The sequence below is a fragment of the Chiloscyllium punctatum genome, chromosome 5 (genome assembly GCF_047496795.1).
Source record: "Chiloscyllium punctatum isolate Juve2018m chromosome 5, sChiPun1.3, whole genome shotgun sequence".
Classification (NCBI taxonomy): domain Eukaryota; kingdom Metazoa; phylum Chordata; class Chondrichthyes; order Orectolobiformes; family Hemiscylliidae; genus Chiloscyllium; species Chiloscyllium punctatum.
In genome coordinates, this window is record NC_092743.1 from 23,553,402 (window position 1) to 23,625,490 (window position 72,089).

A 72,089-nucleotide genomic window follows, 5' to 3' on the forward strand; every position below is an offset into this window, starting at 1 on the left:
CACTTTTGTACCAAATTGAATCTAAAAGGACTGTGAAGATGGATTTTGCTACCTGTAACTGAGAAAGCAAATATCCAATTTTCTAGCTGCAAAGCTATAATAAAATCAAAGAGTGAATATAATTGTGGTGACTAATAGACTTCTGCAGGGCACTGTTCCAGATTCCATGCTGTTTACACGAGGCATAAATGATTCAGAGACTGGTTCCTCTGGTAATAGTTTCATCTGCTAATGACCCAGTGCTTTGTATTGTGGTGACCAGTTGTAGAGCAATTGACAACATGCTGAGAAAAGTAGGTGGGTTGAATGATGGCAAATTGTTACTTAGTGTACAGAAATGTAGTGTATGTGCAATGGCATCAACATCCCAAAATACATCCTCTGAGGGGAACAAATTGGATTGAATTACCCACATTTCTCAGGTGCAAAATGGATGCATAGCAGACAAATTCATCAATGGGGCAACCCGTGGCCAATCGAACCAGGCGCAGTTCCTGCTGCTTCATTTTGTGGGTTCTTTTCCTATGGGTCTCTGGTGGATAACAAAAACAAGCACTCGGTCTTTTAAATATGTAATTTAGAAGCTGACATCAGTTAACAGGTCTCTTTTCATTGTTAGTCAATAAAAAGTGGTGCAGGACTGAATGACTGTCCTGTTCAGTGTTTCTCAGCAGACTCTGCGAATCACCAATGGCAAGTAATAAATGACAAAAGAAATGTTTCAAAGAAGGAGAGCTTCTTCAACTCCAAAGAAGTCACACTCTATCTGACTTTAATCTCCATGTGAACTCTTCCCTGCTGGACTCAACTGAGGATGACATTGATGTTCTTTGTATTCACACAGGAAAGCTGTCCCAAACACCTACAGCTGGAAGCTTATTACCATAATCTCAGAATTATTATGGCAACGGAGGAAACTATTTGATCTATTAGGACAGCTCTGTAAAGGAGCACTATTACATAGGTTGACCATAAGATGTCGGAGCAGATGTAGGCAGGTCAGCCCATCAAATCTTGTTTCCATCATTCAAAGATGATGGCTATTCTAATAAATCTTGAAAAGAACTTCCCTGCCTTTTCCCCATAACCCCTGAATCCATTAGTGATTAAAAATTTATCTCAGCCTTGAACATACTTAACAAACTAGCTTTGACAACCTCCTACATTAAATAATTCCACAAATTCCACCATTTTCTGAGAGAAGAAATTCTTCTTCGTCTCCGTTTTAAATAAACGACCCCTTATTCTGAGGATTTACCATCTGGCCTGAGACTCTCCCAAGGAAGGAAGCAACCTTTCTGCATCTATGCTGTCAAGTCCCCTAAGTATCCTATCTGTTTCAATAAGGTAATCTCTTATTCTCAAAATTTCAATGAGTACAGGCACAATCTACTCAACCTCTCTCATAAGACAGCCCCTCCATTTTTGATAGGTAAAAACAAGGACTGCAGATGCTGGAAACCAGAGTCCAGATTAGAGTGGTGCTGGAAAAGCACAGCCGGTCAGGCAGCATCCGAGGAGCTGCCTGATGAAGGGCTTTTGCCCAAAACCTCCATTTTTGATGTCAGCCTTGTGAACCTTCCCTGGATTGCCTCCAAACCCAATACATCCTTTCTTCAATAAATGACCCAAAACTGTTTGCAATATTCTAGGTGTTGTCAGAATAGTAATATTCCCTTTTATAATAGGTTTAGCAAAATCTATATATTCTATTCCATTTGAAATAAAGGCTAATATTTCATGTATCTTCTATATTACTCACTGAAGGTGACTGTTAGCTTTTTGTGATCTATTCATCAAGATTTCCAAATGCCTCTGTGCTTTAGTTTTCTGAAGTCTTTTGTCCATTTAAATTATGTTCTGCTCTATTATTCCTGCCAAAATGCAAAAGCTCAGATTTTTGCTAATTATATTGTGTCTGCCACATTTTTGCCTATTCGCTTAACCTGTCGACATCCTTCTGCAGATTTCTTACATTATTCTCACCACTTGCCCTCCCACCTATTTTTGTGTCATGCACAAAATTAGCTTTACACTTTCTTTATGCAAGTTATTTATGTATATATAGTCAATAATTGTGGCCTCAGCACTGTTCCTTGTGGCACTCCACCAGTTACAGATTGCCATCCTGAAAATGTTCCCCACCCCCTCCTTATCCTAACACTCTGGCTTCTATTAGTTAGTCAATTTTCTATCCATGTTAAAATACCACTCCCAACATTGTGAGCCCTTTGCTTATGAAGTGGTTAATGTGTGGCACCAGATCAAATGCCTTTTGAAAATTCAAATATATTCCATTCATTAGTTCTCCATTATCTATTCTGTGTGTAGAATTCCTGTAAATTTATTAGGCATGATCTTCTCTTCATGAAGCCATGTTGATTCAGCCTGATTATATCGTTCATTTCTAAACGCTCTGCTATTGCATTATTTTTAACAGGCTCTAATATTTTCCCTATACTAGGTGTTAAGCAAACTGGACCAGAGCTACCTGTCTTTTGGCCTCCTCCCCTTTTTAAATCAGAGTGTTATATTGAAGTCCAATTAGCTTGGATATTTCCAGAATCTGAAAAACCTTGGAGGAGGATTATGACCAATATCTCTGTTGCTGCTTCCTTGACTATCCTAAATGCATCCTTTCAGGTCCAGGGTGCATGGTGGGCTTCCATCCCCATTAGTTTCTTCACACTGTCTCTCTGGTGGTAATTATTATGTTCATTTCCTTTCCTTTTGTCCCTTGAAATGTTTAGTAATTCAGGAATGCAATTATGTGTTCTTCTGTGAAGACAGATGCAAAATATTTGTTGAACTCCTCTGCCATTTCCTGGTTTCCCATTGATCCTTAGGCCTCTTGTTTCTGACCCGTGCTGGAGCTGCAATGTTCAGTCTGAGCTCTAGGGGCAGAGTGGGACGGGGCAGGGGGAAGATGTTTTAGATGCAAAGGAGAATGGTTTTGTTGTGCATCAAGATACCTTAAGTTTTATAAAATAAAAGGTGACATCTCAGCTCAGACAATGCATTAAAGGTGTGAGGTTAGAGTCTGTCTGTATCCTAACCTTGAGTCAGACTGGTTCGAGTTCCAAAGTAGTTAAGTTATCTTGAGAATATGACTTGAAAGAAGTTTTGGGATTTATCTATTAATGAATTGAAACCTGCAACCCATTCTAGGTGATTAAGGCTTAACAGCAATCTAGGTTTGTTCAATACATTGCATCAGTTATATGACACTTTGATCTTTTACTATAAATCTGTGTCCTGAGATTCTGCCCCACAAGCTACCTAGTGAAGGAGCAGCACTCCATAAGCTTGTACTTCAAAATAAACCTAATGGAATATAACCGGATATTGTGTGATTTTTAACTTAAATAGAGGGATGTAGGACACCAGCTCCTTGAGCCTATTCACCAATGAATGAGATCATGGCTGATCTATGGTCTAACACCATAAACCATTGCTGTTTGTGGAAGAGAATTACCAACATCTACTATCCTTTGAGTGTAGAAGTGCTTTCTAACATCTCTCCTGACTTTAATTCTCAGATTATGCTTCCTAGTTCTAGAATTCCCAAACAGTGGAAATAGTATATTCTGATCAACCCTGTCTTTTCCTGATAATATCTACAAGATTTCAATCAGATCATGGTTAACATTCTAAATTCTAGAGAAAACAGACCTAATGCATATAATCTCTCCTCAAACCTAACCCTTAAATTGACGTACCATTCTTGTAAACCCATGTTGTCCTCCCTTCAAGGCCAATGTATCATTCCTAGGTGTGGTGCCCTGATCCACTCTCAGTATTCCAAGTAGAGTCTAATCCAGGTTTTGTATCACTGTTGTCTTTAATTTCCTTTTTCCTTTTCCTTGTGATAATTCCCATTTTATAAAAGAAGTTTTACAGAAAAAAACAAAATAAATCAAATTGTCATCTGAAGTAATGGTTCAGCAGAGGAAGAAAGTGAAACAGAGCTTCACTTGACTTCAAAGGGCCCACTAAGGATCTTGCAATGCTTGGTGACTTCATATAAAGAAAATGAATTATGAGTATCTTTTAATATTTGCTGCATTAAGCATTTTAGTAAACATTAAACAAAGTGGTTAATGGAATAACCAATTTAGTCCATAATATTACCTTTATTACCAACAGTTAGTGACTTCATCACATCTGACCCACAGTCCATTTTTATTTATCAAACAAATCAAGGATGCTTGCATCATCTTCTTTTTCGCTCTCTATAAATCATCTGATAACAAGTCATAGAAGGTCATTCCTCAGTAATTAAGCTACTCTGATCTTGCAAACTGGACAAATGAATTCAGAAATTATGTTTTCACCAGATGGAATGAACTGACATGACGCAGTGCTGTGTTCACTAAAGAAGCTTACACAGATTAAATGTTGTTGCATCTAATGTGAATATTTTCCTTGATTGGTCAAGTGAAGGGCATCTTGACAATGATTACCAAACAGAGCATCTATCTTGCAATAGCTAAATGTCAAGGTAAAAAAGGACAAACATGTGCAGAAGTAATCTAGATAAAGCATTAATTGGATATACTAGTCTACTTAACATGCTAAAAATACCGAAACTGTGTGGAATATAGTGCTTAGTTATGCAAAAAAAGAGTTTTGAAACTTCTTGTTAGGAATTTAAAATTGATTACAAATGGTTCTTTGCATGACTGCACACAGTATTCAGAACAAAATAAATGCATTAATGACATCGATATCAGCTAATGAGTATGATCTTATAGCTATTAAAATGACAGAAGGAGATCAAAGCTGGGAATTAAGTATTCAGAAGTTAGTGATTTTTTTTTAAAGAATACACAGGAAGGGAAGAAAACTGGGATAACTTTGCACAGGATGAAGTAAGTATGTTAGCAAGAAATGACCTTGAATCAGAAGTTGTGGAATCTATTTGGGTTCAGGTAAGACATAAAAAGGAGAAGACAACACTGGTGGGAGTACTGTAGGCCTCCTGTCAGTTGCTATACAGTGTGACACAGAATAAATAAGAAGATAATGAGGGCATGTAACGAAGACAGTACATCAGTCATGGGTGATTTTTAATTTTCATGTATATTGAGATAGTCAGATTGACAGAGGAAGCAGTGAAGTAAAATTCATTGAGTACATCTGGGACAGATTTCAAGAACAATATGTTGTAGAATCAAACAGGGATCAAGCTTTTTAGATCTGGTAATGTGTAATGAGGCAGGTTTATTAAGTGATGTCAGAGCAAAAGATCTCTCTGGAAACAATAACCAAAAGACTTGAGGAATTCTGCAATAACATTTGTTTCTATATTTTATCAGAGTGGCAGAGAACAAAGCAATTTTCTCGATTTTGTTTCTCAATGTCTCCCTGAATTATGTAACATGACTTAGGTAAATGTAAAGCTGCCAATCTATAATTTAAATATTACAAGTATATTTAAGTTGTATTTGTAAAAAGCATATTTTCGATTGTACTGCAATCAATATCACCTCAGAGATTCAGTGTATACTGACCATACGTTAGGACAATTTTGGAAGAGCATCTTTTATTTTATGAATACATAAAGTAAGTTATATTGACCTAGTTTGAATTGGAAATTATTGTACAAAATTCATATAAGGGTCACTGGAAAGGAACAAGGACAGAGCTGGCTGAAGTGTATTTGTAATGTAGATTAGCATCAAAAATGATTGAGGAACAATGGCAGATGTTTCGTAAGATTGCTCATGGCTTACAGGAAAGACATATTTGAGGGATGAGGAAGGGGATAAAGACAACAACAGTTAACCAGGGAAGTTAAGGTTAGTATTCAACTGAAATAAAAAAATAAACATGCAATGTGGCAAAGTCTAGTGGCAAACCACAGGATTAGGAAAGTTTTCAAAACCAACAAAATATGACCAAAAAAAGGAGAAAATACATTTTGAGAGCAAATTTCCAAGTAAAATCATGACAGACAACAAAATCATCATTAAATATATAGAAAAAGAATAGACAAAAAAATGAACATAAATCCCAGAGAAAATGAGGGAAATAATAATGTGGAACCCAGAAATGGCAGAGGAGTTGAATAAATTATTTGCATCAGTCCCCACAGTAGAAGAAATAATAGCATTTCAAAATTATTTAACTCTCAAAAGTAAAAGATAAAGAGAAAATAAATGCAATAAGTGTCACTAGGGAAATGTCAGGAGTCACATCATGCCATGTTTTAGGCCAACAGTTTTATTTGAAATAACAAGTTTTTGGAGTGCTGCTCCTTCATCAGGAGAAGTTCACCTGAGTTCATCATGGAGAAAGAAATGCTGAGGAAAATAATGGGCCTAAAGACTACTTAGTCCCCGGACCTGATGGACGGCAAACTAGAATCTAAATGGAAGTAGCTACAGAGATAATGGATCATCGGGAGTAATCTTCCAAGAATACTTAGATTCTGAAAAACTCCCAGAGGATTGGAAAGCAATCTTTTTTTTATTAAAAAAAGGGTAATAGACAAAAAAAAGGCACATTTAGGCCCGTTAGTTTAATGTCTAGAATTGGAAACTTGTTAAAGTCTATTATAAAAGATGCAATAGCAGAACACTTAGACATAGAACATAGAACATAGAAAAGTACAGCACAGAACAGGCCCTTTGGCCCACGATGTTGTGCCGAGATTTAATCGTAATGTAAAATGTAGAACTTAACCTATGCACCCCTCAACTCACTGCTATCCACGTGCATGTCCAACAGTCACTTAAATGCCCCAAATGACTCTGCTTCCATTACCACAGCTGGCAACAGATTCCATGCATTCACAACTCTCTGCGTAAAGAACCTACCTCTGACGTCTCCTTTATACCTTCCTCGTAATATCTTCAAACTATGACTTCTCGTACCAGTCAATCCTGCCCTGAGGAAATGTCTCTGGCATATAAAATCTTATCAAACAGATCTGCATGCATTCATGAAAGGGAAATCATTCCAGATAAATTTATTTGAATTCTTTGAGGAGGTAAAAAACAGAATAAATGAAGGAGGAATAATGAATGTAATATATATTCAGAGTTTCAGAGGTGGTTGATAAGGTACCAAACATTAGGTTATTTTTGCCTAAAGCTTAGGCCAATGGTGCTTGAGGTAGTATAGTAGCAAGAATAGAGGATTGGCTAATTAATAGAACATAGAGAGTTGGTATAAAGTCAAGAAGAGGCAACATTAACGAGATGGCAGACTATATTAGTGGATTGCCACAGAGATCAATGTTTGAGTCATATACATTTTATAAGTATATATGAATTCAAATGAGAAAATTAAATGTGCTATAGCCAATATTGTTGATATCACAGAAATAGAATATAAAGGAAGACATAAGATGAGGTTGACTCAAAGAGTCCAAGAAGATTATAGATGGGTCAAGCGAGTGAGCAAAAAACTTGGCAGATAGAGTATGATGTGGAAAAATATGACGTTATGCATTTTAACAGGAAGAATAGAGGATTATGAATACCATTTGAATGTAGAAATCCACAAAACAGAGGGTTTTGGGAGTCCTTCTGAATGAATCACCAAAAGCTACTATCCAAATTTAGTAAGTAATAGGGAAGGCAAATGGAACATGGCCGTTATTTCAAAAGGAATGTGTTATGAAAGTAGGGAGGTTAATGCAAACTATATAAGACACTAATCTGACTACAGCTGGAATAACTGGAACAGTTTTCAAAGGAAAGATATATCAGTATTGGAGGCAATCTAGAGAAGGTACACCAGGTTGATACTGGTCATGCAAGGATTGTGTGATGAGGATAGGTTGAGTAGGTTGGGCTTGTACTGTTTAGAATTTAGAACAATCTTATTGAAATATTCTAGTTTTTTGTGGCATTTATCTGGGTAGATGCATAATGGATATTTATACTTGTAGGAAGTGTAGGACTCTAGGACCAAAGGACATCTTTTCAAAATAAGGAGTCGCACATTTAAGACAAAAAATGAGGAGGGATTTTATTTTCTCTGAGTGTGTAGTTAATCTGTGGAATTATTTACTACAGAGGGCTTTCAATATTGGGTTAGTAAGTATATTTAAGGTTGAGAGATAGATTTTTACTCTGCGAAGGATTAAAGGGTAATGAGGAAGAGGTAGGACATTGAAGCTGAAGATTATCAGATCAAACACGACTTCATTGAATGGTGGAGCAGATTCAATGGGCTGAATGGCCTACTTCAGGTCCTGTGTTTTATGATCTACATTAGACATATATGAGACAGCTGGAATGTTGTGTCATGTTCACACGCCTCACTTTAGGAAGGTTGTGAAAGCACTGGAAAGTTAAACAAGGAGCAAAAGTGATCTTTCTGAGCTCTCCTCCTCTCCTGCTAGCCCAAACCCTTCCTGGATTACCTTCTTACATAAGTGAATTCCTGGCTCCAACTCGCCAGCTCACTTGGCGAGCAGGTATTTTTCTACCGTTCTGAGCTGGAGAGCTGTAGAAGGGCACCTCCAGATGGCTCAAGGCTGATGTTGGCAGGAGCAATAGAATTCAGCCATTCTCCAAAGGAAGCTTAGCCAAGCTCCCACAGTGTTTAACATTGTCCCCAAAAATATAACTTCTCCTTTCAGCTTCACACCACAACTTGATGTGGTATCAAACTATATAAGGCACAAGCCTGACTACGGCAGAATACAGCAAACAGTTTTCAAAGGAAAGATATATCAGCATTGGAGGCAGTCTAGAGAAGATTCTGGCTTCAGACATATGGCCAAAAGAAAATGCTCAGCTTGGTTAATTCCAAAAAAAAGCATACGAAAGCTGACAACAGCATTGTTAAATGTAATCTTTTACTGCCTTTTCCATTTATTGAGTGTGAGTTGGATAACGTACAATCGCGAATGTTCTTGCTGTGGGTGACTCCAGCTGACGAAAGTAAATTACTGTACAAGGAACAAAGAATCAATGAAAAAATGAATGAAAGGGCCTTTCCCAAATGGATCTTATTGTCTTTTCAACAACAGCTCCTAAGAAAGTTGTAAAAACAATTGAACTTAATAATAGTATTGAGTCACTTTGCACCCAGGATATTATGGGCACCTTTCATTTTATGACTTCTTTTATGATTACACAGCATCACTTCCAACAAAATTGATTGCATTGGTAAATTGAAGACATTTTTTTCATATCTAATTAGAATGAAGTTTATGGATATATCTCTGTCAGAACATATGCTGACAGACTCAGCATGTAATCCATGAATGAGACTTGAAAATGAAAGCATGGTTTTGGGCATTTAAAGATTTCTTTTTATTAAATGTTCAAGCATTTTGATTCCATGTTCACTGCTTTGGTTTGTGGTTAAGTGCACATTTGCAATGGTTAATTGGGGCATCTCCAACCTTCTGCCAGTTTGTAATTTCTTTAATTAATACTTAATCTCATTCATATTATTTATATCTTACTCTTCCATGGCAAGTCACAAGTTGTTGCCCAAGCCTAATTGTTCTTGAACTGAATAGCTCATTCATCTATTTCAGAGTCAAACATAGTGTTGTAGGTCTGGAGTCATGCGATTCAGACTGGGTAAAAATGATACCTTTCCTAATTGATTTAGATTTCTAATCTAGTTTTATAATTACATTTAAGCTCCAGCTATGGTGGGATATGAAAATGTATTCCCAGAACATCAGATGGAGCATCTGATTGACCAGTCCAATCACATTGCCACTGCATCACTCTCCTCCAGACGTGGTAATGTGAAATCAAATATCACAACTTACAAACAGAGGATGCAATGTACAAGGCATCACAAGTAGTTGAACCTGTTCAGTTACATTGATTTGTGTCTTAACTCCATTTGTCCACTTTGGTTCAATAACCTCCAATATCCCAGCCAAAGAAAAGTCTCAGTTTTGATCATTTAAATTGATTGATTTTCAATAGTGTTTTGGGGAGAGGGTACCAGATTTTCAGGAGGCTGTGTGTGACCATGCATGTCTGGCCAAAACATTCACGTGGGAACCAAGGGTCACAGACTAAGGATGTGGGGTAGACCATTTATGACTGAGGTGAGGAGAAATGTCTTCATCCTGAGAGTGATGAACCTGTGGAATTTTCGGCCACAGAAAGCAGTTGAGGCCAAATCAGTGAATGTTTCCAATAAGGAACTTTTTATAGTTCTTACGGGCTAAAGGAATCAAAGGGCATTAGAAAAAAGCTGGAACAGGATGGTGAGTTGGATGATCAGCCAATGTCATATTGATTGGCGTGTAGGCTCACAGGGTATTTAGTCTACTCCTGCTCCTATGTTCTAAATTTCTATGAGGAAACAGATTACTTCTACCTATCTTTAATAAACCTTTTAATCATGTCGATTACTCATTGATTTTATGGGTACAATATCTCGAACTATCTATGGCAAAGTGGGAAGGAAGGATGTTTTCCTCTTGTGGTAGAGTCCAGAAACACATTGCATTTCTTTAAAATTAGAAATCATGCTCTTACAAAAGGGACGAGGGGAAGTGTTTTCTCCCAGAGAGAGAAAGTGAGGACTACAGATGCTAGTGATCAGAGTCGAACGTGTGGTGCTGGAAAAGCACAGGAGGTCAGTCAGCATCCGAGGAGCAGGAGAATCAATGTTTTGGGCAAATGAGGCTTGAGAGCCAAGGGGGTAGAGAGATAAATGGGAAGCGAGTGGGGCTGGTGTGTAGGTGCCAAAGGTTTGGGACTGTGAACTCAGCCTCAAAATGAGTTGGAGGTGGAGTAATTGAATATTTTCAAGGCAGAGGCAAATAGATTCTCCTTTGTCAAAGGAATTAAAGGTTATCGGGGATAAATGGGAATATGGAATTCAAGACACCATCAAATCAGCCACAATCATATTGAATGGTGGTGCAGGTGCAAGAGCTAAATGGTTCACTCCTGTTCCTATTTCTTTTGGCCTTATGGACTGAGACTTGGATTCTGATTTGTTCATCACTGCTGGGTCAAATGGTAGGATTCCATCCCTAAAAGAACTGTGGGAACAGTGAAGCTGATCTTGCCAGTTACACTCAAGAAGCATTTGAAATGAGGTTCTTAAGATTTTAACTATGCATTTAAAAAAATAATTTTTGAAAATTTCTCACACTTTTTCTAATTTAAGGTAATGTTGTTATTACACTGCTGACTATAAAAGGTTGATGTCAATCTGATGGAAATACTGAGATTAAAAAGGATTTATGATAGTGTAAATATAATGATAACTGGGTTCTATTAATTTGTGAGATGATAATACGAGTTAATACATTTAAGATAATTTAAGGCATGTTAGAGAAATCTTTTTACAAGTTTGTAGCTAAAATATAAAATTCATTTGTCACAAACTGTTGTTGAAACAGAATCCACATACTTTTGTAAAAATAATCTTTTTTGTGCTTTCGAAGAAATGGTAACATGAGATTGTACAGGGAGTGTGAAGTTGGGCAGAAAACTTTTATCAGGAAATACCCCTGCAGACTAGATGCACCAAAAGCCCTGTTTCTTTGTGGTAATGTTTCGTTAATCTATCATGTCAGTTTAGCAATTTCATCTCCCAGTAGGGAGCTGTGATTGAAGGAATGCAGGTATTGAATCTTTAGCTTAAAAATGCAATTGCTTTAAAAATGGGTCCCTAATGACACAATTGAAAATACTGTCCCTTTTTGCAGAAGCATTTACAACATGTAAACTCTGTCATGGAAATGTAAAGACCATATCTTGTGTCTTTGTTTATTTTTGGACTGCAGATTCAGAATAGAAAAAGATACTGCTTTAAACCATGCAAGTTGATATTGCAGGTTTAAAACAAATTACTGGAATTGTTGTGAATTATATTTAGATTACTGTCTTGTTCAAGCAATGGGGAATGTTGCTGGGTTCATGAACATTATGGGTTTGTTTTTGGGACAGCTATGACCACAGATATTCTTTCAATCATAAATAATTATGTAGGTCAAGGGTGCACAGCATGACAACAACTCTCTGATTGGCTCCTGGGCAGGTGGACAGCCTGCGTGTGAACAATATGGCATCAGAAAACCTCCAGGCTCTGAAAAGATAACATCCTCTCTCTCTCTCTCTCCTTGCAGATAACTAGTAAAGAAGTAGAAGATAACAAGTTATGTTAAATCATCATTTGCCAATAAGCTGCACCCTCGAACATGGGAAAAAACCCTGTGGATGGTGGAAATCAGAACTAAAAACAAAACCAGGAACATAAATTACTGGAAAAAAACTCAGCATGTCTGGCAGAATCTGTGGAGAGAGAAAGTGGAGTTAACATTTTGGGTTCTTCAGGTAGGAAAAGGTTGGTCTACATGCTGAAGGTGGGGTCAGGGAGAAGGGAAGGAGGAACAGATAGGAGGAGATGGAGTCCAGAGAGAGAGAGAGAGAGAGAGAGAAAAACAGCAATTGCGCAGACAAAGGAATTGGTAAAGGTCAGCCTGGGAGAATCAATAACTGCTAATGTGGGCAATTAGTAGCTGACAATGAGTTGTGAATGGTAGCAGTTCATGTGATGACAAGGCCTAGTGTGGTGGGGGGGGGGGGGGGATGGGAACATGGTGGTATGTTAACATGGCAAACAATAGCTTCCAGGTGACGGATCGATTTACATATGCTTCACTCAATCTAGTTTACTGTATTCAGTGCTCAAAATGTGATCTCCTCTACACTGGGGAGATGAAATACAGCCTGGGTGACTACGGTACAGAACACCAATGTTCTGTTGCAAAATGACCCTTAACTTCTGGTTGCTCACCACTTCAACACACCACCGTGTTCCCTGACCAACATCCAGCAAAGCTCACCGCCAGCTGGAAGAACAGCTTCTCATTTTCTACTTGGAGATCCTGCAGCCTTCAGGACTCAATATCAAATTCAATGATGCTAGGACCAACTTCTCCTGTGTACTTACCAAACCCCATAACAACAAAGCTCAGTGAGCAGGTAGACTTTAAAGAAGTAAAAGGACACTGATGTGGCCGTTCTTCTTACATAAATTGCAGGAGTACTTCAATTAGTTCGTAATTTCAGTCTTGGATCGGTTAAACAGAATTCTGTCTACTGGTCTCAGACCCCTGCCTGGATCGGTTCAACGTCTGTCCAGTCTCATTCCTGATGAAGAGCCTATGGTCAAAACATCGACTCACTTGCTCCTCGGATGCTGCCTGACTGCCTGTACTTTTCCAGTGTCACAATTTTTGAATCTGATCTCCAGCATCTGCGGTCTTACATATGTATCAGACAGATGTTGGTCTAAGGTCATGTAGACATGGTACAGAGACATTATATTGAGACTGGACAGGCTAGGAGAAAGTGAGGACTGCAGATGCTGGAGATCAGATTCAAAAATTGTGACACTGGAAAAGTACAGGCAGTCAGGCAGCATCCGAGGAGCAAGTGAGTCGATGTTTTGAGCATAGGCTCTTCATCAGGAATGAGATTGGACATTATACATATATGCTGTTTACATCTCCTTTTCGTATAGTCAATAGAAATCTTCCATTTGAGGTTCCTCTCTTATCCTGTCTACTGGAATATGTTGATAATGTAGTTAGTGTCTGTGCCTTGCAGTGTGACAGAGTCACATGGTCTGGCTGTTGCCAAAATCAACAGATAAGCAAAGATGATTTACTTTATTGGTCAGAGTATTGAGTACAGGAGTTGGGAGGTCATGTTGTGGCTGTACAGTACATGGGTTAGGCCACTGTTGGAATATTGTGTGCAATTCTGGTCTCCTTCCTATCGGAAAGATGTTGTGAAACTTGAAAGGGTTCAGAAAGGATTTACAAGGATTTTGCCAGGGTTGGAGGATTTGAGCTACAGGGAGAGGCTGAACAGGCTGGGGCTGTCTTCCTTGGAGGGTCAGAGGCTGAGGGGTGACCTCATAGAGGTTTACAAAATGATAAGGGGCATGGATAGAGTAAATAGACAAAGTCTTTTCCATGGGGTCAGGGAGTCCAGAACTAGAGGGCATAGGTTTAGGAAGAGAGGGGAAGGATATAAAAGAGACCTAAGGGGCAGCTTTTTCACACAGAGGGTGGTACATAGAACATAGAACATAGAAGAATACAGCGCAGTACAGGCCCTTCGGCCCTCGATGTTGCGCCGATCAAAGCCCACCTAACCTACACTAACCCACTATCCTCCATATACCTATCCAATGCCCGCTTAAATACCCATAAAGAGGGAGAGTCCACCACTGCTACTGGCAGGGCATTCCATGAACTTACGACTCGCTGAGTGAAGAACCTACCCCTAACATCAGTCCTATATCTACCCCCCCCTTAATTTAAAGCTATGCCCCCTTGTAATAGCTGACTCCATACGTGGAAAAAGGTTCTCACTGTCAACCCTATCTAACCCCCTAATCATCTTGTACGCCTCTATCAAGTCACCCCTAAACCTTCTTTTCTCCAATGAAAACAACCCCAAGTGCCTCAGCCTTTCCTCATACGATCTTCCTACCATACCAGGCAACATCCTGGTAAACTTCCTCTGCACCCGTTCCAGTGCCTCCACATCCTTCCTATAGTATAGCGACCAAAACTGCACACAATATTCCAGATGCGGCCGCACCAGAGTCTTATACAACTGCAGCATGACCTCAGGACTCCGGAACTCAATTCCTCTACCAATAAAAGCCAGTACGCCATATGCCTTCTTCACTGCACTATTTACCTGGGTGGCAACTTTCAGAGATCTGTGTACATGGACACCAAGATCCCTCTGCTCTTCCACACTACCAAGTATCCGACCATTAGCCCAGTACCCCATCTTTTTGTTACTCTTACCAAAGTGAATCACCTCACACTTAGCTACATTGAACTCCATTTGCCACCTTTCTGCCCAGCTCTGCAGCTTCTCTATATCCCGCTGTAACCTGCCACATCCTTCCTCACTGTCTACAACTCCTCCGACTTTCGTATCATCCGCAAACTTGCTCACCCAACCTTCTAACCCTTCCTCCAGGTCATTTATTAAAATGACAAACAGCAATGGTCCCAAAACAGATCCTTGCGGTACACCGCTAGTGATGGCACTCCAAGATGAACCTTTGCCATCAACTACTACCCTCTGTCTTCTTCCAGCCAGCCAATTCCTAATCCAAACCTCCAACTCACCCTCAATGCCATATCTCTGTATTTTCTGCAGTAGCCTACCATGGGGGACCTTATCAAACGCCTTACTTAAATCCATATATACCACATCTACCGCTTTCTCCTCATCTACCTCCTTAGTCACCTTCTCAAAGAATTCAATAAGGTTTGTGAGGCACAACCTGCCCTTCACAAAACCATGCTGACTATCCTTGATCACATTATTCTTATCCAGATGTGCATAAATCCTATCCCTTACAATTCTCTCTAAGACTTTGCCCACAACAGAAGTGAGATGACTGAAAGTTTGGGTGGGATCATGGGAAGGGCTATTCATCCTAACCTCAACGTAACTGTATTTAGGTTTGCTCACTGAGCTGGAAGGTTCATTTTCAGACATTTCATCACCATACTAGGTAACATCATCAATGAGCTTCCAAATGAAGCACTGGTGGTGCAGCCCACTTTCTATTTATGTGTTTGAGTTTCCTAGGGGCGATGATTTACTTTCCTGTGGTGACATCATTTCCTCTGGTGATGTGATTTCCTGTTTTTTTCTCAGGGGTTGGTAAATGGAATCCAAGTCAATGTGTTTGTTGATAGATTTCCGGTTGGAATGCCGTGCTTCTAGGAATTCTCGCAGGTATCCCTGTTTGGCTTGTCCTAGGCTGGATGTGTTGTCCCAGTCGAAGTGGTGCCCTTCCTCATCTGTATGTAAGGATACTAGTCATGTCGTTTTGTGACTAGTTCATGTATCCTAATGGCTAGTTTTCTGCCTGTTTGTCCAATGTAGTGTTTGTTACAGTTCTTGCAAGGTATTTTTTAAATGACATTAGTTTTGCTTGTTGTCTGTATAGGGTCTTTCAAGTTCATTAGCTGCTGTTTTAGTGTGTTGGTGGGTTTGTGGGCTACCATGATGCCAAGGGATCTGAGTAGTCTGTCAGTCATTTCCAAGAAGTCTTTGATGTAGGGGAGAGTAGCTAGGGTTTCTGAACGTGTTTTGTCTGCTTGTTTGGGTTTGTTGCTGAGAAATTGGTGGACTGTGTTCATTGGGTACCTGTTCTTTTTGAATACACTGTATAGGTGATTTTTTCACTGCTCTGCATAGTTCCTCTGTGCTGCAGTGTGTGTTGGCTCATTGAAATAATGTTCTGATGCAGTTTCTTTTGTGGATGTTGGGCTGATTGCCTCAGTAGTTCAATATTTGGTCTGTATGTGTTGTTTTCCTGTTGACGCTGGTTTGAAGTTCCCCATTAGCTGTTCGCTCTACTGCGACATCTAGGAATGGCACTTTGTTGTTGTTTTCCTCTTCTTTTGTGAATTTTATGCCAGTAAGGGTATTCTTGATAGTCTTGAAGGTTTCCTCTAATTTGGTTTGCTTCTGCTTTTGCTAAGAGTCCTTATATTGGTGATCTCATAGACATCTCATTGATTTGTTTGTAGATCTTGTCGTTGAAGGTGAAGTGGGTTGTGAGGCACAGGTCTACTAGTTTGAGAATGCTGTTCTTGCTGACAGAGTTGGTGCTGTCAGGTCTTTGTGTCCTCGGTTCAGCTAGCAGTGAGGCCAGTTTTTCTTTGGCCAGGGTGATGCTTATTGATGTGAATAGGGCCATCATGTCAAAGGAAACCATGACCTCATCATCCTTTACCTTGGTGTCTTTGATGATGTTAAGGAATTCCTGGGTGGAGTGGATGAAGTGGTTTGAGTTTTCTACCTGGTGTTTCAGTTTGCATTGTAGTGCTTACTACCTGTGCCTCACAACCCACTTCACCTTCAAATGGCAAGATCTACAAACAAATCAATGGAACATCTATGGGATCACCAGTATAAGGATTTTTAGCAGTAGCAGTAATGCAGAGTTTGGAACGAACAGCCCTTCCCACGATCCAGCCCAGCTTTCAGTCTACTATGTTGATGACGCCTTTGTCATCACAAAATGCAACAAATTAGAAGAAACCTACAAACACATAAGCAACATCCTTACTGGTATGAAGTTCACTAAAGAGGAAGAGATCAACAATGGACCCCCCTTCCCAGATGTCACAGTAGAACAAAAAAACATGGATAGCTGTAGACCAGCATCTACAAGAGAACCACACACACAGACCAGATACTGAACTATAGACCAATCATCCCAACACCCACAAATGGAGCTGCATCAGGACAGTACTTAAACATGCCACAACACACTGCTGTACTCAGGAACTATGAAAAGTCAAGGAGAAACATCTGTACTATGTATTCAGGAACAACGGGTATTCAATAAGCGCAGTCCACCGATTCCTGCACAACAAACCTAAACAAGAAGACACAACACACCTAGAGACTCTAGCCACACTACCATACATTAAAGACATCTTGGAGATGAATACCAGATTACTCCAGCCCCTAGGCTTCATGGTAGCCCACAAACCTACCGTCACACTGAGACAGCTCCTGATTCATTTGAAGGACCCCGTACAACAACAGGCAGAACAAATGTCATATACAAAATATCCTGCAAGGACTGCAACAAACATTACATTGGAAAGACAGGGCAGGAAACTAGCCAGCAGGATACATGAGCACTAACTAGCCACCAAACGACATGACCAACTATCACTAGTATCCATTGACACAGATGAAGAGGGACACCAGTTCCACTGGGACAGGCTAAACACACACGGGAATTCCTAGAGGCTTGGTGTTCAATCCGGAACTCCATTAACAAATATATTGATTTGCGCCCCATTTACCAACTTCTCGGAAACTGAACCAGAAGTGATATCACCCACAACAACAGACCAAGACATACAAATAGAAGGCGGGACAGAACACCAGTGCTTCATCGGAGGGGCTGACTGATGATGTTACCTAGCATGGTGATGAAACATCTGAGAACAAACCTACCAGCTCAGTAAGCAAATTCACAACTTGTACCACAAACTGAGCGATGTATCTTTTCCAAAATTTTAAATAAATGGATGAGCATAGCTCACCAAACCACAATGACCAGAGAAATCTTCCTGTTCCTGTGTGGGAGAAAATTAAAGTTATAATAGTCTTCAGCCAGATAGTATCATCAGAATGATTGCTAATGATATTGAGTAAATGTGAGCAAAAAGCACAATAGAATGGATAAGCAGAAGTACACGACTCTTGGGAATAGTAAAACAAGGGATTATCTTTGGATTGTTTTCACAATGATTAGATCAGAGTGGTGCTGGGAAAAACACAGCAGGCCAGGCAGCATCCGAGGAGCAGGGAAGTTGACATTTTAGGCAAAAGCCCTTCATCAGGAACCTTCCTATGAAGGGCTTTTGCCCGAAACATCAATTTTCCAGCTCCTCAGATGCTGCCTGACCTGCTGTGCTTTTCCAGCACCACTCTGATCTAAACTCTGGTTTCCAGCATCTGCAGTCCACACTTTTTCCCTGTTTTCACAGTGAGTCAGCAGAGGCTTAATGGGGCTCAATGGCTTCATTGTCATACATTCTGCTGCAACATTCGATCTGCACTCAGTTAATGAAATGCCAAAAGTTTGGCCAAGATCGATTCCACTCTTCATGAATACTGACAATAAAACATGACACAATAGTCAGCACACCAATTATAAATTACACCAACGACCTATATTAAAAACTGAACATTGGAAAGTAATAACAGGTCGGGTACCATCAATGTTCTCATGAACTGTGAAAACAGGGGAAGAACTAAAATTACAAAGGGCAGAAATTTGGCCCAGCAAATCCATGCTTGCATTAGTGCTCCTCTTGAGTCTGCTCCCATCTTTCTTCATCTCTCAACATAACCTTCTATTCCCTTCTCCCAGGTATGCTTACCTAGCATCTCCTTAAATGGGTCTATATGGCACACTCCCTGTTATAGTAAAATTCCATGTTCTGACTACTCTTTGGGGAAGTCATTTAATCTAAATTCACTACTAGATTTCAAAATGATTATTTCAAATTGCTGACCTCTGGTGATGCTTGTATTCACAAGAGGAAATATACTTTCAGTATCCAGTCTACCCAAACCTCATGTTAAACATTTCTTATAGGTCACATGTTAGCCTTCTTTATTCAAGACAAAAAAGATCCAGACTGAGTAATCCTGTCCTGAGATATGTATCAATGTTTGGTGTGTCGACAATTGAAAGATACATTTTCCCTACTTCATAACTAATGTACTAACTTTAGATTTGAGGACAGTGGCTGAAATGTCTGTTGGTGACTTCAGTCAAAGCCACCCTTCGAAACTTCCTCCTTCCCTACCTCCTCTCTTTAACTTTCCTAGTGTGAAAACAACTCCTCAACCAACTGATGAAAAACAATTCATTGGATTTGAAACATGTTGGTTAGCAAGTGTACTGCTATCGAGCACCTATGGGACCAGGCGTGTGCTGGTTAATCAAATAGTTCTGATTAATTAAGAGGTCAGATAGTAATAGAGGTGTATAGCATGTAGACAGACTCTTCAGTCCAACTCGTCAATACCGACCAAATATCCTAATCAATCTCATTCTATTTGCCAGCATTTGGCCCATATCCCTCGAAACACTTCCTTACCCATCTAGATGCCTTTTAAATGTTGTAATTGTACCAGCCTCCACCTCTGGCAGCTCATTCCATACACATACCACCCTCTGCATGAAAAAGTTGCCCCTTAGGTCCCTTTTAAATCTTGCCCCTCTCACATTAAATTTACTCCCCCCCTAGTTTTAGACTCCCCTATCCTGGGACAAAAGACCTTGGCTATTCATGTTATCCATGCCCCTCATGATTTGACACACCCTGATAACGTCACCTCTCAGCCTCCGATGCTCCAGGGAAAATATCCCAAGCCTATTCAGCCTCTCCCTACAGCCCAAATCCTGCCCAGCAATATCCTTGTACAGCTTTTCTGTATTCTTTCAAATCCACAAATCCAAACACACATGAAGGACTAGAAACGTGATACAGGGAGTATATACATCGCTTGTTATAGTCTACTTGCAGCATAAATCACTTACAGAGGAAACTTGATTATCCGGCATTCGGTTATCCAAATTTTGAATTTTCTGAACAAGATCGCAAGGTACCGATGCTTGGCTAAACTATGTTATTGGCATTCGATTATCTGAACAAAATGCTCCCCGCCCATGTTGTTCGGATAATCAAGTTTCCTCTGTATATGAAACTTACTGGTAGAGACCCTTCCCATTTGCACTTTCAACAGATTACTCAGACATTGCAGAGATGGTGATAATACAGTAAACATGCAGTATTTGAGGGTTATCATTTTTGCTGGTTTATTGAGAGTGCTGGTTCATAAGGTGCCAGTTAAAACAAAGTTTGCTGTATTTCCCGAGATTGTGAAAACCATCATATAAATAATTGCAAGTACAAATAATCACTTCCTTGTAGCAAATTTGAACATTGCTGAGAGACATGTTGATAAATCTTTTCATTTCACATTTATCAGGACAAATGTAAGAATGCCAAATTTAAATTAATTACAACAATTTGGACTGCAGAAAAAAAAGTGTGTCGATTGTTTAGAAAGTTAAAAATGACACAACACCAGGTTATAGTACAACAGGTTTAATTGGAAGCACACTAGCTTTCGGAGCGACGCTCCTTCATCAGGTGGTTGACAATCACCTGATGAAGGAGCGTCGCTCTGAAAGCTAGTGTGCTTCCAATCAAACCTGTTGGACTATAACCTGGTGTTGTGTCATTTTTAACTTTATACACCCCAATCCAACACCAGCATCTCCAAATCATGATTGTTTAGAAAGTTGACTCAGAGTGCTGCATCTTTACTCTGAAAGCATTGTGACCCTTAAGCAATATAAAATTTGTCACCTTACATTGCGAATCTCGAGTAAGCCTCAAGTGCTTCTGATGTGGGGTAAATTAGCTGAAAAATATCATTGGTGCAAAGATCACATCCTGCCTGCTGTATAACCCATTGAGATGGTGCTAATGGCACGCAGTTACTTTACTCTAAAAATATAATGACCCCAAGGAACACACTTTGGACTGTCACTTCAGTCCTACACCGACTCACATTGCCAGAAGGCTTTTTCATGCATCACTGGCTCATAATCCACTTACACGCCTGTCAAGACGTAATTTTCTGCTTTTTCATACAATTAATTGTGGAAGGATGATGGAAAAAAACATATTAAAGAAGTCATCTAACTCTACATTTTAATCAGGGTTACCAAGTGAGTTGGAGATGTTGTCCAGCTTTTTCAGGGGAAGGTATATTCTGTCACTGACAATGGCACAAACAAGTCTGAGCATGAGATACCTCCAAATAATATTGGATCTAAAAACATCATTTTTGAAAACCAATGTAAATATCAAGAAGAGCACTGCTTTTGCTTAAATCTTTCTATATTTATAGTGACCATGCAAAACAGAAGATCACAGCTGTCATCTCCTTATTTATTATGAAAACGAAAGCACTTGTATCTAATTACTTTTCTCAAGATGGTAAACTTGCTTCTGATGTTCAAACACCAAACTTAATTGGCACACAGCTCTGATAGATGGGACCTGAACCGACAGTTAAAGAGGTATCATTGAATAATTTAGTCTAGTGACAAAATCATGCTTGGCTTTCCTTTGATTACATCCTCACAAATCTGGTTAGTATTAAAAACCTGTTGAGTTTTACCATCAATATTAATCAGAAAATTACCTCTTGACAGAGCTGATGACACAGATTCTCCATTTTTGTAGGAGCAGCAGCAGTGGGAGGAGGGACAGCGAGGACCAGAGGCCTATCAGGGAGGTAGATTTAAAATTATATAAACTTACCTCGTGAATAGGCAGAGCGCACATTGGACTGCTGGGTAAGTGAGGCTTTATATTTGGGCAGTTGTGTTACCTGAAATACTACTCAGGTAGTGTCTCCCATGCATTCTCCTCCTCTAACTAAAAAAAAGGTTCTGTACTCCGGATTGGTAAGGTAACTAGTTTTTTTTTTCTTTATTTTTCTACAGTCTCTTTGGGAATTTAGAACAGTCAATATGGCTGTTTGATCAGTTGAATGTTCCTCCTGCAGAGTGTGGGAAGTAAGGGTCACCACTGATTTCATCTGTGGGAAGTGCACCCAATTCCAGCTCCTTGAAAGCCACATTAGGGAACTGGAGCTGGTGCTGGATGAACTTTGGATCATTCGGGAGGTGGAGGGGGTGATTGAGAGAAGTTACAGGGAGGTAGTCACACTTTGGTTGCAAGAAGGAAGCAGATGGGTTACTGTCAGGGGATGGAAAGGGAACTGGCAGGCAGTACAAGGAACCCCTGTGGCCACTCCCCTCAATATAAGTCTACCATTTTAGATACTGTTAGGGGGAGACGCCTTACCAGGGGTTAGCCATGGGGCACATGTCTCTGGCACGGTGTCTGTCCTTGTTGCTCAAAAGTGGAGGGGGGAGTTGAGTAGAGCATTAGTCAGTGAGGACCCCATAATTAGGGGGACACAAAGGAGGTTGTGGTTCTGTTCGCCGAGCTTGGAATTTGTGTTGCAAATGTTTTGTCCCCTGTCTAGGTGACATCCTCAGTGCTTGAGAGCCTCCTGTGAAGCGCTTCTGTAATGTTTCCTCCGGCATTTATAGTGGCTTGTCTCTGCTGCTTCCGGTTGTCAGTTCCAGCTGTCCGCTGTAGTGGCCGGTATATTGGGTCCAGGTCGATGTGCTTATTGATTGAATCAGTGGATGAACGCCATGCCTCTAGGAATTCCCTGGCTGTTCTCTGTTTGGCTTGTCCTATAATAGTAGTGTTGTCCCAGTCGAATTCATGTTGCTTGTCATCTGCGTGTGTGGCTACTAAGGTCATGTCGTTTCGTGGCTAGTTGGTGTTTATGGATGCGGACCGTTAGCTGTCTTCCTGTTTGTCCTATGTAGTGTTTTGTGCAGTCCTTGCATGAGATTTTGTACACTACATTGGTTTTGCTCATGCTGGGTATTGGGTCCTTTGTCCTGGTGAGTTGTTATCTTAGAGTGGCTGTTGATTTGAGTGCTGTTATGAGTCCTAGTGGTCGCAGTAGTCTGGCTGTCAGTTCGGAAATGCTCTTGATGTATGGTAGTGTGGCTAGTCCTTTGGGTTGTGGCATGTCCTCATTCCGTTGTCTTTCCCTTAGGCATCTGTTGATGAAATTGCGCGTGTATCCATTTTTGGCGGATACATTGTATAGGTGTTCTTCTTCCTCTTTTTGCAGTTCTGGTGTATTGCAGTGTGTTGTGGCCCTTTTGAATAGTGTCTTGATGCAACTTCTTTTGTGTGTTGGGGTGGTTGCTTTCGTAGTTCAGGACTTGGTCTGTGTGTGTGGTTTTCCTGTATACCTGAATTCTCCGTTAGGTGTTCTCTGTACCATCACGTCTAGGAATGGGAGTTGGTTGTCCTTTTCTTCCTCTCTAGTGGAATCGGATTCCTGTGAGTGTGGAGTTGATGATCCGGTGTGTGTACTCTATTTCTGTGCTTTTAATGATTACAAAGGTGTCATCCACATATCTGACCCAGAGTTTGGGTTGAATTTGCGGTAAGACTCTTTGTTCTAATCTTTGCATTACCGCTTCTGCTATGAGTTGAGAGATGGGTGAGCCCATGGGTGTGCCGTTGATTTGTTCATATATTTGGTTGTTGAATGTGAAGTGTGTTGTGGGGCACAGGTCCAGTAGTTTGAGTATGCCATCTTTGTTGATAGGTTCAATGTCCTGTTGTCTGTTCTGTATGTCCAGCAGGTTGGCTATTGTTTCTCTGGCTAGGGTTTTGTCGATAGAGGTGAACAGTGCCGTTACATCGAATGAGACCATGGTTTTTTCCTTGTGGGGTCAAACTCCCTCTTTTGGTAGGTGTGCAACACAAACGTCTGCAACACAAATTCCCAGCTTGACGAACAGAACCACAACAACGAGCACCCGAGCTACAAATCTTCTCACAAACTTTGAACACATAGGAGGTTCTGTGGAAATGAGAGCGACTCGTGGTTGGTGTGTTGCCTCTCTGGTGCCAGGGTTCATGATGTCTCGGATCGTGTTTTCGGGATTCTTGAGGGGGAGCAGGAGCATCCCCATGTCATTGTCCACTTAGGTACTAACAACATAGATAGGAAAAGGGATAGGGATTTAACACAGAAATTCAGGGAACTAGGGTGGAAGCTTAGTGCTAGAACAAACAGAGTTGCTATCTCTGGTTTGCATGTGTTGTGTGTTAGCAAGGTTAGGAGTAGGGAGAGAGAGGATTTGAACAAGTGGCTACAGGGATGGTGCAGGAGGGAGAGTTTCAGATACCTTGATAATTTGAGCTCACTCCAGGGTAGGTGGGACCTCTACAAACTGGATGCTTTACACTTGAACCAGGGGAGTACCAATATTCTGGAGTGGAAATTTGCTACTGCTGTCCGGGAGAGTTTAAACTGTTTCAGCAGGGACATAGGAACCTGAATTGTAGTTCCAGTGTCCAGGAGGTTGAGAGTAGTGAGGCCAAAAATATGGTTTCAAGGTCAAAAGAGATCATCAGCAAACAGGAATTGTTTCTACTTCATTGCCAGGAGCATCTGGAATAAGGTGGATGAACTTGCAGCATGGGTTGGTACCCAGGACTTCAATGTTGTGGGCATTTCGGAGACAAGGATAGAGCAGGTACAGGAACGGTTCTTGCAGATTCTGGGATTTAGATGTTTCAGTAAAAACAGAAAAGATGGTAAAAGAAGGGGAGGTGTGGCATTGTTAGTCAAGGGCAGTGTTATGGTGGCAGAAAGGACGTTTGCTGAGGACTCGTCTACTGGGGTAGTATGGACTGAGGTTAGAAACAGGAAAGGAGAGGTCACCCTGTTGGGGGTTTTCTACAGGACCTGAATAGTTCCACAGATGTAGAGGAAAGGATTGTAAAGATGATAATGCTGGATAGGAGTGAGAGTAACAGGGGAGTTGTTATGGGGGCTTTAACTTTCCAAATATTGACTGGAAATACTATAGTAGAGTCATTTAGATGGGTCAGTTTATTTCCAAAGTGTGCAGGATGTTTTCCTGACACAGCATGTAGACAAGCCAACAAGGAATGAGGCTGCATTGGATTTGGTACTGGGGAATGAACCTGGCTAGTTGCTAGATTTGGAAGTGAGTGATCACTTTGGTGATAGTGACCACAGTTTGCTTATGTTTACTTTAGCGATGGAAAGGGATAGGTGTATAATGCAGGGCAAGAGTTACTGCTGGGGGAGAGGCAATTATGATGTGATTAGATAAGATTTAGGGTGCGTCGGATGGGGAAGGAAACTGCAGGGAATGAGCACAATTGAAATGTGGAGCTTATTCAAGGAACAGCTACTGTGTGTCATTGATAGGTACATACCTGTCAGGCAGGGAGGAAGTGTAACAACCATAACAAGGACAGAACCCTCCCCCCGCCCCCACCCCGGTGCTCACCTTCCACCCGACCAACCTTCGCATAAACCAAATCATCCGCTGACATTTCCGCCACCTCCAAACAGACCCCACCACCAGGGATATATTTCCGTCCCCACCCCTTTCCGCCTTCCGCAAAGACCATTCACTCCGTGACTACCTGGTCAGGTCCATGCCCCCCAACAACCCACTCTCCCATCCTGGCACCTTCCCCTGCCACCGCAGGAATTCTAAAACCTGCACCCACACCTCCTCCCTCACCTCGAACCAAGGCCCCAAAGGAGCCTTCAACATCCATCAAAGTTTTACCTGCACATCCACAATTATCATTTATTGTATCCGTTGCTCTCCTCTACATTGGGGAGACTGGGCGCCTCCTAGCAGAGTGCTTTAGGAAACATCTCTGGGACACCTGCACCAATCAATCACACCACAACGTGGCCGAACATTTCAACTCCCCCTCCCACTCAGCCGAAGACATGGAGGTCCTGTGCCTCCTTCACCGCTGCCCCCTCACCACCCGACGCCTGGAGGAAGAATGCCTCATCTTCCACCTCAGAACACTTCAACCCCAGGGCATCAATGTGGACTTCACCAGTTTCCTCATTTCCCCTTCCCCTCACCTCACCCCAGTTCCAAACTTCCAGCTTAGCACGGTGCCCATGACTTGTCCTACCTGCCTATCTTCCTTTCATCCTATCCACTTCACCCTCCTCTCTGACCTATTACCTCCATCCACACCCCATTCATCTATTTTACTCTATGCTACTTTCTCATCACCCCACCCTCCTCTCATTTATCTCTCCACCCTTCAGGCACTCTGCCTCTATTTCTGATGAAGGGATTTTGCCTGAAACGTCGATTTCGCTGCTTCTCGGAAGCTGCCTGAACTGCTGTGCTTTTCCAGCACCACTCTAATCCAGAATCTGGTTTCCAGCATCTGAAGTCATTGTTTTTACCTCGCTGATTTTAACCCTACTGCGAACCCTCTTGCAAGGATCCCTGCCTTGAAGGATTTTTCCTCCTCTCTCTATAAGAATCTCAGGGAGTCCCTCTCCCACTGCAACTCCCAGGTCATTTCCTCTGCCCTGAAGCTCTTCAACCATGTCCTGAAACAAACTCGCTACCACAGCCACATTTGCTTCCTCAGTGCCTGCCTCTGTAACCAACTCATCCCACACAGATTCCAGATGACCTTTAAACCAGCAGAGTTTGGAACCGAGCAGGACAAACAGTACAGACTACAGATTCAAAAATACCAGCAACAGTTCTCCCTCAAGATCCTCCGCTCCATGCTTGCAGCAATGTGCTGGCACCTAACCTCTCTCCAGTCAGCCCTGCCTCAGCTGAGGGCCACACTCTCTCAGAATTGCAAAGGACCCTCTCTGTACTACATCCTCAGGAGAATTTATACTCTCAACAAACAGTATTTCAACACTGTCTCAAACATCAAAAACTGTAAGTACAACAAACTTTTATCTACCCATCTCCATAACTAGCACTCGTCAAACATTCCAGTAGATTCCCCCGGCCTCTGGAACTGCTCGGACACCATTAGCCATGCGGCTGGTACAGCTACCATCCCCACAATGATGGATGATGTCACTTCCGCCCCCATCATGGCCGCTTCCACAGCCACTTCCGCCTCTCTCAATTCCTCATGCACCACACGTGACCTCACATCATCGCTGATGTCACATGCTCAGTGACTTCCACCCCCCACCTGCTGTGGTCGCCACCACTTCCACCCCCACCAACGCCACTCACCTGCATTCTGCTGACATGCCCCCCACAGATCCCACTGTCACCATCCCCGCCCCCCCAGAACCCTGAGAGGGACACCACCCCTGCTCATGACTCCACGCCCATTCCGCCCACCACCACACCCACTCCAGTTACAGGATCCGCCTCCACTCCCAGCTGCACACCCACACCAGCTCCCAGCCCTGCCAAGTTTTCACCATCCCTCCAGACCTCCTCTTCCCCCCACCCCCCCGCCCTCACCCCCTAACTGAGGACGAACAGTCAGTCCTCAGCAAAGGACTCACCTTCATCCCCGTCCGCCCACGCACCAATGAATTTGATACATGCCATGATGTTGAACACTTCTTCCGCCGCCTGTCAGCTTATTTTTTCAATCAGGACTCCCGCCCACCTTCCTAGGACCCCTTCGCCCACCTCCAACACATTCCATCTACCTGGACACCCCGTGCTGGCTTATTACCTGCCCTTGACTTCTTCATTTCCAACTGCCGCCGGGACATTAACCGCCTCAACCTGTCTACCCCCCTCCCCCACTCCAACCTCTTACCCTCACAATGCGCAGCCCTCCAATCCTTCTGCTCCAATCCCAACCTCACCATCAAACCAGCAGATAAAGGGGGTGCAGTGGTAGTTTGGCGTACTGACCTCTACACCGCTGAAGCCAGACGCAAACTCATAGACACCTCCTCCTACCGCCCCCTCGACCATGACCCCGCCCCCCATCACCTCCTAGATCATACAGAACTTCATCACCTCAGGAGATCTCCCACCCACAGCTTCCAACCTCATAGTCCGGGAACCCTGCACTGTCTGGTTCTACCTCCTTTCCAAGATCCACAAGCCTGACCACCCTGGCCAACCCATTGTCTCAGCATGCCCCTGCCCCACTGAACTCACCTTTACCTCCATCAACACTATCCTATCCCCCCTAGTCCAGGAACTCCCCACATATGTTCAAGACATTACCCATGCCCTCCACCTCCTCCAAGACTTCCGTTTCCCCAGCCCCCAACGCCTCATCTTCACCATGGATATCCAATCCCTCTACACCTCCTTCCGCCATGACCAGGGCCTCCAAGCCCTCCATTTCTTCCTCTCCCGACGTCCCCAACAGTACCCTTCCACTGACACTCATTTGTTTGGCTGAACTGGTCCTCCCCCTTAACAATTTCTCCTTCGAGTCCTCCCACTTCCTCCAGACCAAAGGGGTAGCCATGGGCACCCATATGGGCCCCCACTATGCCTGTCTCTTTGTTGGCTATGTAGAACAGTCCATCTTCCGTAGTTACACTGGCACAACTCCCCACCTCTTCCTCCACTACTTTGATGACTGCATTGGCGCCTCTTCGTGCTCCCGCGAGGAGGTTGAGTAATTCATCAACTTCATCAGCACATTCCACCCTGACCTTAAATTCACCGGAACCATCTCTGACAACCCCCTCCCCTTCCTGGACCTCTCCAACTCCATTAATGACGACCAACTTGACACCAACATTTTTTACAAACCCACCGACTCCCACAGCTACCTGGATTACACCTCTTCCCACCCTACCTCCTGAAAAAATGCCATCCCCTATTCCCAATTCCTCCGCCTCCACCGTATCTGCTCCCAGGAGGACCAGTTCCACCACAGAACACACCAGATGACCTTCTTTATTAGAGACCGCAATTTCCTTTCCCACATGGTTAAAGATGCCCTCCAATGCATCTCGACCACATCCCGCACCTCCACCCTCAGACCCCACCCCTCCAACCGTAACAAGGACAGAACGCCCCGGTGCTCACCTTCGACCCTACCAACCTTCGCATAAACAAAATCATCCAACGACATTTCCGCCACCTCCAAACAGACCCCACCACCAGGATATATTGCCCTCCTTGCCCCTTTTTGCTTTCTGCAAAGACCATTCCCTCTGTGACTACTTGGTCAGGTCCATGCCCCCCATCAACCCACCCTCCCCTCCTGCCACCCTTCCCTGCCACCGCAGGAATTGCAATACCTGCGCCCAAACCACCTTCCTCACCTCCATCCATGGTCCCAAAGGAGCCTTCCATATCCATCAAAGTTTTACCTGCACATCCACCAATGTCATTTATTGTATCCGTTACTCCCGATGCTGTATCCTCTACATTGGGGAGACTGGACGCCTCCTAGCAGAGCGCTTTAGGGAACATCTCTGAGACACCTACACCAATCAACCACACCGCCCTGTGGCTCAACATTTCAACTCCCCCTCCCACTCAGTCGAGGACATGGAGGTCCTGGGCCTCCTTCACCCCTGCTCTCTCACCACCCAGTGCCTGGGGGAAGAACTCCTCATCTTCTGCCTCAGAACGCTTCAACCCCAGGGCATCAATGTGGACTTCACCAGTTTCCTCATTTCACCTCACCCCAGTTCCAAACTTCCAGCTCAGCACAGTACCCATGACTTGTCCTACCTGCCTATCTTCCTTTTCACCTCTCCACTCCACCCTCCTCTTTCTGATCTATCACCTTCCACAACTCTCCTCTTTGTCTTATCACCTTCATCCCCACCCCCATTCACCCATTGTACTCTTTGCTACCTTCAGCCACCCTCCTCTCTGTCTTATCACCTCCATCCCCACCCCCATTCACTTATTGTACTCTATGCTACTTTCTCCCCACCCCCACCCTCCTCTCATTTATCTCTCCACCCTGCAAGCACTCTACCTCTATTCCTGATGAAGGGCATTTGCCCGAAACGTTGGTTTTCCTGCTCCTCGGATAGTGCCTGAACTGCTGTGCTTTTCCAGCACCACTAATCCAGAATCTAGTTTCCAGCATCTACAGTCATTGTTTTTACCTGGAAGTGTTTGAGCAAGGGAGCTGTGGTTTACCAAAGAAGTTGAATCTCTTGTCAAGAAGGAAAAGAAGGCTTAGGTTAGGATGAGACATGAAGGCTCAGTTAGGGTGCTTGAAAGTTACATGTTAGCCAGGAAAGACCTAAAAAGAGAGGTAAGAAGAGCCAGGAGGGGACATGAGAAGTCATTGTCAGGTAGGATAAAGAAAAACCCTATAGGTAGATCAGGAATAAAAGAATGACTATAAGAACCTAAGGGGCAAACAAGGATAATAGTGGGAAGTTTTGAGGGATTCCGAGGAGATAGGGGAAGCTCTAAATGAATTTTTTTTTGTCATATTCACATTGGAAAAAGACAATGTTGTTGAGGAGAATGCTGAGACACAGACTACTAGACTAGATGGGATTAAGGTTTGCAAGGAGAAGGTGTCAGCAATTCTAGAAAATGTGAAAATTGATTGTTCCCCTGGGCCAGATGGGATTTATTTTAGAATTCTCTGGAAAACCAGGGAGGAGATTGTAGGGCCTTTGTCTTTGATCTTTATGTCGTCATTATCTACAGAATAGTGCCAGAAAACTGGAGGATAGCAAATGTTGTCCCCTTGTTCAAAAAGGGGAATAAAGACAAACCCTGTAATTTACAGATGAGAGAACCTTACTTCAGTTGTGGGTATTGTTTTGGAAAAGGTTACAAGAGATATAATTTATAATCATCTAGAAAGGAATAATTTGATTAGGGATAGTCAACACTGTTTTGTGCAGTGTAATCATTCCTCATAAACCTTATTGAGTTCTTTGAGATGGTGACCAAACAGGTGGATGAGGGTAAAGTGATTGATGTGGTGTATATGGATTTCAGTAAGGCTTTTGATAAGGTTCCCCATGGTAGACTATTGAACAAAATACGGAGGCATGGGATTGAGGGTGATTTAGCAGTTTGCATCAGAAATTGGCAGCTGAAAGAAGACAGAGGGTGGTGGTTGATGGGAAATGTTAATCCTGGAGTTCAGTTACTAGTGGGGTACTGCAAGGATCTATTTCATGGCTACTGCTGTTGGTCATTTTTATAAATGACCTAGATGAGGCGGAGAAGGATGGGTTAGTAAATTTGCGGATAACACAAGTCAGTGGAATTGTGAATAGTGCTGAAGAACATAGATAAGCTGCAGAGTTTGGCTGAGAGATGACAAATGGAGTTTAATGCAGACAAGTGGAAGGAGCAACAGGAACTTGGAATTGAAGCTAACAGCCTAATAAGGCACTGAGTTTATAAGTAGTGACTCATTGCAGAATGATTGCAATAACAAAGGTGTGAAGATTTTGGGGGAAGGGTGAGGATAATGGCTTCAGTGTTCCAAATACTTTCCTGGAAGAAACTGAAGTTCATTCAAGCCTGAATGTGTGTATTAAAGTAACAACATTTTGTTACAAATGTGCAGAATATTAATTTGACAACACCTCGAGTATTGTACAGTATTTATCTCCTTACTCAACAAAGAATGAACTTGCATTGAACATTCAGAGCACAGGGATTAGAAGCAGGAATAAGGCACTCAGCCCGTGAGCCATTTACTAAGATCCTGGCTGATCTGATTATTCTGTTTTTGCCCATCTGCAATAACCTTTCACCACCTTGTTTGTCAGGCATCAATCAAAACAGACTTAATTTTCAATAGGTCTGCTTACAATGCCTTTTGAGTAAGAACATTCCAAAGTAAAATTGTCCTCTGCAAGTAAACAAATCTCATCAGCTTTGTCTTAAATAAGTGACCCAATATTTTAAAACCATAACTCTGACTATTGTGTTTTTCCTGAAAAAGATACATCTTTTCCACACCAGCCTGTCAAGTTCCCCTCATGTACATACTTGTCTTAATCAAGCCATCCTTTTTCTCTTCTACCCATGGATTCAAATCAGCTTGTCCAATCATTTGTCAAAAGGCAAACCAGTCACTCCATTGGGTGACAAAACATTCAGAACTGATCCCAACTTTTCCTTAAATGAGTAGACTAAAATCATGTTGATTCTGTCTGATTACTTTAATTTATTAAACTATCGTGATATAACTCCCTTAATAACAGCTCCTCACCTTCTCCTTGTGACAGCTATTAAGCTAATTGACCTGTATATTCTTACATTCTGCCACCTCCAGTTTTGAATTAAGGAATTGAAATTACTGTTTTCTGATATAAATGCACCCTCTCTCAATCTAAGGAGATTTAGGAAAATAAAACTGATGCATCAATCATTTCATTTGTTATTACTTTTAGAAGCATGAGATGCAGTCCATCAATAACAAAGCTTTTGTCAGCCCACAGCTCCAACATGGTACCCAGTGCCACTTTTCTGGTGACTGTAATTTTGTTGAGTTACTCATTACCTTTCATTTCCTAAATTATAATTGCTACTGGGATGTCATTTATATCCTTTATAGGAATAATAAATGCAAATATCTGTTCAATTCATCTGCAATCTCTCTAATTTTCCTTTTCAGTTCTCCAGATTCACTTTCTATCAGATCCATGCTCACCTTTTAAACAGAGACAAAAAAATCACTGGAAAAGCTCAACAGTTCTGGCAGCAACTATGGAGAGAAAACTGTTATCATCCAGTCCACTGACCCTTCTTCAGAACTCATTGGAGCTGAGATGGTATGGTATGGTATGGGATGGGGGAGGAGGAGTTTGGAATATAGCTGTCAGTTTTATATTTAACCAGAAGTTTGAGCAGGTTTTAATTCTGCTGATGTTTTCTGGCTAATCATTTAGTAGGAATCCTCCAATGTCTTTGGAGAGATCCAGGTGTCAGGTAATTGCCCATCGGAAGTTTAAATTTCCTGGGAAATTCCCACAGAGTCAGCTGCACTGGGGCTTCCGCAGCCTTCACATGCAGCTCTTATCTGTGCAGGTGCAAGTACTGTCCTCTTATTAGAGGATCTGTGTCAGTGTGCAGCTACACACTGTGCACTGTTCAAGATGAAATGATGACAATTGTTGATCTCTAAACTAGTCCTTTGCTCAGACAGCCATCAAATAATGTTCCTTTATATTTCCAATAATGAGATTTCCTCCACCTTTTTTTGTCATGATCCACTCCTGATTCACCAACACTGGTTGCAAAAACTGAATGAACACAAATAAAATACCACCATTTGTGTTCACTTTAGACAAAACGGAAACTTTCCCTGAAGAATGGAAAGTCACTTACAAGTTATGATTTCTGGACAAGTGATTTACTCCATGTTTCCAAGATTATTATTTCCATACAGAAGAAAGCTTTGATTGCTCTGATATGTAGGGAATTGTTTTCAAGACCAGTGAGAGTAGAGGAAACAGATAGTATCAGATTGATTGACCATCGCCTTCGTATTTTACCTATTTATCACTCAATACAAAGGAAAAGTGTCGTGAGGCAGGGAACAGATTGATGTTGAAGAATTGCCAATCAATGAATATGCTTTCCCATCTCATTGAAGATGAACATCACGCCCATTATGGCCAGTCGCCAATGAAACCCACAGGATAGAAAAATGCACCAACTGTGAATGAAAGGAAATGTGCCCACATGGCCTTTTGGAAATCATTGAGTTGTTTCATCCGTTATGGCTGAAATCACTTTATTATCAAAAACCCCACTAATGAGTTGCATCAGCTCAGCATTTTTTGATACTTACCCCGGCAATTATGCAATGCTGCAAAATATAAAAGCAGAGAGCTAACCATGAAATGTCCTCACTCCAGCACCTTACATTTGTTTCTTTTCTTTTAATCCATTCAATTATTTTTCAATTTGCGATCTCCCATCATATTATTCATTTTCACCATGAGTGTTTCTTGAATCAAGATGTATGAATTAATTTAAGATACAAACATTAATTGGTATGATTCTGTGATAGCCCCAATTGTTGTCTCTCTGATTTTGCCAAGAGACTCTGCTTCAACTGTTTCCCTTGCCCTTGCCTGTTCTACGTTCATCATCTGCTGTGTTAAATAACTGATTTTATTAAGTTGGTTCGTGTTCACCGTTCTGAATTTCATTTCGGCTGTCATTCAAACATTCATGCTGTGGATGATTCCAACTTTGCCGAGCTAAGATTGTCAAGATCCAAGTTATCCTTCTTGATGTTTGCAGGGAGCTCCATATCCGCACTCCTGTACCTTCTGGCTGTTTGGTGACTCTGAACTTTAAGATTTGGTGTTAGATTAGATTCCCTACACTGTGGAAACAGGCTCTTCGGCCCAACAAGTCCACACCGACCCTCTGAAGAGTAAACCACCCAGTCTTATTTCCCTAACACTACGGGCAATTTAACGTGGCCAATTCACCTGACCTGCACATCTTTGGACTATGGGAGGAAACCGGAGTACCCAGAGGAAACCCACGCAGACACGGTGAGAATGTGCAAACCCCACACAGACAGTTACCTGAGGCTGGAATCAAGCCTGGGATCCTGGTGCTGTGAGGCAGCAGTGCTAACCACTGAGGCACCGTGCTGCCCTAATGTTCTGCAAGACCTGAACTAAAATGCAAGCAGTGACCCTATTTTAATCTCGGAAATGTTACAATTCTGTTCCTCTACTGTGATTACTGCTGTTGAAAATTCTGAGATAAATGTTTTGAATATCATCGCAACAGATCACATGAGTTGAAGTCCATGCTCCTCCTTATCCAAAATTCTGCAATTCCATGATGATGAAAAAATAGGACTTTACATCACATCTTGGTTCCCAAGACAATACCCAGGTCTTTAGATTACATGTTCAGGGGTGATACCATTACACCATCTCCTCCCCTGGAATTCCTCAGAATCCAACCATCTTCAGCTGCTCCATCAATGACTTTCATTCAATCGTAAGAACAGAAATGTGGATATTCGCTGATGACTATCCCTATTTGCAACATCTCAGATACTGAAGGAGCAATCCAATTCCAAATTAAGCAAGAATTGGACAATATCCAGCTTTAGCAAGTGTAAGCCAATGACTGTCTTCAAAATGAGAGATTCCAACTATTGCCTCTTAACATTCAGTGGATTTCTGGGAGTTAACATTAACTTATTAATATTGACAGGAGGTAACTCAACCTGAGAGTTAACATTGACCAGAAACTGAACTGGACCAATATAAAATTCTGCAAGAGCAATTCATAGGCAAGGCATCCTGCATTGACCATCTCTAATCTTGACACTGCAAAGTGTCTGCATCATCGACAAAGCATAAATCGGAGTGTGATAAGACCGTAAGACCATAAGATATAGAAGCAGAATTAGGCCATTCAGCCAGTTGAGTTTGTTCCGCTATTTGATCATGACTGATATGTTTCTCAACTCCATTCTCCTGCTTTCTCCCTGTAAACTTTGACCACCTTACCAATCAAGAGTCTATCTATTTCTGTCTTAAATACATTCAATGACTTGGCCTCCAAATCCTTCTGTCACAATGGGTTCCACAGATTAACACACTGGCTGAAGAAATTTCTCCTCAGCTCAGTTCTAATTGGTCACCCTTCACGCTGAGACCGTGTCCTTGCATCCTACTACTGGAAATATTTTCTAACATCCACTCTATCCAGGCCTCTCAGTATCCTATAAGTTTCAATCAGATCCCCTTCATCTTTCTAAACTCCATTGAGTACAGATCCAAAGTCAACTGGAGAGAGCCCAAGGCTCACAGGTCACCTGATCTGGATTATCCCCTCTTAGCGGCTGCAGGAAATTTATAAGGGTGGTCTCTTTATATGGCAAGGTTCCTTGTGTAAGGGCCGTAGGGCCTGAAGCAAACTTGTGATGATGAACACAAGTGCTCCTCACTAGACATAAATAGCACAATGTGAGCAGAGTTTAAAAAGAAAGAGAGAAGCAGAGAAGCAATTGGCTTAACATTAGGTTCTTAAGTTTATGGAACTGTCTTTCAATGTGTATCAGTAAGATAAGTGTCTAGTACATCTTTGAATCTTGTAGTATTTAGTCTTTATATATAAGTAACAATGTTATTAAAAACAGCCCAAGCTTGAAGATCGTTCTTGACATTGCATTCTCTTCCGTCAGTCTGCCTTGAACCCAAACTCATGGATGTGGGTGTGAAACCACACAACAGGATTTCCAATTCACTCTTAGTTAAATATGATTGTTGGAAGGAAATTACTTTAGGAAGCAACTAATTGTCCACATAAGGGCCTCGATTTGTCTAAAGCCTGGGAAAGTTGTCAAATCCCAGCAACAGCAGGTAAAGCACCGTGACTAGCCCTGAAGATTCTACTGTTTCCACTCATGCACAATTCAAATTTGAGAACCTGAGCGAGTTGTCAGACTGACCCCTATATAGTCATTGCTTTGAAGCAAGTCTATATTCCATAAGTTACCAAGTCTCCAACATTTGTTGAACAAATATTCATAGCTCACATGTGTATTCCTTATGACCTATTCCTGTAATGCACCATTACATTTCTCAGTATGTTAATTTAATTCTTTGCTGTTTTAAATTGATCAGTTAAATTTAATTTTATGGATTTTTGAATTTCAGATCAAATTTACAGTTGTTTACTGTTTTACCACACAATGCTATAATACGCACAACTGCCATAATTAAAAGATCCAAATTTTTTTCAACTAGGAATGAAGAAACAAATTTTGCTTCAAATTTGAAGCTGAACTGAGATTTTCTAATTCTGATACCTGCAGTACACCAAACTAAGGGATCAAGTTACAAATTAGAACTTGTGATAGCTTTTACAGGACTAGATGTACACAATGGGAATTTGGGTACATGCTGTTTGGTGATATGGAAGGCATTAATGGAAAGTGTGAATAGGAGAAAATGGATGAGCTCTACGAAACAAAACAAGACTCTGAGGGAAAGTATTTCTGCCTTAATCCTGCTGCAGTACTGTATTCTAATGAAACTCTTCACAAGCTAAAGGAACAGCGTCTCCTTTTCTGCTCAGACATTTTACAATCTTCAGGACTCAACACTGAAGCCAATAACTTCAAGCATGAACACTGCTGTCCATTTTGATCACACTACCTTCCCTACCTCGTGTCTTTTTTTGGATGTGTTTAATCACAGCAGAGCTGCCCGACTTTCGAAATTCACACCTACCATTAACACCTATTCTGTATGTATACCATTCCTCTATTACCATTCATTTTCTCTTTTTCTTTCTACTGGCACCAAAATCATGCATTCCACAATTTTTCTTCACTCTTTGTCAACTGCATAAATACCAATATTTTCTAAGCTCGTTCAGAAAAGTTATATTGGACTCAAAACTATAAATTTGCTTCTCGCTCCACAAATGTGGAAAATGACATAGAAGATGTATGTGTAGGGAAATAGATGGTGACATCTTGAAAAATGTCCATACTACAGAGGAGGAAGTGCTGAATATCTTGAAATGCATAAAAATGGATAAATCCCCAGGTACACATTGATCAGGTGTACCCCAGAACTCTGTGGGAAGCTAGGGAAGTGACTGCTGGGCCTTTTACTGAGATATTTGTATCATCGATAGCCACAAGTGAGGTGCCGGAAGACGAACGTGGTGCCACTGTTAAGAAAGGTGGTAAGGACAAGCCAGGGAACTATAGACCAGTGAGCCTGATGTCATGGTGGGCAAGTTGCCGGAGGGAATCCTGAGGGACAGGATATATATGTATTTGGAAAGGCAAGGACTGATTAGGAATAGTCAACATGGCTTTGTGCGTGGGAAATCATGTCTCACAAACCTGATTGAGTTTTTTGAAGAAGTAACAAAGAGGATTCATGAGACATATGTGATCTATATGGACTTCAGTAAGGTGCTTGACAAAGTTCCCCATGGAAGACTGGTTAGCAAGATTAGATCTCACGGAATACAGAGAGAACTAGCCATTTGGATACAGAGCTGACTCAAAAATAGAAGACAGAAGGTGGTGGTAGAGGGTTGTTTTTCAGGCTGGAGGCCTGTGACCAGTGGAGCGCCACAAGGATTGGTGCTAGGTCCACTAATTTACAACATTTATATAAATGATTTGGATGTGAGCATAACAGGTATAGTTAGTAAGTTTGCAGATGACACTAAAATTGGAGGTGTAGTGGACATCGAAGAAGGTTACTTCAGCTTACAATGGGATCTTGATCAGATGGGCCAATGGGCTGTGAGGTTGGCAGATGGAGTTTGATTTAGATAAATGTGAGGTGCTGCATTTTGGGAAAGCAAATCTGAGCAGGACTTATACGTTTAATGGTGAGGTCCTAGGGAGTGTTGTTGAACAAAGAGACCTTGGCGTGCAGGTTCATAACTCCTTGAAAGTGGAGTCACAGGTAGATAGGATAGTGAAGAAGGCATTTGGTATGCTTTCCTTTAATGGTCAGAGTATTGAGTACAGGAATTGGGAGGTCATGTTGCGACTGTACCAGACATTGGTTAGGCCACTGTTGGAATATTGCATGCAATTCTGGTCTCCTTCCTATCGGAAGGATGTTGTGAAATTTGAAAGTGTTCAGAAAAGACTTACAAGGATGTTGCTAGGCTTGGAGGATTTGAGCTATAGGGAAAGGCTGAATAGGCTAGGGCTGTTTTCTATGGAGCATCGGAGGCTAAGGGGTGACCTTATAGAGGTTTATAAAATCATGAGGGGCATGGATAGGATAAATAGACAACATCTTTTCCCTGGAGTGGGGGAGTCCAGAACTAGAGGGCATAGGTTTAGGTTGAGAGGGGAAAGATATAAAAGAGACCTAAGGGGCTATGTTTTCACACAGAGGGTGGTACGTGTATGGAATGAGCTGCCAGAGGAAGTGGTGGAAGCTATTACAATTGCAACATTTAAAAGGAATCTGGATGGGTATATGAATAAGAAGGGTTTGGAGGGATATGGGCCAAGTGCTGGCAAGTGGGACGAGATTGGGTTGGGATATCTCATTGCTTTGGACGAGTTGGACCAAAGGGTCTGTTTCTGTGCTGTACATCTCTATGACTCATTGACTCAATGACACTAAATGCTGCCAAACCTGTCGACACACTTAGCTCACTCATTCTGACTCATTCACTCAGAATCATTGAATAATGCTGAATGGTAAATAAGAAAAGTTAATTATGTTTAGAATTACTGATAGAATATTATATTTTTGGCTTCTGCCTCCAGCAGGATATTTGTACCTGATGCAATAATACTTATGAGTAATACTCTCATCAAATATGAGCCAATGTGGGTTATATAGTATTGAAAAATTAAATAGATTTTTACAGCTGCTGGCATATACATATATATTGCAGTCACAGGTAGTTTACTGTGTTCTTCACAGATGTAATGTGGTTGTCATTGGCTGAACTAACATTTATTGCCTGCTCCAAGTTGCCCTGGAGAAACTGGTAGTGAGCTGTTTTCTTGAAAACAGCAGCAGTTCATGTTCTGTAGGTGAGACTCAGAATGCCATTACGAAAGGATTTCCAAGATTTTGACCTAGTTACACGAATGGAATGCAAATATATTTCCAAGTCAGGATAGTAAATACTTTGGAAAGCAGATGGTGATGTTTCCATGTATCTGCTGCCAATATCCTTCGAATTGGAAGAGATCATGGGTTGAGAAGATGCTGTCTAAGGAGTCTTGGTGACTTACTGTAGTGCATCTTGTAGGTAGTGCACACTGCTCTTGAGGGTCAGCGATGGAGTGAGCGGATGCTTGTGGATGTGCTGCCAATCAAGTGGTCTGCTTTATCCAAGATGGTTACAAGCTTCTTGAATGTTGTTGCAGCTGCACTCAATCGGGCCAAACACAAACTAACTACATAAACTAACTTGGTGAGGGCAGGTGGGGGAGTGGTGCAGGAGTGGGACTCCGAGAGAACTGGGGGAGGTGAACAGCCAAAATTGGAATGACAGCAAGTGACTCAGGAAACCATAGACATTATAGCAATTTAAGACACAATGGAGTTTAGCAAGGTTGGATGATGTATATTTTAATAAGTTGAAGGCACAAATTAAAACATGGGGATAATATGTCATTGCTAACATTAGTTGAGGGATGGGCAGGACTAGTAGCTCAATATTCCAAGATACAGGGTCTTCAGGTGAGATGGGAAAGGAGGTAAAAAGGGATGAGATGCCACATTGCTGATCAAGGACTCTATTGCAGCAGTAAGGAGGAAGAGATATTAGAAGGACCCTCAAACAAAGTCATAGGGATGGAACTAAATAACCAAAAAGGATCGGCTGCCTTACTGGGAGGCCCCTAACACTGAGAGAGAAATAGAAGGGCAGATCTGGAGGCAAATTTCAGGCAAGTAGAAAGGTTTGTTGGCAGAAGGGGATTTCAACTTCCCCAAGTTGCGGTAGTCACAGTATTAAAGGTTTAGAAGGAATGAATTCTGAAGGTGAAAGTGAGTACATAGAAGACCCTGGAAGAGAGGACATGGTCCTGGATTTAAATTTGTAATAAAGCTAAGTGGTTGAAGTATCAAAGGGGGAGCAATTTGAAGACAGTAATTATAATTCCATAGATTCAAGATTGCTGTAGCAAAGGATACAAATGGGCCTGAAATCAAAGTTATAAATTGGAGGAAGGTTGATGTTTATAAGATCCGGATATGGTTTGGCCAGAGTAGACTGGAAGCAGATTTGTCTCAGGACATTGAGATATTTTCAGGAAAGAAATATGGAGAACATAGGGCCAGAATTTTCTAACAATGAAAAAAGGAGATAACATCAAATTCTATCAACTATGGCCATTGAGGAGTATACTGCATTGGATTAAGAGAAAAGCTTAAGGCAAATATCAATGGCTTAAAAAGGCAAAAACTCTAGTGGAGCATAGAACGTGCAAAAAGGAAGTTAAAAAGAAGATTATGAGAACTAAAATGTGACATGGAAGGAGACTGGAAGGAACCTTTGGGTCAGTGTTCTCTAGTGAGAGGGACAACATGAGTATAGACATCAGAGAGGAGGTTTATGATACAATTAAGGAAGTTAGTAGTATAGGTAGAGAAGAGGTTCTAAGTGGTCTAGGTGGTACACAAATTTCCAGGGCTGGGTGAAATGCATGGCAGGATGTTGAATGAGGTAGGGGAGGAAATAATATGGGTATTTGCAGAAAAACATTCAATTTCTTTCTGGCCACAGGGGAGGTGCCAGAAGATTGGAAGACAGTGATAGTCCCATATAGAGGTCTACAGTGTGAAAACAGGCTCTTTGGTCCAACTTGTCCATGCTGTCCAATTTAACTAGCCCCATTTGCCTGCATTGGAGCCATATTCCTCCATCCATGTACCTGTCTAAATGTTTCTTAAATGATTAGATGGTACTCGCTTCCACCACTACCTCTGGCAGCCTGCTCCAGACACTCGCCACTCTCTGTAAAGAAATTGCCCCTCTGGACATTTTGAATCTCTCCCGACTCACCTTAAACCCATGCCTTCTCGTTTTAGACTCTACCATGAGGAAAACTTCCCAGTGTTTATCTTAGCTATGCCTTTCACAAATTTATATACTTTTATAAGCTCTCTCCTCAGCCCCCTACACTCCAGGGAAAAACGTCTCAGCCTATCCAATCTCTCCTTATAATACAAGACTTCCAGGTAGTATCCTAGTAAATCTTTTTCTGCACTCTCTCTAGTTTAGTATTGTTTAGCCATGTTCTGACAAATGAAAGCTAGCATGCTTTCTTCATTGCTCTGTCTACCTGTGACTCCATTTTCAATGGGCTATGAACTGGGACCCTGAGATGTTTTTGTTCAATAACACTCTCCAGGGCCCTACCCATTGACTGTTTAAGTCCTGCCCTGGCTTGCTGTTCCAAAATGCAATACTTTGTATTTATCTAAATTAAACTCCATCTGCTACTCCTCAGCCCACTGGTCCAGTTCATCACATTTTCACTGCATTCTGAAATAACCGTCTTCACCATACATTATACCACCAATCTTTTCATTCACAAACGTACTTACCATATCTCCTAAATTCTTATCCAAATCCTTTATGTAAATGACGAGTAGCAGTGGACCCAGCACAGAGCTCTGTGGCACACCACTAGTCCCAGGCCTTCAGTCTGAACAGCAACCCTCTACTACCACCACCCTCTACATTCTACCATCAAGCCAATGTTGTATTCAATTGGCTAGCTCTGCCTGTATCCCATGAGATTTAACCTGACTCAACAACCTACCAAGCAGGTAAAAACAAGCACTGCAGATGCTGGAATCCAGAGTCGAGATTAGAGTGGTGCTGGAAAAGCACAGTAGGTCAGGCAGCATCCGAGGAGCAGGAAAATCCTAGATTAGAGTGGTGCTGGAAAAGCACAGCTAGGTTTTCTTCCTCCTCGAATGCTGCCTGACCTGCTGTGCTTTTCTAGCACCACTCTAATCTAGAACCTACCAAGCAGTATGCTGTCAAAAAACTTGCTAAAGTCCATGTAATCAACATCTTCTGTACTACCCTCCTCTACTTTATTGGTACCCACTTCAAAAAACTCAATCAAATTCATGGGATACAATTTCCTATGAACAAAGCCATGTCAATGTTGTATCACTATTCAAGAAGGTTGCAAGAGATAAACCAGGAAACCACAGGTTTATCAGTTTGTCCTCCATGGTGGGACACTATTGAAAGCAATTCTGAAGTGCAGAATTAATCTGAATTTGGAGAGGCAGTGATTAGTCAGGAACAGTCAGTAGGGTTTTCTTTAGGGTGAGGTTATATCTGATTAATTTAAATATTTCAAAAGTGACCAAGTGTGTAGATGAAAGCAATATTTTTGATGTAGTCTACTTGGATTTTAACAAAGCTTTTGATAAAGGCCCCAAATGGGAAATTGATAGAGAAGGTAAGACCCATGGATCCAAGGCAAGTCAGAAAATTGAATATACAACTGGCTGGACTGGCTGAGTGGCAGGAAACAGAGGTTGATGGTTGAGGAATGTTTTTTTGATTCAAGTCTGTGTCCAATGGGGCCCCATGGGATGTCACTATTCGGACCCTTGTTGCTTGTGGTCTGTATAAGTGGTTTAGACTGGATAGGAGGAAGCTTGATCCGTAAGTTTGCAGGTGATACCAAAAGTGTTTAGATAGTAAGCAATGAGGAGGATAGCATTAGGTTACAGGAGGATATTGATGAGCTGGTCAGATGAGCTGATCAATGACAAATGGAATTTGATCTGGTTAAATGTGAGAAGATGTCCTTGTGCAGGACAAACAAGGCAAGGGAATACTTCATTAATGATAGGACCCTGGGAAGTCCCTTTCATTTCTCTAGCAAAAGTTATGATAGTTATTCCCTCTTTTCCTTTATACCCTTGATATTTCATAATTTTAGATTATTCTTTGTGTCTTCAAATGTGAAGACTGGTACAAAACATGTAATCAATTCCTCTGCCATTTCCTGGCTCCCCATAATTTTTCCCCAGCCTCCTTGTCTAAGGGGCTTTTGTTCATCTTGGCTTCTATCCTTGTTATTGCTGGCTATTTACCATGGCACAAGTCAGGCATGTGATAAAATACTCAACACGGAGTCATAGAGATTTACAAAATAGGGAAAGAAAAAGTGTGCGTTGAAATGTTTGTTAAATGTTGAGGGTTTCGGGTTCTACCACTCACACAGGCAATAAGCTCCAGTTTGCCCCACCTGTGGGTGAAAACCAGCAGGAGGAAAGTGAGGACTGCAGATGCTGATCAGAGTCAAAAAGTTTGATGCTGGAAAATCACTGCCAGTCCGGCAGCATCTGAGGAGCAGGAGAGTTGACGTTCTGAGTACACGCTTGAAAGAGCTTATACATGAAATGTCGACTCTCCTGCTTCTGTTTGATATTGTTTGACAGGCTGTGCTTTTCCAACACCACGCTTTTTGATGGTGAAAAACAGCATCTGATCCTCTCTAAACCTTCTGCCTCTTATCCTCAATATATGGCCTCAGTCATTAATCACTCCACCAAGGGAAGATGTTACTTCTTGTCTGCCTTATCTATGCTGCTCATAATTTAATCAAACTCAATCATGTCCCCCCTCAGTTGCCTCTACTCCAAGGAAAGCAATCCCAGGCTATCCAATTTCTCTTCATAGTGAAAACTCTGAAGCTAAGGCAACTTCTTGGTAAATCTCCTCTGCACTCTCTCCAGTGTTATCACATCTTCCTATAACATGGATTACAGAACTGCACTTAATACTTTAGCTGCTGCATAACCAATTCTTTATCCAGTTCTAGCATAACTTCTCTGAAATTAAACTGAATACCACAGCTAATAAAGGCAAATATTCTTTATGCCTTCTTAACCACTTTATCTCCTTGATTTGTTCCCTGGAAAGATGGGTGTTCTTGCACACCAAGGTCCCTCTGATCCTAAGTGTTCCTGATTTGTTGCTTTCCTTTACTTCTTTTATTGTTCTATTCTTTTATGTTTCCCCTTTTGCTTTTATTTTTCCTGATTTGTCAATGTTGAATCCCCTTTATCAGATTTCAATCGTTTCAGTCTGTTCCTTTAAGGCATACAGATACAGATACAGATCTTGAGCACCAGGATTAAGCCACTAGATGGTATTCATGCCGAGTAAGGCATCACAGAGATTTCCTTGTGCCTTGCCATCAAATCAGACAACCAAAATGGCCAACCTCTGCAGACAAGTAAACTTCCTTCATTTAGAAATACACTTTTATTAGTTTAAGAAGTATTTATTCAATCAGGGAAGTTCTATGTTTATGCTATTGGAGCAGATTGCCATTTTCACTTTTAAATCGGGAACAAGCAGATAGTATTTATAAAAAAAAAGAGTGGCAAGGCTTTTAGATTGACGTACTTACAGAAATTTTCTGTTGTTGTTGAGTTGATCTTCTGTTAGGTTTCCAACTGTCTACCATTCAGAGTTTAGGTTCTTTTATAATTGGCTACTGCTGCTATCACTGTCCTGTCATAATAATCTTCCAACGTTTTGTGGATATTTTGCTGTCAGAAGTTATTGGACCTATTAAGACAATACTTATGTTAGTTCTCCTGAGGAACATACTAAAGACAGATTTAACAGCCATTTATGACCACTCTTGGCATATGTGTATATATATTAGACACTTTAGTGTTTGAGGTACTATTAACTATTTTGAAACTGACAGTTTTATATCTCCATTGGCACATCATGCTTCAGTGGTCGCAGTTAAGATGGAGACAGAGACCTTTACACCGTCAAGTGCTGACATGATGGGCATGTCTCTTAAAGTTATACTAAACATTAGTTCTAAGATATAATTGTTAAATAATAATGTAATTAAATGTTTAAAATAAACTGAAAGACAATATATATAACCTGTACATTAACATTAACATTTTAAAGAGACAGACAAAAAATAAAAAATTGCAATAAAGTACCTGAAAAATGCAAGAGAGATTTCATCAAACTTACCTTACAGTTTAAATGCTTGTTCTTTTTGCTTCTTCTCTTAACAGTCATTTTCAGCTTCTCTGGTGTCATTGGGAGTGTAGCTACATTTTCATGTGTTGTTTTGAGTTCTACTAACCTTTTGAAAGTGATATGAGGCAATGTGGCTATGAGAAGACGAGCTGTAAAATGTGTTGCAGGCCAATGGCTACTTCTCCCTATGATTGCTGTCGGTCAGATTAGATCCGACAGTGTGTGGAATTTCTGGTTCTTGTTCAAGCTCATGAGAATTCACTGGGAGGCAGTTGTTACTTGTTGCCCTACAGACCATTCATTTTATTGCGTGATTGTCAAAAAAAGACTGATCATATACTGACCTGCCCCACAAAAGCAACATTTAAAATCCATTATTGCAGTTAAATATCAAAGGCTTGAAGCTGTAGACACATTCAGCGATCCCGACAACAACCTCTTCACAGTAGTTCATGATGAAGTCAATGCCAGAATAGCTAAGACCTGGGTTGGCTTTGAACAGCTATGAAAATCTTACTGGGAGCAAAGAGGAATTAGTCTGTCAATAAAGCTAATGCTGCAGAACCGTTATCCTTCTTACTCCTTTGTATAGTCTGAGCCATGGATAAATTACATAGACATAGAATTTCTAAAGTATAGAAGCAAGCCATTTGGTCTATCAAGTCCACACCAGCCAAGAGCATTGCATCCCATCTCTGTAACCCTGCATTTCCCATGGCTAAGACCTAGCCCTTATATCCCTGGACACTATGGGCAAATTGGCATTATCAATCCAGCTAACCTACACATGCAGACACACCAAGAATGGCAAACTTCACACAGACAGTAGCCTGAGGCTGGGATCAAACCTAGGTCCTTGGTGCTGTAAGGCAGTAGTGCTAGCTACTGAACCACCTAGCCACCCTGGCAAACAAGCAAGCTGCACTCTTTTCACACCATTGCTTGTGCAGGTATCTCAAGATTAAATAAGACAAGTTTCCCTCCTTGATCTAACTTCTTTCTTATCAGAACTTACATCACATCATGACTGTTTAAGATGGCAGCTTATTGCCACTGTCTAAAACTCAATTCACAATATATCAATCTTGGCGACATATGTATCTTGTAAATGAATAAAAGAAACTGCATAATCTGCCAGCACCGAAATAACAACACACATTTCAACAGACTATCATGTTCACTAGCTAATATCACTGTCTAAGGGTTGTTGCAATGCTCCAGTGAAGCTCAGTGCAAACTGGAAGAATAGCATCACATTTTCTATTTGGGAACTCTACAGCCTTCTGGACTCAATATTGAGTTCAATGATTTTAGGGTTTGAAGCACCTTTTCCCATATCCTTACTCCAACCCCAGAGTCAAGGCCTTGTTATCACATGGTCTGCTACTATATGCAGCCCATTGTCAGCCACTAATAGTGCCCATTAGTAGCTATTCATTATAACTCAGCTGCTAAACTGCACTGTGTTCAGTATTCTTACATGACAATCATTTTACACTTTTTTTATTCAATTACAAGCACTGTGTAACTTACCAAACTCTCCTCTGAATTTCTAAACAGCTGTGTCATTTTAACACATCATCCATGCTTACACCTCATATTGTGAGTCTGTCATTTATTTTGGACCACCTAAGTTTTGATAGATTTAAATAGAACAACAATACACAAGATTTGATCTGACCAAGGTTCTGTACAACTGAAGGATCATTTCCACACTTTTGTGTTCCAGCCCTCTTGAAGCAGAAGTCATATTGCACTTAACTTTTTTGATTTCTTTGTGCACTTGTGTGTGAGCATTTATAGATTTCTATATCTGGACATAGAAATCTATTTGTTTCTCAACAATTACTAATCCTTTACTGTTAATAAAATATTTTGATATGTCAACTGAGCAAATAATCTCAACCTTCAACTCGATTTGTCACAGTTTTGAAAATTTACTCTGCCTCCCAAAATATAGTCGTCTGTAAACTTAAATATTTAATTTGTTTTCTTCATCCAAGTTATTATTATATGTGGTTAAATGATAAAGTCTTAGAAGCATCCTGGAGAGCACTCAATGAGTCAGAGTATCTGCTATTTACAGATTGGTCATCTCCTTTAAGGAAGGATGTAAGTTCCTCTCAGAGTGCTGACCAGACTAATACCTCGAATGAAAGGTTGGTCAGGCTGGGATTTAGGGAAGTCATGCTTGATAATTCTACTGGAATTTTTCAAGGATAAAACTTAGTTCTATTAATAAGGGGGAGCCAATGATTATTAGATTACTTACTTGGATTAGATTAGATTACTTACACTGTGGAAATAGGCCCTTCAGCCCAACAAGTCCACACCGACCTGCTGAAGCGCAACCCACCCAGACCCATTCCCTTATATTTACCCCTTCACCTAACACTACGGGCAAATTAGCATTGTCAATTCACCTAACTTGCACATTTTTGGACTGTGGGAGGAAACCCACACAGACATGGGGAGAGTGTGCAAATTCCACACAGACAGTCCCCTGACGGGGGAAATGAACCCAGGACTCTGGCGCTGTGAGGCAGCAGTGCTAACCACTGTGCCACTGTGCTGCCCACTGATTACTTGGATTATGGATTACTTGGACTAGCAGAGGGCTTTTGGTAAGGTCTCACTTATGAGATTAGGATGTGAAATTAAAGTACATGTGACTTAGATAGTGTACTGACATGGACAGAGAACTGATCGGCAGAAGGATACAAAGAATAGGAATATATGGGTCCTTTTCCAAGTGGCAAGTTTTGCTAGTAGGGTACCACAAGGATCAATGCTTGGATCCAGGTTTATATATTGATATAGATGAGGGAACTAAATGCAATATCTCCAAGTTTGCAGACAACACAATGCTGGGTGGGAAGATGAGCTGTGAGGAAGAGACAGAGATGCTTCAATATGATTTGGACAAGTTGAGTAAATGGGAAAATGCTTGGCAACTGAAATATAATGTGGATATAATGTGGGTAAATGTCAGGTCATCCACTTTGGTTCCAAAAATAGGAAAGTGGATTATTGTCTGAACGGTGATACGTTGACAATGGTTAAGAAGGTGTTTAGCACACTTGCCTGCATTGCTCAGTCCATTGAGTGTAGGAGTTGGGATGTCATGTTGAGGTTGTACAGGACATTTGTTCTGCTATGAGAAAGATATTACCAAATTGGAGAGTGTTCAGAAAAAAATTACCAGAACATTGGTGGGAAAGAAGGGTTTGAGTTATGAGGATAGGCTGGGTTTTAAGGAAAGGGCTTTTGTTCACTGGACCGTAAGAGGATGAGAGGTGACCTTATAGAGGCACAACCACCTGATGAAGGAGAAGCCCTCTGAAAGCTAATGCTTCCAAATAAAACTGTTGGACTATAACCTGCTGTTGTGTGATTTTTAACTTTATACACCTCAGTCCAATGCCAGCAGCTGCAAATTATAAAATCATAAGGGGCATACGCAAGGTGATTAGCAAAGGTCTTTTCCCGGTGGTAGGGGAGTTCAAAACTAGGGGACATATTTTTGAGGTGATAGGAGAAAGATTTACAAGGTACCTGAGGAGCAAGCTTTTCACACCAAGGGTAGTTCCTTTGTGCAATGAACTTCCAGTGGAAGTGGTAGGTACAGGTACAGTTAAAACTTTTTTCACTCAGAGTGGTGAGCCTGTGGAATTCTCTGCCACATAAAGCAATTAAGGTCAAAACATATATTTTCAAGAAAGAGATGGAGATAGGTCTTACGGCTAAAGGTATGGGGACAAAGCGGAAACACGGGACTCAATTGGATGATAAGTCATAATCATATTGAGCAAGCTCAAAGGACCAAATAGTTTACTCCTATTTCCTAAGATTCTATGGTTCTGCTGCTGTAAGTACTGAGCAGCCCTGCTCCCTACTTCCTGTTTCTTTTTGAATTGGCCTGAGGAAGGCACTAGGAGCTGGGACTCAGTGGCAGAATGCTATATAAGATATATCTCGCATGGTACTTCCTTTTAGATATGGTGACAAGTGTCAACCTTACTGAGTGGAAAGCCCATGAATCAGAAAGTTATGTGTTTGAGATTCATTTCAAGACTTCAGCAGTCCACTTAAACTGATACAGCGGGGGTGGCACAGGTGGTTCAGTGGCTAGCAGTGCTGCCTCACAATGCTAGGGACCGTGTTCGATTCCACCCTCGGGCAACTGTGTGGAGTTTGCACATTCTCCCCGTGTCTGGGTTGGTTTCCTCTGGGAGCTCCAGTTTCCTCCCACAGTCCAAAGATGTGCAGGTTAGGTGGATTGACCATGCTAAATTGTCCCTAATGTCCAAGGATGTGCAGGCTAGCTGGATTATCAAATTGAATTAGCTTTATTGTCACATGTACGCAAACGAGTACAGTGAGAAGTTTATAAGTCACCACTTACAGTCCCATCTTAGGTACAAAGGCATCTAGGTGCAGCTTCTTAAGTTACAACATCTGAGGAAATAGGGAAATAAAAAGTCTATCATTGCCAAAATAAAAGTTCAGAACAATGGACCTCCTACCCAAACCACACTGGCACCTAGCCTCCAGACTGTGAGAGGCTTCGCCTCGAGGTTCATGAGGCTGGGAGATTGCTCCCGAATCACCTCAAGACCAGAAGTCCGCACTGAGCCCATTCCAGGCTGAGACACTGCCACGTACAGCCAGAAGACCACCATGTTGGACGAAGTGGATGCTATGCTGGGCCACTGGAGGGGTGCTGTCATGAGAGACTGCTAAGCCAGGCCTAGAGGACCTCTTGTCATGGCTGCGCTGAGGCCAGGAGTTGAGCAGAGGCTGGAAGTTGGAAGTCAGGATAGAAGGGAAAAAAAGGACACAAGGAGAAATAAAAAGAATGTGTAGAGCCATGGAAAATGCAGGGTACAGGGTTAGGGTAGGGGGTTAGGTCTGGGTGGGATGCTTTTCAGAATTGCCTGCTTCCACTCTATCAGGATCCTATGATTCTACATCTGTGAAGCATTGAGGGAGAACACCTCTAAAGATGTCTTTTCCTGAAGAGGATTCTATCTCCTGTTTCATCAAATAAACTCATTTCATGGTATTACTTAAAGTTCACCGATAACAACAAGATACATCAACATTTTATTTTAGTTTTTGCATGTGAGCGTTTGCTGTGTGCACATTAACGGTTGTATTTGACTGCCAAGCAATAATGACTGTAGTTCAAAAACAATTTATTCACTGTGAAGATTTTCTGATGTTTTTACAGTGTGAAATATGCAATATAAATGCAATATTTTTTCTTTTCACTAGATGCTGTAATCTAACAATGATTAATAACTTGCAGCAAGGCCAACCTGACTGATACCAGCACAGCCCCATCCTTGCCAAGTTTAAGCACAGCTCCAATAAAGCCAACTTGAGCTGATTTTCAGGAGGCTGTCACTCCATAACTAACATGCTCCAGTTTGAGCAAACCCTCAATAATGTCCTCATTTCTGGTCACCTAAATTTGTGGAAAATACTTACAGTCTGAAGAAGAAAATTTTGAGACTGAAGTGTCTGCGATTGAAGCTATGAAAGTGGACTAAGAAAAAAAACTAGGTGTCTCAGACTTTGAAATGAAACAAATTGAGGGAAACCAAGTATACAAAATAGCATAGAAAAGATACAGCCACCTTACCGCTTCAGGGTAAATTACAATAGTAAGATAAATAAATATGAATTCGTCTTAGTGAGAAGGCAATTTAGTTTATGCATCAGGCAGAATTTCTTCACACACATCGGTAATCAACCCTTGGAAAAGATCAGTGAAGATTGCTGTTGTTTTTTTAATCTTCCTGCTGTTCCCTCAGGACAACAGCAGGTAGTCATTGAAGAATTCACAGCCTGATTAGTAATCTGCCTGGTTTTGGCATGTTTACATCACTTAACGGGATAGTTAATCTCTCGATTCATTTATTTTAGAAAAAGGAAGAAGAGGCAAGAGAAAATAAAGGATTCAATTCTCAAGACAGTGCAGGAGTGAAGGGATTGGGAATATATGCAGAAATCATTGAAGGTGCCTAAGACAGGTTGAGAAAGTAGCTTATAGAGTTGTAACAATGGGCTTAGAATATAAAAACAAAAGCTTCATAACCTGCAACTGTTCTCCTCAGAGAAGAGAAGTTTAGGAGGACATTTGATCAATATTACAAATTGTGAGTGGACTAAACAGGGTAAATAGGGAAAAGATGTACATCATTGGCTGAAGGGTCAAGAATCAAGATTGACGAAAAGGAGTTTTAGTAACATGATGAAAAGCTTTCTTTTCAAATAGTTTGCAGTTAGGAGCCAGAATAGATTGCCTTTGAGTATCAGGAAAGTAGGTTCAATTGTGACCTCCACAACAGAATTGAATAATTATCTGAAGAGAAAATATTTGAAAGGCTATGGTACAAAGTTGGAGGACTGGGAATGGCTGAGATTCTCTTGCAGGGACACAAAGAGTCCAACAGTCTCCTTTTGTGCTGTAACCATTCTATGATTCTAATCCTAATCAGGAATGGGAATTTACAATTTTCGACAAACTATAAAATTAATGACACTGGGGATGTATTCTCTCCCACTTAGAAATATCCACTGGATGTCAAGACAGGGGTTAAATCTCGAGCTCTGGCCTTCACTAACCGGGGCTGTCTAGAGTTTGCACCATGTTCATTCTGAACTTGGAATGCTAAAACCTAGTCGATTTCTTCCGCTAATCATAGTAGTCATGCAAGATCCAAACTGCAGCATTCTCCTATCTGCAGGTCCAACCTTCTTCTTGTACTGGTCATTATGAGAAACCCAAATACCACGGTTCTCAGCACACCTACAATTCAAACCAAGCTTACAATTTCAGACTTCTAACCAAAAACATCCTGATCGCATTTTATGGGCTTAATCCCACCATTGACCCCACTATCAGAGACCCAGCGAAATTTATCATTTATCCAATTTGCTCTTTCTCAGAGGGTTGTATTTTCCCAGGCCATTGGAAATGGACTGAGGGCTGAGGGCAGGAAGGTTGGCACTAGGAAGTCATCAAGAACTGATCCTAACATTTACTATGCTGGTGTGACATAATGTTACTACTTCAATAATGGGTGACCAATGGATCCAGTTCAGGGTCACTTTCTTTTGCCTGAGGGCTCACTATCAGTTGGGCTACTGGAGCACTACAACCTCCGTCACCCAGTCATCCAATCACCTGGCTATCCTGGATAAATTCATTAGGTTATGACAATAAAACTAATTCAATTCCATGCAAGTTGTCAGCCATGATCTTATTGAATGGCAGAACAGGATCAAGGGGCCAAATGGCCGACTCTTGCTCCTAATTTGTACAATCATCTATAACTTCATTCTTTTTCTATGCCTGATATTTTCTCCTCTGCAATACTTATGTTGGGACATTTCTATTGCCGAGTTTTTGAACAATTGCTCCTCCCCCTCTGAAAATGAAACTGTTAAGGAGGAAAGATTTAAGAAAGTAGAGCAATCCGTCACGGAATGGCACAAATTCCAAGAGGGATTTCTTTTAAATCATGAAGTGTGTATAGAAAGGTTAGAAGTGGAAATTATAGTTCTCTCTATCTATCAAAGTCCAAGTTCAAAACTTGGGCAACAAGCTTTCTTGAATAGCTGAAAAATCCTTTAGCAATGTGTGGGAATATATGTAAAATAAATATTAAATATTTATTAGTATTAAGCTCTTAATAATACATGGAGGCTTTTTTACCTCCTGATTAAAGTGACCATGAAATTTCTTAATGCTGGAGGACACCCAACAGAGGCCTTGTAGGCTTGATCTGAAGTTTATCTTTGTAGAGCAGAGACCAGCTACAAAATCCTTCTTTCTAATGTTCCCTCCTGACTGCCTTCTCTCCAACCTCAGCGCATTTACCAGATTACTTTCGAGTGTCCCGATGTCTATATACTTAAAACCAGTAAGCTCCCTCCTGATTCCTCTTTCGGGTGGATCACTGGCGCATGGGGTATGAAGGAAACCGAAGTGTAGTCATGATTGGAACCAGGATAGGTGGACCTCATTGACACTGACATCTTTGATTGGGATTGTTAACCCAGGCCTATCATGAAGCCTTGGCTGACAGATATAAACAAGAGATTCAGAAGGTCTCCTCAGTTGAGGGACTGGCTTTGAGCTGGCTGGTCACAGCCCATGTATAGTACACACGTAAATAAAGGGTGACTTGATGAAGGGATACCGGCCTGTGTGCAGTTATTCTGCTGAGAATTAAAAATTAACGAGGAATCTAACTGCAGCTCTCAGGCAGACTATTCACACACTTCCTACACGGGAGGTAAAATGTCACTTGCTGCTTTTATTTAGAGTCATTTTAACATTAATGGACATTCCACCCTCTCATTAGAAAGAATTGGCTCAACGCGAGGGCCACCACACCTCAGATGAGGGGCAAAATTGAGAAGGAGAGTCCTTCCTGGTAACCTCAGCCAGCGCAGGCACACTAATGACACTACTCCACCTTAAAATGCCAGCTAACCAATCCCTGGTAGAGTATTATTACAGATACTGAAGTACATAATCAAACTGTTACAAGTCTGAAGTATACTCTTAATCTGATATAACATTGGTGCATATTACAGCATGACAGTAGCAGAATATACTCTTAACCTGGTATCTATTTCTACAGGCTTTAGGTCTGACGGAATCAAGGGGTATATGCTGTACAGCAATAAAGGGACACAAGAGATTTCTCATTCTCCCTGGTATGCTTTTGAATTGTTTGCTTCCACATTCCAGATGTTGATCATTCCAATGCAATTGTCTTGAATTCAGAGTATTCAAGAAGATTTGTAGCTCAGGTTATGAATGAAGTTGTTGACTTGCTCACTGAGCTGTTAAGTTTGTTTGCAAACATTTCATCACCATTCGAGGTAATGTCATCAGTGCACCTCTGGTGAAGTATTGGTGTTCTATCCTGTTCGCTATTTATGTATCTGGTTCTGCTGGGTTGGTGGTATCATTTCTGGTTTTGTTGCTGCTTCTGTTTCTTAGTGATTGGTATATGGGGTCCAACTCTACATGTTTGTTAATGGAGTTTTGGGTTGAGCGCCAGGCTCCCATGAATTCCCATGATTGTCTCTGTTTGGCTTGTCCTAGGATGGATACATTGTCTCAGTTGAATTGGCGTCCTTCATTCGCCTTTGTAAAGTGATACAAGTGACAGGTGGTTATGTCTCTTGGTGTCTAGTTGGTGTTCATGTACCTTGGTGGCTAATTTCCAGAGCAGCATCAGAATATTGTTCAAGAGAGCCACAACACACTGCAGCACCCCGAAGCTGGACAAAGCAGAAGAAGAACACCTACACGATATCTTCAGAAACAACTGTTACTCAAAAAGCGTAGTCTGACAATATCTTCATGACAGACCACAACAGAAAGACACAATACACCCAGATACACCAGCCACACTGCCATACATTAAGGACATATCAGAAATGACCACCAAACTACTCCAACCCTGGTTACATGGTAGTAGTATGTTATGGAGTAGTATGACAACTACTAACAAGTATAAAGAATTCTATACCCACAACCAACAGACCCAACATTATATACAAAATACCACGTAAAGACTGCCAAAAATCTACATAGGGAAAAAGGAAGGAAATTAGCCACCAGGGTACATGAGCACCAATTAGCCACCAAGAGTCATGACCAGCTATCATTTGTATCCATACACAGAACAATGAAGGACACCAATTTGACTGGGACAATGTATCCATCCTGCCAAGCAAGGCAAGCCAAACAGAGACATGCATGGGAATTCATGGATGCTTGGCACTCAACCCAGAACTTCATTAACAAACATGTACATTTGGAGCCATGTACCAACCACTAAGAAACAACCAGCGACAAAACCGGAAATGACACCATCAACTCTGAAGAACTTACCAGCTCAGCGAGAAAATCAACAAACTCATTTGTCTTGAATGGCTGTACTTTGGGAGAATCATTCTGTTTTGCTTTAATTTGCAAACAAAAATAAACAATCAATGAAGGGATAGATTTCTTGTAGCCTGCTGCACCTCTTGTCAAACTACTTATTGTCAGTTGAAGCCAGGGAGTAATTCCACCATGACCTGAGAGAATTAAACTGCCACACAGAATCATCTCTGACACATTTATGCCTTATTAATTGTTCTGTACTAGTTGCGTGTTGTTCACTAATATTTTTCCAAAATCAAGCCGTCTCACATTTAAAGTTTAAAATAATCCATGTGAGGATTTTAGCTCACATCTTCTAATGCAAATAAATTATTAAAGTTGTTCAAAGTCAGTCACAATGGACAGATCTTTCCTCAGCCCTGGCTGTGTACAAATGAAAGATTAACACATTCATTTTTCTGGGGGTGGGGGGTGGGGGGATGCTTTCAGCAAAGTAGTTCTGAGTGCCTGTAATGTCCCACAGCTTTGAAAGCACTGCTCACAGATTAGGCAAGAAATGTTGTTTTTCTTCCCATAAAATAAAATACTTTGACAAGAGGGTTCTGTCCCTTTCTCTCCCCCCAAAAAAGGCTTCCATTTGTTGTGTCCACCAGCTATCCCATTATTACCATCTCTACCATTCCTCCACCCTGAAAATGATTTTAGCTTTGGAAAGGAATCTGTTTAACAGACAGTCATATCTGTGAGTACCAGGTCTAAAGGAGTCTGTCAGAGAAAAATTAAAATCCAAGCCACTGCCAATTTTCTTTTGCCTCTATTATCCAGATGTCCGTGTTTTACTTTGAATTGTCAGTTTTAATTTAAAATGTGATGTGTGAGGCCAGACTTTCTAAAATTAGTGATATGCGATTTGAGCTGAATCTGACAGAGGATTAAAAATTTCTGGAATCTCTAGAATATTCTGAAAAGTGATGGCAGACAATGAGCTCTGAAACTTTAAAGCATAATCATCAGCTTGAAATGCCTAAATCTTTAATAACTCAGCTTAAACTTAATCCAACATTAAATTATTTTTCTGAGGGTTACTTTTTTGCTTTAAAGGTACCAAATGTTATTTGATATAAATGTTAAAAAATGAATACCACACAGCTTACTTTAGTGATCAAGGATAGTGCCTGCTTATATTGTTCCCAAGTCCATTAGCACCTAATACAGTTTCAATATTGTTTCCTTGAATAAACATTGTGAACTGAATAGCTCATTCTTTTGAGAAAGGAAAGTAGAACAGGCTGGATATGTTACATATTTGATCATCTTTCTTCTATATTCTGATTACAAGATGCCAAACTCTTCTGTTATGTAGTAATTCAGTTGACATTCAACAAGGTTGAACTGTTTAACCTTTTTGAAAGCAGCATTTGGAGGTTATTTTGGTCAAATAAGTGATTGTTTCACGCAGTTTCTTAATGACATTTCTACACCATTGGTCAAACTGGAAAACCTAATTTGCCTCTGAGGAGTTTAATTGTGGTAATTTAGAATACTTTATTCGGTCAATCGTGTTGTAAGGTACTGATCCATTTGTTATAATACCAGGATTCCAACCATATTCAGACTGCAATATTTCATAGTCTATTGTAACAACAATTTAGAGAATACTGGATTAGTGGTGTTGGAAGAGCACAGCAGTTCAGGCAGCATCCAATGAGCAGCGAAATCGACGTTTCGGGCAAAAGCCCTTCATCAGGAATAAAGGCAGTGAGCCTGAAGCATGGAGAGATAAGCTAGAGGAGGGTGGGGGTGGGGAGAGAGTAGCATAGAGTACAATGGGTGAGTGGGGGAGGAGATGAAGGTGATAGGTCAAGGAGGGGAGGGTGGAGTGGATAGGTGGAAAAGAAGATAGGCAGGTCGGACAAGTCAAGGAGACAGTAACTGAGCTGGCAGTTTGAAACTAGGATGAGGTGGGGGAAGGGGAAATGAGGAAGCTGTTGAAGTCCACATTGATGCCCTGGGGTTGAAGTGTTCCGAGGCGGAAGATGAGGCGTTCTTCCTCCAGGCGTCTGGTGGTGAGGGAGCGGCGGTGAAGGAGGCCCAGGACCTCCATGTCCTCGGCAGATGAGGAAGAACGCCTCATCTTCCGCCTCGGAACACTTCAACCCCAGGGCATCAATGTGGACTTCAACAGCTTCCTCATTTCCCCTTCCCCCACCTCATCCTAGTTTCAAACTGCCAGCTCAGTTACTGTCTCCTTGACTTGTCCGACCTGCCTATCTTCTTTTCCACCTATCCACTCCACCCTCCCCTCCTTGACCTATCACCTTCATCTCCTCCCCCACTCACCCATTGTACTCTATGCTACTCTCTCCCCACCCCCACCCTCCTCTAGCTTATCTCTCCATGCTTCAGGCTCACTGCCTTTATTCCTGATGAAGGGCTTTTGCCCGAAACGTCGATTTCGCTGCTCATTGGATGCTGCCTGAACTGCTGTGCTCTTCCAGCACCACTAATCCAGTATTTGGTTTTCAGCATCTGCAGTCATTGTTTTTACCTTAACAATTTAGAGAAGGCAGCATACAAATGAAGGCATGCAAGCTGCAATTTAGACCATTGTAGCACTGCTGGTTTCAATGCTTTGAGAGCCTAGAGTGGCAGGGGAAAAATCATATCAATGAATTTGATTGAATTTTTTTAAGGAGGTGACTAGGTCTGTAGATGAGGGTAATGCAGGTGATGCAATCTGCGTGGACTTCAGTCAGGCTTTTGACAAGATCTCACATGGCAGACAAATTAAGAAGCTAAGACTTTGTGGAGATCAGGGCAGTTTGGAAAATTCTGGGAGAACTAACAAGGCAGAGGAGTACGTGCTGAGTGGTAGTATCCTGAGAGGTACAGAGGATGATAGGGACCTTATTGTGCATATAGATCCTTGAAGGTAGCAAGACAGGAAGATAAGGTGGTTAAGAAAGGAAATGGGACACTACCTTTATTAGTCATGGCATTGAATACAAGAGCAAAGTGGTTATGATGGAGCTATATATTATATTAAACCACAGTTGTGGTATAGTGCAGTTCTTGTTGTCACACTATAGGAAGGACGTGATTGCAATGTAGAGGGTGCCGAGGAGTTTGGAGCCTGACACTGGCCTGCTCTGTGACACTGACAATAGAGTCTGGACAATTCTACAATGTGACATCACACTGCCTTCTCAGCTTCACTCCTGCTCTTATCAATGGTGACCCTCAGGTTAAACTCATCACTAGTATCTGTAACGAAAGAACAGCCTGTGGGGCAATGGTGATGTTTGTTTTCATTTTACACTTCCGTGACAATGTTATGATCTTTGTTTGCAGTAGATTTCTTTTCTATATCCTCTGCAGTGGAACTACTATGTGCCCTGTCTTCGAGTGAGCTGGTTTGTGAACTGGCATGTCTCCCTGGTCTGGCTGCAACTCACTCATAACCTTTGAATCACCTCATGCCAATTCTGTCTCTACCTTTCCCACTAAAATATGTACAATGTCTACATCAGAATTGATGTCTGTGGGATTAAGTGAGAATGCTTCTTTATCAGCTGCATTTTTCCTGATATTCACTCATGGAATCTGGGCTTCATTGGTGGGCCAGTATTTATAGACAATAGACAATAGACAATAGACAATAGATGCAGGAGTAGGCCATTCTGCCCTTCGAGCCTGCACCGCCATTCAATATGATCATGGCTGATCATTCCTAATTAGTATCCTGTTCCAGCCTTATCTCCGTACCCCTTGACTCCACTATCTTTAAGAGCTCTATCCAATTCTTTCTTAAAAGAATCCAGAGACTGGGCCTCCACTGCCCTCTGGGGCAGAGCATTCCACACAGCATTCCACACATTTATTACCTGGTTGGCCTTGAGAAGGTGAAGGTGAGCTGCCTTCTTGGACAGCTGCAGTCCATATGCTGTTGGTAGACCCAAAATGCCATTAGAGAGGGAATTCAGAGACTTTTACACAGCAACACTGAAGGAAAAGCAATATATTTCCAAGTCAGGATTGTGAGTGATTTGGAGGAGAATTTACAGGTATTGCTGTTCCCATGTATCTGCTGCCCTTGAACTTCTAGATGGAACTAGTTGTGAGTTTGGAAAATGCTATCAGATGACCTTAGGTGAATTTTTTCAGTGCACCTTCTAGATTATATGCCCTGGTACTATTGAGGAGTGATGGTGGGAGTGGATGTTTGTGGACTTGGTGCCAATCAAGTGGGCTGCTTTGTTCTGGATGGTGTCAAGCTTCTTGAATGTTGTTGGAGCTGCACTCATCCAGGCAACTGGCGAGTATTCCATCACACTCCTGACTTGTGCCTTTAAGATAGTGGACAGGCTTTCAGGAGATAGAAGATGAGTTCCTAGCCTCTGATCCATTCTGTAGCCATTATGTATATGTGGTGAGTCCGCTTGAGTTTCTGATCAATGATAACTCACAGGATGTTGATAGTGGGGACTCATTGATGGCAACACCTCTGAATGTCAAGGGGCAGTGATTAGTTTGTGTCTTATTGGTGATGGTCATTGCCTGGCATTTGTGTGACATGAAAGTTACTTGTCACTTGTCAGCCTAAGTCTGGATATTGTCAAAATCTTGTTTCATTTGGACACGGGCTGCTTCAGTATCTGAGGAGTTTCAAATGGCACTGAACAATGTGCAATCATCAGCAAGCATCCCTATCTTGGACCTTATAATGAGGGAAGGTCATTGATGAAGCAGCTGAAGATGGTTGGGCCGAGGACACTACCCTGAGATGTCCTCGAGCTAAGGTGACTGACATCCAACAACTACGACCATCTTCCTGTGTGTCAGGTATGACTCTAACCACTGGAGAGTTTGCCCCCTCATTCCCATTTTTGCTAGGGCTCCTTGATCGAGAGTGTGGCGCTAGAAAAGTATAACAGGTCAGGCAGCATCCAAGGAGCAGGAGAATCGATGTTTCGAGCATAAGCCCTTCATCAGGATTCCTGACCTGCGCCATATTCTCGAATCTGATCTCCAGCATCTCCAGTGCTTACTTTCTCCTAGGGCTCCTTGATGCCTTGCTTGGGTTGAATACAGCCTTGATGTCAAGGGCTTGATGTCACTCTCACCTCACCTCTGGAATTCAACTGTTTTGTCCATGTTTGGATCAAGGTCAGGAGCTGAGTGGCCCTGGCAAAACCCAAACTGGCCATCACTGAGCAGGGCATTGTTGCTTGATAGCACTGTTGATGAAACCTTCCATCACTTTATTGATGATTGAGAATAGAATGTGGACTGTTTGGTTCTATTGTGGTCCTTCAGCCTCAAGCCGTCCTAAATGACCCAGCAGCAAGTCTTAAAAATTTGAAGGTATAAGTATGGACGGGAAAATTAGGTTGAGGGAAGTTATGGTGTGGCGGGTAGAAAACAAAAGGTGCACGACTCAAATGCTTCATATAAGATTCTAAGATATAGAATCCATTGATGTGAATGGATTTTCGTTCAGAGATTGCCTGAATCTTCTATGGCTGGTATAATGACACATGACATTTCCAAAACACTAACCCTCAACATCCATTACTCAGTTCTTGTGATAGAGGTGGATATCCCTCTGTTTCATGTAAGTGTTCCAAATTTAAGAATTTAAGATTAACAGTCAGCTTCTACTGAGAAGTCATTGTGGACATGTAGTGGCCTTGATTTTTGTTCAAGGTCACGCTTCTACAAAGAAAAATTCACATTTTTGACCTCTGAAAGTCTATGTCCTGCCCATACTTTCACAGGCCTTGCACCTCCAGAATTCAAATGATGCTAATGATGGGAAAAACATTTTAATGTGCCCACATTCTGAGCCATTGGGGCCAGAACTCAAAATATTATGAAGGCCAAATCTATCAAGAACAGAGCTGGGTAGTTGTGTTCATTCTTGACCCATGCCAAATTCTCTGTTAGATGTGGTAGGGGCAGGATGTAGAATGCAGACAGACAGCACATTGCCGAGCAAGCTGCAATAATCCATTTTTTGATGAACTTATATGTCCTACATTCCAACAGAACAAATGGCCAACTGTCAATGGATCACCTTTCAAAAAATAAATCACCAATAAAAACAGCCTTGTCATTATTGAGACATTGCCATTTTAATTCACGTGATGAACCTTTTTACACCAGAGTTTGTTTTGGGCAGAGGTTCCACTGGTGAATGCCGTCTTGGAAAATGATATGATGCATTGCCTAACATTGGGAAATGGAAACAGGACATTCCGGTCCCCAAATAAAATGAAGCTGGGTGCTCTTTGAGGTGGGCATTGTTGCCACTGCATCTAGTAGAGCAACTGTGGCTCAGTCCAAAGTGAATAGAATTCCAATAAAATGGAATTTGCATCCTTTTTGCATTCTCTGCTTGAATAGGTAGGTCAGCAGTAGAAAAGCAAGATCAAACTGTGTGAGACCAAATAGACTTTTTTAATGAGGATATAGTTGAGGAGAAGGCAGGTGGGACTAGTTTAGTTGAGATTATTTTCAGCATGGTAAGGTTGGACTGAAGTGCCTGCTTTTGTGCTGTATGACTTAATGTCTCTGTGACTTTATGACAAATGTGAAATGAATGAGAATTTTAATTCATATTTACTGAATTTCCAGCAGTTGTTGGTAACACTGAGTTTGATCGACCAGAAAAGGATGTCATTGTTGGAAAATAGTTAGGGAGACCGGAGGTCTGTGTGTCGTTACTCAAAATGTCAGCATTTGTTTGAAACAATTAACAATAGATATCCATTTTAAAAACCCTTTGGAATTAAGCAGTAGAGGTACCTCAAAGCAGTTCACACAATAAATTACTTTTTAAAGTGCTAAAACTGATATGTAGGCATTGCATCTTCTGAGATAAGTGTTTCTTAATATACACTGCATCAATATTGGATTAGGTATTCTTCTGTTATAGTAGTATAAGTGATATCTTAGGAATTTGTTAATACAGATGTCATCCTGCCTTTGGATCTGCTGAGCAGGTTGTAAGATAGACCTTGATAGACTGTTTTATTTTCTTTTGCCATTTGTTACATAATACACTGTTCCCCGCCACAAACTTAATTTCTAAAGGATGTCTTATTCAAAGCACATTGTGGCAGTGCTAATTATTACAGAGGTCCCTAGGGCATGTAAGTGCCTAATTGTATGACTGTATCATGAAATTGAAAGAAATTAATTCAAACAATTACAGACTAGCTGGTGATGAACAGTCCTCATTGCAACCAATTTTAAAGGAGGCTCTTTGGATAACAGAAGGCATGGACCACACAGGATTTCTCAGCAATCCGCTCAATAGTTTAATTAGAAGTGAACCAAACTGTGGCAGCAAAATGCTGCCTTTTATTACATTCCCATTTGCCTTGCCAGTAACATCTTCTGAACTTTCCCGTTGTGTTCCTCCCAGTGTTTTACATGATCAAACTATAATGATTTCCATGGCTAATTTGTTTCTTTTATAATCTTTCTCTTTTCTTCCAGTAGATGCTGAGCTGAGTCTCAGGACTGACAGCTCCCCAGGCCCTCACTGAACAGGCTATTCTTTAAACATGAGTTTGATCAGAGAGTGCCACCAGGCTCCTCAGAGCCGAGCTGATTATCGCCAACTCTATCTTCATCAAATATCATTTATCTAGATGTGCTCTTAAGTTTCTCTGAACTAGGTACACCAACTGACTGACCTAATGATTCACTGATTGATTCCTGATGAAGGACTTTTGCCTGCAACATCGATTTTCCTGCTCCTCAGATGCTGCCTGACCGGCTGTGCTTTTCCAGCACCACACTCTCCTAGTTGCTATCCTAGGAGCACAGGAGACAGTTTTATACTAAATGCTGCCTTGGTTAAGCTCAGTGAACAGAGAAGCGCCACAAAGCCTTGGCCTCACCAGTCCTGTATGCCATTGTGAGACAATGCACTTGAAAGAAGCTGCATCATTTGAAAGGAACCAAATAAATGTCAAGCTACAGGAATAGAAACAAAAATAATATAGTGAATTTCAGAAGAGGTATTGGATTAAAAAAAAGAAGGAAATAGATTTATACAGCTCATTCCCAATATCATAAGATCTTAAGACTATGATATGTGGGAGTAGATGTAGGCCATTTCGCCCATCAAGTCCATTCCATTATTCAATGAGAACATGGCTGATCTGATAACCCCCAACTCCACTTTACTGCTTTATTCGCATAACCCTCGTTTCCTTTCTGTGGTTGAAAGTCTGGCTCAGCTTTGAATATTAACTAATTAATTAACTAATCTCAAAAGCTATCTGTGGTAAAGGATTCCATGGATGCATTACCCACAAAGAGAGGAAATTCTTCCTCATGTAAATAAAAGAAAGAATTGCTGATGCTGGAAATCCAAAATAAAGAGAAAAGTTGGTCAAAAAGTTTTGGCAGCATCTTTGGAGTGAAAACAGAGTTAACATTTTGGGTCAAGTGACCCTTCTGTGGGATTTATTTCAAATTCTTTCTCATCTCTGTCTTAAATGGGTGACACCTTACTCTGAATTTATGCTCTCTGGTCCAAGATCCTCCCACAAGGGGAAACAACTTTTCTGCATCTGTCCTGTCAAGCCCTCTAAGAGTCTTTTGTTTCACTAAGGTCTCTTCTCATTCTCCTGAACTCCAATGAGCACGTGTCCAACCTACTCAACTTCTCCTCAAAGAAAAATCCCTCCTGTTAGGGCAAAAACAAAATAAAAGCTATGAAAAGTAAACTTAAATAAGGAGACTGCTGTCATTTTGAAAGTTAAAAATCACACAACACCAGATTATAGTCCAACAGGTTTATTTGGAAGCACTAGATTTTGGAACACTGCTCCTTCATCAGGTGGTTCAGTAGCGCTCCGAAAGCTAGTGCTTCCAAATAAACCTGTTGGACTATTACCTGATGTTGTGTGAGTTTTAACTTTGTACACCTCAGTCCAACACTGGCATCTCCAAGTCATTTTGAATGTTTCCAAAGCCACTTTACATTACTCCTCAGATATAAACAATTCCCCCATGACTGACTCTCTTATCCTTTCCTTCCCTTTGTAAGTGTTAGGGCTGCCCATGGTTCTTAGTTAACATAAAATGTCTGCCTGAGGTTTTTAGTTTACATAGAAATAGCTAAAAAAAGATTATTAGCTGAAGCAGTAATTTATAGTCAGAATTATGGCGTTCATACTCATGGCAACCAGATAAGATAATAAAGTGTCTCAGAACTCACATAATCGGGTCTTATTAAGAAGGAGCAAAAATGTAGCCATTGCTTACATTGAGAAAGTTTTGATAATAGGAGCACTGGCAGAACCCATCCTTGCAAGCTAATTTAAAACTTTGCTATTTAATGTGGGCAACCGCTGGACTCACATTGGTTAAGATCCTTCAGGTGATTGTAATCACACATACATATATATATCGTATATAATATATTTCAAAATTGTATTTTAATGTATTCAACATCATGAAATTTGTTTGGATTCCTCTAGAGTCAGCTTTAGACATAGAAACTGTTTTGATAAGAAACACCCTTGAAAAGCCTTAAAAAGAGATCCCTTTTCCAGCCCGTTCAAAGTTTGTTATTCAGTAAAGATTAGAAGAAATAGCCTGATCCCACGATAATTAAGACTCTTTACGTAATTATCATTACATATTGTATAAACTACATAGATGTGCTGAAGTTCTAAATTCAATCACCACACTAACATTAAGGAATTTAACTGAATATCCTGTGGACAGACAGCCTTCAACAGTATGGAGATGCTCCCTTCCTGTTAGCAGGGAGGACTGAATAACAGATGGGGAGAAATCAGCAATATTGGAATATAATTGAATAAGGTGCATTGTGAAAGGCAAGGACTGGTGACAAAGATGTCTGGTAAACATCATGAGATCGTGGGAAGGCCTGGATTGTCTATCATTGACCATGCAGTCACATGATTACCTTGATTGGATGTGTATATACTCAATTAACAATACAATTGGTTTGTTATAGTTAAAAGTGGGCTGAAAGCAAATGTATAAAAAATTTCTATATTTTCTTTGTTCATTAAAGAAGCTTCTGGAGGTTTTCTTCCCACTAGTGTAACACCAATACACTCTCTGATGTTGGAAGTGGACTCCAGGTGTTGAGTCATTCTGCCCCCACAGTCCAAACCCAGTATTGAACCTTCTTTAGACTACCTCCATATATATTTCCTTTAATCAGGGAACCAAAACTGATCCAGCTGTGATCTGACTTGTGCCTATATCATTTTAGCAAGACGTCCCTACTTTATATTCTATTAGCTTTGAAATATAGGCCAGCATTCCATTTGCCTTCCATATTACCCACTGAAACTGGATGCTAGCTTTTTGTGATTCATGCACTAAGGCCCCCACATCTGTTTGTGCTGCAGCTTTCTACAATCTTTCCCCATTTATATAGCATTCAGTTCCTCTGAACTTCCTGCCTAAGTACATAATGTAAAATTCAAAGTTTTATATTACATTGGCTAAATGTTTGCCCACTCAATTAACTTGTCTCTGTCCCTCTATAGTCTCTATTTGACTTTCAACCTATTTTTTGTACTAACTGAAAACTTTGTAACAGTACATTCATTTTCATCATCTAAGTCATTCATATACTATAATTATGGCTCAATGTTTGATCCCTATGGATCAGAATAATGATGAGCAGACATTCTGAAAATACCAATGTCCTCTTCTCTTGATTATTTCTTTCTTCCTTCCACTCATTTGGACTCTACAAGATCCAATCTAAGGTAGTTTCTTGCTGATGTACTCACTCTATCTTGTATTAACAAAACTAACCCACCACCCTTCTCTTCCTGCCTATTGTTTCGAAAGATCACATATAGTTGTACATCTACTTACCTGGAACCACATCTCTATGCTGACAATAAGATCCTAACAATTAACCTCTATTTGTACTGTTAATTCACTTATTTTGTTCTGATTACTTTCTATATTCGTGGCAAGAGCTATTAATTTTGCCTTTAACCTCACATTTGCTGCTTTTTGTTTGCCTGTATAATTCTGTCCCTCCCTGTTCCTTTATGGATATTACTATTAAAATAGTTGATCTGCAATGCCTCCAAAATCTTTTGCTTTGCAAGCCTAATTTCTTTCCCTCCCAAATCCTACCCTCTCCAATTACTTTAAAGTCCTATCTATAACCTGAATTATTTAATCAACCAGGATGATAGTTGCAACCTCTCGCAACATTTTTCTGCTGACTGGAACAACTTTCTTCTTCGTCAGTACTAGTGCCAGTGTCCTGTGAAATGAAACCCATTCCGCTAACACCAATCTTTAAATCACAACTTAATTCCTTGAGTTCATTGACCCGATGTGAATTTGCCTGTGGCTCATATAATAATCCTTAGCTTTTCACCTTGGAGTTCTCTGAACTGTTCAAAATCTCTCAGCAGAACCTTTTTCCAGTCTTATCATGACCTTTAGTTCCAAAGTCTAGCCTTAAGGAATCGTCCTTGATCCTGGCACTAAACAGGCAATGCAGCCTTTGGGACTCACACACACATGGCTATAGAGCACAGTCTGTACCTCCTAATTATACTGCTCCTAATGAAATGTTTCAAACAAATACACGACAACACCCTGTTTTTAAGATGTAACCACTGTTGTTGCTATTGTGGCAAACAAGAAAATCTTACATTCATCAATGAAATAATGACTCTTGAATCTAGTTGTTTGAGTTTCTGTTTTAGTGGTATTGTATGTTACAGCAGAAATGACTGGTGGCTGGTAACTGGGCTATCATACTGTTACCAACCCCTCTTGTTAAGCTGAGTCTAAAAGCTTTTTTCTTCATTCACAGCATTGCTGGCTTGGACAGCATTTGTTGCCCATTTTGCCCAGTTTAGAGTCAAACACATTGCTATGGGTCTGGAGTCACATGTAGGCCAGACCAAGTAAGGATGGCAGTTTCCTTCCCTAAGGGACATAAGTAAACCAGATGGATTTTTCTGATATTTGAAAATGGATTCATGGTCATCATGAATCTTAAATCCAGACTTTTTAAAGATCAAATTCTACCCTTTGAATCTGGGTCCCCAAATATTATAGGTGTTTCTGGAATGACAAGCCAGAAATAATACGACTATACCATCACCTACCCACTATGGAAGTATATATTTTACAGTGGTAGAGGATCAAACACTGCTGAGTCCTAACAAGAGGTGCTCGTCTTACACAGTATGATAACTAAAGTTACATGACAGATCGATGTTTTAAAAATATAGGCACTATTTATACACAGGCAAATATGTCAGTTAGTGGCACATCCACATTCTGACAAAAAGTTACTAAACTCAAAATATTTTTCTCTTTCTCTCTCCACACATGCTGCCAAACCTGTTTATTTTCCCCTTACATTGATTAATTAGGCTTAAATTAAGAATCCTGTCAGGGGTGAGAGTTGACTCTGTTGGAAAGTCATACAATATTACTTCTGCTCCACACCAAGACAGTATGATGTCATTAGTTTAGGTGGATCTTAATGTTTTAACATTAACTCTTTCAGAACAACTACCTCATACATGGCCTTAGACATTTATACAGTTGACATTTGTATACTGAAGTATATAATTATATTTACATTTACCATAATTCCATCTCCTTCCTAGACCTGACGTCACAAATTCAGGCAATATAGTGGTTTTGCACAGTTCTTCTAGAAGGTGTTCTCTTTTGACTGGGAAGCTCATTAAATGCTTTGCTTGAGATATTTATTTTCTTATCAACCTGTTCAGAGATGCTATGATATACCTCTGAAGCAGGTCGGACATGAACCTTATCAAATACTTTAGTGAGGTCCATATAAACAACGTCTACTACCTTACTGTCAACAATCACTTTCATCACTTCCTCAAATACGTCAATCAAGTTTGAGAGACAAACTAACTATCTCAAAAATTCTTCTCCAAGTGAAAGTAAATTCTGTCCCTAAGGATCTTCTCCAATAATTTCCCTGTCATTGATGTAAAGCTGAATATAATTTTCTGGAATTATCTCCATTGCCTTTCTTGAACAAAGGATTAACACTGGCTATCCTCTCATCTTGTGCGACCCCAGCTGCAGCTGAAGAGAATACAGAGATTTGTATCCTATCTCCTCTCTTGCAACCTTCAGTATTCTCAACTAGGTCACATCAAAACGTGACGACATATCCTGAAACACAGAGTTGAGGTAACTCTTCCCTGCCCTGATGTGTCATAGTGTTCAAAGCTTAGACTTCAGCTCATCAACTCTGAGTTGAAGTTTTTCGAGCAACCAATACTTGTTAAAGATGTGGTCATTATGAACCATCATGGAGACCACTAGTTCCAATATCACGCAGGTGCAACTCCTCACATAGCCTTGTATCTCTGTTTTATTTACCTAGTTCTTAATTTGATTTTCTACTGGTCTTTTAGTTTGTAACTTCTAAATATTTCCCCTATATCCTTTCAATCTGACAGTAAACTATAATAGATAGTTAGCTTAGAGCTATTACCAATGGATGAACTTACAATTTAGATTTAGATTCATTTAGTATTGTCACTTGTACTGCTGTGAAAAATGCATAATGTTGCCACGTGGTGGCTCAGTGGTTAACACTGCTGCCTCATAGTGTTAGGAACCCAGGTTTGATTCCCGCCTTGGGTGACTGTGTAAAGTTTGCACGTTCTCCCTGTGTCTGCACGGGTTTCCTCCGGGTGCTCTGGTTTCCTCCCACAGTTCAAAGATGTGCAGGTTAGGTGAATTGGCCTTGTTAAATTGCCCATACTGTTAGGTACATTGGTCAGGGGTAAATGTAGGGGAATGGGTCTGGGTGGGTTACTCTTTGGAGGGTTGGTGTGGACTAGTTGGGCCAAATCACCTGTTTCCATGCTGTAGGGAATCTAATTTTAAAAAATCAGGCAATTATTGAATAAATTATACATACGATAAAGTACTGAATAAATTAATGTTACTAAAATTGAAAAAGCTTCAAAAGTTCATCTTTCCCTCTCTGTAACCTTCACCCTCTTTGTTCTTCTAGTCACTGTCATCTGGCATTGTCCCTGGGGTCACTCTTCCTTTTGTGTTAGGCCCCCAATCCTAGGCTTCAACTGATCCTGTAAAAAAAACTTATAAAATATGAACCATAAAAGTAAACAAAAATTACCTCTTCCCTTTTGTACTGAATTCTCACGCTGCCTCTAAATTTCCCCACTACATATTCACTCGGGTTGTGTCTCACTCCGGATATGATCTCTCTTTCCTGACTGTGTGCCCCTCTTCAATTGTAGCGGAGGCTGCCCTTAACACATTGAGCCAGGACCCCCTGACCAAAACTCTCCTCCTTGTTTTGACTGAAGCCTACTGACAACAATGACAAGTTTCCTGTCTTTATGTCTGTGCTAAGCAGCAAAATAAGGCAGGGGCTACATGCCCCTGGTATCCCTGGCTGAGGACACAAAATACAAAGAGGCAAGATAATGTAAGTTGAGTTTTCTCAAAGGCTTGATCAGTTTGGTAAGATAGAAAGCTGAATATTGATGAGGTGAGTTGGGCCATCAACAGAGGGTCTAACAAACTACAATTCCCCTTAATTTGTTGCTCGTCACTTTCTAGGGAAAAATTCACATTGCTGCTTGTCAAAAGCATACAAGATGAGATGCTCAATTGTTGAGATGTGACTTGCCAGACTCCTCATCTGATTCTGCAACAAACCTTGCCAAAGCCTCTGTCGCTCTGACTCTTATGTGACATTCTGTCTCCACACTAGCTAACCATCACTTTTTGCTTGCTAATACCTGCAATATTCTGGTTCAATGTTCATATATGGAAAGTCTTGTGAGTTGTTGCTGCTTCTCAAAGTATGACCTACTCGTTGTGCCCAGTAGGAATCTGTGAGGATGCTACTTATCATTTCTTTATCTGATAGCAAATTCAAGGCAGAACCACTGCCACAGTGACCACTGTAGATGTTCCTCCGATGGCAAAATGAACTTAGTTGATTAGCCTGTTCGATGTTGTTTCAAATCTCTAGGAAGGGTGTATGCCAACTTAAAGAGGATGGGCTTACATCTGAACAAACATGAACCGTGCACAAACCTTTCTGCAAGATTCCAGTTGTTCCTAGTTTGAACTTACTTTGATTGGCTGCTGAACATGGTTTACATAGATACTGTATTTATTAATCATTAGTACATTGTTTCCATGAACACTGAAAGAATAAAGTCACTATTACTTTTATAGTGGCAATGCTTTGACAAAAGATTGTTAGTGAAGTCAAGGATAGCATGTTTCCTTCAAGTGTGAGAAGAATCTATCAACTGCATTATTCTATAATGAGGTAATCTACATAGTTACATCAAGTGCTGAAAAGAATTCATTCACTTTTTACATGTCACAAGAGATTTCATCTTGCTATCTTATAATGATGCAATACACTTATAATAGTGTAATGAGTGCTATTAGTGAAGCAGAATTGGATCCCAAAACATCACATGCAATTAACTGTCAGCTAATGAGCAGATGTTTTTATATTAATGATAGCTTTAACATCTGTTAGCCTTCATAACACACAGTAAGATGTCAGAAAACATACTTGAAAATGAGAAGTTTATAGTTTTAACCTTCAACAGCTTTTCACAATGGAATTTCTGCAATATTCCAACCAACAGAAGCTTATTAACGTTTGAACTGAATGTAATCAATGAATAAATAAAGTAATATGTGCTAACAATTGACATTGCTTTGATAGGTCTATACATGGCTGCTTAGCTGGCTAGTGTCACACAAGGGGCACACAACCTGAGTACATTCAGATTAGTTTGCTCATAAGACTGAAAGAAGTGAAGGATGTTGGATGATTTATAAATAATCATCTCCGTCAAACCAGGACCAGATATTGAAAAGTCAGAAGATGAGGAAAACATCTTAAAATATGAAGGCACAGAATCTGATTGAGAAAACTGAATGTGAAGTTAGAAGTCTATCTGAATTATATCTCCACTTACATCTGTACAATCTTTGCATGGACAGAGCAAGCACAAAGCAATACTTGATCACTAATAATAGCTCAGCAATGCTCAGTTTAAAAACTCAGAATAAAGAGGTACCAACTTAAGACTGAGGTGAGGAGGAATTTCTTCTCTAAGGGGGTTATATGTCTTTGGAACTCCTTGTCACAAAAAGTTCTTGGGACAGAATCCTCCTGAATATTTAAGGCTAATATAGATTGATTCTTGATTAGTAGGGGGATCCAGGGTTATGGGAAAAAGGCAAGAGGCCATGAGGAATATTGGAATATACATGATCCTATTGAATAGTGGGCAAACTCGAAGGGCCAAATAGCCTATTCCTGTTCCTATTTATTTATGGTCTTGTGGTCTTACAGATTGACATCTATTCATGAATGAAAACAAGCAAAGATGTGTTCAGTACTGGACTTTGTCGCTGGTTGAACTTCAGATACAAGAGCTCAATGTCGGAAGAATGATGATAATGGCTGACCTGAACATCAAGACAGAAGACAAGTAAAAATTTCATGATGGACCTGCAGAAGAACTTCAGGGCTTAAAAACATATCAGTAAAAGCAGTATACTGCAGTCCTGGAAACCTGAAACAAACACACAGAATGCTGGAAAACTCAATAGGTCTGGCAGCATCTGTGGGAAGAAAGCAGAGTTAATATATCAAATATGGTCACCCATCATCAGAACTCTATTCTTAGGGGCTGGC